This window comes from Rhinatrema bivittatum, chromosome 6 (assembly GCF_901001135.1).
Source record: "Rhinatrema bivittatum chromosome 6, aRhiBiv1.1, whole genome shotgun sequence".
Taxonomy (NCBI): Eukaryota; Metazoa; Chordata; class Amphibia; order Gymnophiona; family Rhinatrematidae; genus Rhinatrema; species Rhinatrema bivittatum.
This window is the reverse complement of record NC_042620.1, coordinates 284121068-284193156: the sequence shown is the minus strand read 5'-3', so window position 1 is coordinate 284193156 and position 72089 is coordinate 284121068. Positions and strand designations below refer to the sequence as shown.

Below are 72089 nucleotides of genomic sequence, written 5' to 3'. Positions count from 1 at the left end.
ACTCCTCTCTCTCCCCTCCCCTCTCCCCGCCCTTCTTCCCCCCTCCTGCCCCTGCCCTGCTAACTCCTTTCCCCTCTGTCCTCTCTGTTTATCTCTAGCCTGACGTCCTCCGCCCTCCGTCCTCGCCTGCCTATCCCTTCCCCCTCCCACCTCCTCCTATCCTTTCCCTCCTGCCTATCTTTACTCCTCTCCCTGTCCCTACTCCTACTCCTCCTTCCCCTAGCACTCCTACCCTCGTCCTCTCACATCCTCTCCTCCCTCCTCCCCCTCCTCTCCTCTCGCCTCTCCTCTCTCCCACACCTCTCACACTCCATCCTCCTCACTCCTCACCACCACTCCACCACTCCTCCTCACTCCTACACACACACACACTCTTCCACTCCTCCATTCCTCTTCACACTCCTCCACCACCACTCCTCCAATCATCTTCACTCCTCCACCACCTCTCCTCTACTTCTCCAACACCTCTCCTCCACTCCTCCTCACTCCTCCACCACAACTCCTGCACACCAAAAGACAGACAGACAAACTGGACTAACAAACAAAAACTTTCACTCCAACAAAGAAGACAAAAGACCAAGGTAAAGGGAAACAGATGGCAACAGAAAACAAGACAACTCCGGGGGGGACAAAATGGCCACCCACTGAGAACCACACAAAAGCCCTGCTCTTATTACCCCAGAAAAGAATTTTCCTTTTTCTTACTGATCTACAACTGTGACAGTATCATGCCTTATACCAAAAGAAAGGCAAAGCTGAAGGAAATGATCCCTCATTCCTCTATGTTGGATTCGTTGCAGAGTAGCATAACAGAGTATTTTGGCGTGCCCCCAGCGTTGACTCCCGTTGAGATGACCGCAGAGGAGAGGGACCTTGAGCGTGGACTCTCTCCCTAGGTCGACGAGATCTCCCCGAGTCCAGGAGCGCCGGAGACGCCGTCTCCTCCGGGTCCTGGCATGGAGAGGCAAGGGATGAAACCGGAGGACATCTGAGAAGCCGCAACAGAGCGAAAAGAGTGGGAGAGTAAATTACCATCAGAGATGATGCCTGAATTGCAGGCATTGGTCGAGACGCCCGTTTGCGGGGCCCCTGGAACAATTCCTCCGACTCCTGTGGAGGTGAGTACACCGTTTCCTGGAGGGTCATCAAGCGAGACTCGGAAGTAAGCTCTAAGGCCCAGGTTGGTAAAATTAAAGTTGTTAAACTGGCTATTATTACACTGGATACGCTCTGGAATGCCATTGTGAGGTTGGAATCCTCAATATCTTCATTAACTGAAGCTGTTGTTGAAACTAATAATGCTCTTAAGATGAATACCAACTCTTTAACTAAGCAAGAGGGGAAATAATGAGTTTGGATACCCAAATAAATGCAGTTGAGAAAATCCAGCAACATTTGATACAGACGAAGGGGGAAGTTTCCAGGAAAATTGAGAATATAGAAAATGCCATTCATGCGTTGAATTTGAGCGTACTCAATTTTCCAATAATCAAACAACTGGCTCCTGTTGAACTTTTTAAGAACTATGTAACTCAGGTTCTAAATATTCCAGCTGCCTGTATGCCAGTAATTGTAAAACATATTACCTAAAACAAATTAAGGGCCAAATTCAGTCTGGAGAAAGTAAAGAAGAAGAAATCCCTCCCATGGAATCATCGGTGAATTTGTCTGATCTGCTTCAAAATTCTCAAGATATGGAGGTTAAACAAAGAGGGACATTCCTAGTCACATTTGCCTTTTCATCTGATGGGGACAATGTGTTAAGATTTTTCTTTCGATCACGTTTATCAACATTCTATGGGCAAAAAATCTGGGTGTTCCCAGATTTCTCTAAGAACACACAGATCCATCGAAAAAATGTTCTTGCCCTTCAACGAGGTTTTATCTAAGGAGGGGTACTTTATGCCAAGATACCCCTGTAGATGTTTGGTAAAATACAACAATGCTAATTATGTGTTTTCTGAACCAAACCTACTTTAAGGGCTCTTGGGCATTTCATCTTAAGCTCACCGGCAAATATAATGTAACTGGGGTTTCTCAGTGTTTCTAAATTTATTTTTGTATAGGGATGTGAATCGTTTTAGGACGATTAAAATTATCGTCCGATAATTTTAATATCGTCTTAAACCGTTATGGAACACAATACAATAGAGATTCTAACGATTTATCGTTATAAATCGTTAGAATCGTGAGCCGGCACACTAAAACCCCCTAAAACCCACCCCCGACCCTTTAAATTAAATCCCTCACCCTCCCGAACCCCCCCCAAATGAGTTAAATAACCTGCGGGTCCAGCGGCGGTCCGGAACGGCAGCGGTCCGGAACGGGCTCCTGCTCCTGAATCTTGTTGTCTTCAGCCGGCGCCATTTTCCAAAATGGCGCCGAAAAATGGCGGCGGCCATAGACGAACACGATTGGACGGCAGGAGGTCCTTCCGGACCCCCGCTGGACTTTTGGCAAGTCTCGTGGGGGTCAGGAGGCCCCCCACAAGCTGGCCAAAAGTTCCTGGAGGTCCAGCGGGGGTCAGGGAGCGATTTCCCGCCGCGAATCGTTTTCGTACGGAAAATGGCGCCGGCAGATCGACTGCAGGAGGTTGTTCAGCGAGGCGCCGGAACCCTCGCTGAACGACCTCCTGCAGTCGATCTCCTGCCGGCGCCATTTTCCGTACGAAAACGATTCGCGGCGGGAAATCGCTCCCTGACCCCCGCTGGACCTCCAGGAACTTTTGGCCAGCTTGTGGGGGGCCTCCTGACCCCCACGAGACTTGCCAAAAGTCCAGCGGGGGTCCGGAAGGACCTCCTGCCGTCCAATCGTGTTCGTCTATGGCCGCCGCCATTTTTCGGCGCCATTTTGGAAAATGGCGCCGGCTGAAGACAACAAGATTCAGGAGCAGGAGCCCGTTCCGGACCGCTGCCGTTCCGGACCGCCACTGGACCCGCAGGTTATTTAACTCATTTGGGGGGGGTTCGGGAGGGTGGGGGATTTAATTTAAAGGGTCGGGGGTGGGTTTTAATGTGCCGGTTTTGCGATTTTTAGATTTTTAGATTTTTCACGATTTTTCACGATTTTTCACGATATTTTACCCCCCCAAACGGCAACAATACGATTCCCTCCCCCTCCCAGCCGAAATCGATCGTTAAGACGATCGAGGACACGATTCACATCCCTATTTTTGTATTTCCTGGATTTCGCTCTAAATTTCTATGTCTGCCCCACATTTCCTTTAATATATGGGGTTGAAAGGTATTTCCTATGATTAACAGATGATGTTTGTATTTCCATTAATTTTGTAAACCTCAATTTGCTGATGCAAGAGTCTTCTTGTTAATATGTTAAATTGCAATAAAAATAAAATTATAAAAAACAAAACAACCTGGAGACTGCAATTTCATCGCTTGATGCATAATGAACATTTGGCTTCCAAAACGTCCCCGAGGCTCCGGAAACTATTCTTGCAGACGTGGGAAGCCTATATTCAAAAATTGCCACATAAAGCAAGGAGTCTGGTCCTCAATGATTGAATATAGGAGTGAGGGATCGCAACTGGACTTTTAGGTTGCATGGCGATAGATCTCTGTGGGGGGGGGGGAATGGGGGCTGGGAGGGGGGAGGGGGGTATGTTCGCTTTGTATTGGTTGTAATTGTAGTTTCTGTGGGGGGGGGGGGAATGGTACTATGGGGTAGTTCTATGGTCTATACAGGGAGAAAATGTGGATAGTGGTGGTCATAGGTATGGGTAAGAATATTGTATAAGTTTATATTGAAATTGGGGTATTGTACGTATTACCTGTGTTATATATGTTACATGTATGCATTGAAGGTTTGACCACTCAATAAAACATATTGAACACAAAAACAAAACAAGACAACTCACTCAGCAATCACTATGAAGATCCTCCAACAGGCCACCAACAACACCTACCTACCTCGTCTCTCTAAACTCCTGACTCACCCTCAAAGTGGCGGCTGCAGGAAGCCAGGATATATAAACTGAAAAACGAATGCACCATGCACAGATTTATGCTAGCCGCGTAAAATGACATGCCACGCGGTGACACAACGTGCTGTGCACTGACACAATGCCACATGCATTATTTACCTATGCGATGTGGCAGGCTGCAAACTATCCTAACCATGCCCTTTTTCATCACGGGTATTATTTTTGCTATATTTATAGCGATTAGATCTAAGGCCTGGATTCACCATTCTATCGCAAAATGGTGAATCCAGCAAAAACGGGGGGGGCGGGCCTGTGAAAGCCAGCAGCCATCGCATCACCGAGGTGTTATTGCTGCCAGCTTTCACACCCAATAGCGCCACCGTGAAAGGTGGTGCTATTGGGCGCGCTACTGGCGATGATAACGTGGCTTACCTTATCGCTGCCAGCAAAGACATTGCAGAGTCTGCCCCGACTCCTCCCCTTGCTGCCCCAACTCTGCCCCTAGCAAGCTATTGCACGCGATAAGCTTTACAAAATGACCCCCTAAGTTTGTACCTGAAGCAATGGAGGGTTAAGTGACTTGCCCAAGATCACAAGAAGCAGCAGTGGGATTTGAACCGTGGCTTGTAGCCCACTTCTCCAACACTAGACTACTCCGCCACTCTACTATCCAGTGTAAAACTGATTGTCAGGCTCAGTAATGTATAGTGTATATCATTTACAAAATAGCAACTTGCTATTCTGAACTCTAACCTGGAACACCCCTAGAGCACCCCTTTTTTCCCCCACAGTAAAATTATGCATAAAAACAAAAATATATGTATACTCTCAATGTTTATTAAAAAAAAGCATATATGCACATACATGCTACGTATGTGCATATATGCTGTACCATCCACTGTCTTTATATATTATTATATTATTTATTTAACATTTTTCTATACCGAACTTCATGACAAGCTTCATATCAGGCCGGTTTACATCGAACTTAGGGGTTAACTGAACAAAACCATATAACAGGAAGGCCGAAGCGCAGATACAAATAACAGGGAGAAAGAACTTGGGGGCTAGAGTAGCCAGGAAATAAAGGGACAGAAAAAACTGGAGAATGAGAACTTATGAATAGACAGTGGCTGGCCAAACATATTCAAAATGAATCATAATCCTTGATTTAAACCATCAAGTGCTGCATGAAAAAAAAATACTAAAAAGGACCTCAAATTACTAAACTCCCAGATTGTCAATTCCAGATTGCAAACAAGAAAGTTGGATTGACCCCTCTCTAGAAACCAACACCTCCTTGAGGAAAAGTCATTTGCAGGTCTATTTTGTTTCATTTCGTTGGAACCACAAAACGAAAGAAAAAAATGCCGAAATTTCAGATTTTTTTGAGTTTTGTGTTAGTGCGCACTAACCACAAAATTAAGGAAAAACGAAAAAAACAAACAAACAGCAAACCATTTTAAAAATGAAAACAAGCAAAACACTGCACAAAAGAAAAACGACACAAAAAAAGAAAAAACAAAACTCTGCAGACCCCTAGTGGAAAGAAAATAGAAACAGAGAGGGATAGAATGTCCAGTGCCCTAGAAGGCCAGCCCCACGGCTCAGCGGCTGTGCCATGCACCACTATGCAGGATACGGGTTCAATTCCTAAGCCTGGTTTCTGTCCCTTGGTCTAGCTTGAGCTGGGATGCTGCAGGAATGTAGCCTCAGTCATTGCACAACAGTGACATCTGGTGGTCAGATTCAGGGAGCACACTTACAGGATGCTTATAGCATGGAAACTTCCTTCACCCTGCCTCTTTCTAGTTTTTCCTCTCTGTATGGAATCTTTAGTCTTACCTATTTGAGATTTTTTAAAATAATCTGCTCCTAATCTGCTCTTCCATTTGTGATTTTCTCTGAGAGCATCAGTTGCCTAAACCTGCCGCAGTCTGCGGAAATTGCTTGGTTATTTATTTCTCTTAGACTTACTAGAAAGCAAACCTGTGTATTCAGCAGAAGAGAATAAAACCACTGCTGAAACATGGACCTAAACCCCAAGTAGTGTCTCTGAAGGATTTCTGTGCCTGTGGATACAGAATGTTGTATAAACCCTCACAATGCATAGACTTCCGTCTTCTCTTTGGTGTTTGGTACATCGGAGCACAGGCTGGCTCAGTGCTCTGAGAAATATTTCTCTTGCTGAATTGCATAGATCCGTTGCACTGGGTTTCTGACCTTCTTTCTACTTTTTTCTTAAAGAGATCTCCCTGCCCTCTCAAATTTAACACAAAAACTCAGGGAGTCTAGAGCTGCCTATGTTAAAAAAAAAAAAAAAAAGGCCACATGTCCCTCCACTCTACACCACCCCACCCTCTCCTCAACCTCCCTTGTTTCTCCAGACCTTTCCTTTTCACAGCAGGGGCTGCTAAGCTGCAGGTGAAGGAGAGATTGCGCTGTGAGTCTGCGGCCTCCCATATGGAAGCCAGGATGGGGGCGGGACCGGGCTGCACACTGACCCAGCCTTTGGCCCCATGCCTTCATAATGACCTGCTGTTACAGCCACAATGAATCGGCCTTGGTCCGGTCCCTGCGGTGAAAAGAAAAGGAGGAGGAGGAGGAGGGGACAGGCTTTGCTGGTCTGGAGGCCGGTGGCTGGCAAAAAAAAAAAATGCCATTACATTGGCTAGTTTTCTGGCCTTACTGGCTGCCAGCATCCCTTAAAGAAAACCCACCAGGCCAGCCAAATACCAACTGCAGGGCCAGATTTAAGATTTTGATGTCCATAGTGGCACAGTGGCACCCTTTTGAAGCAGTGGCGCAGCCAGAAATGAATATTTTTGGGGGGGGCCCAAGCTTAACAAGGATGGGCAGTTGACATACAGGTCTAGGCCCTACAAGTTATACTCTCATTGATAAATAATGCCTTAGCGTGCACCTGACAATGGATTTCTAAGTAGTTTCATCATGAGTGATGCTTTAAAATATTTTAATTCTATTATTTCAAGCACTTCCCAGCATTAAAAATACCTTATTAATCTGTATTATTTTATTTTATGTTTATTGCAGTTTATCCTTTTAGATCCTGTTCATTGAAGGAATTATTTCCTGATGCATCTTTTTACATATCTTAGTTAACTAGACCCAAGTATGATATAAATATGGTATAAAAACATTTGCAAATAATTCAAAGTATATGAAAAAATGTTCCACTTGTGGAATGTTGGTACCTAACAGGTTATAAATACACAAAATCATTGTTAAAAGTAAACAAAGTACACTTAGCATAAACATCAGATCCAATCATATAATAAAACAAATATCAATGTATTCTTTTATGAATTCTCTTTTCAAAAACACAGAGTATATCATAACTACAATAAAACAGGAATAATCCTAATAATCATCATCTTAAGAACTTAAGTTTACAATACTCTCTCTCACACACATTTTCTCTCACACAGGATCCCACTCTTGCATGTCCTCTCTCACATATACACAGGCTCCCACTCCCACACACACTCTATCACTCAAGCTCCCACTCTCATATGCTCTCTCTCACATGAAGGCTCTCACTGTCACATGCAGGTTCCAATCCCACCTGCAAGTTCCATCTCCCCCCCCCCCCCCCACACACACACACAAACACACAGGCTCTTGTTCTCACATGCTGTCTTTCACACACATTCCACTTCAGAGACACATACAAGCTCTCAGTCTTACATTTCTCTCACAACAGGTTCACATTCTCTCACAACCACACATTATCTCATATGCCCTCTCACATGCAGGCTCATACACACACAAACACATACACAAGCTCTCACTTTCAAAAGCAGGCTGCCACTCCCACACACACAGAGGCCCCCATGCTCATGCTCTCTCTCACATACAGGCTCCTACTTCCATACACATATGCTCTCTCAGACACACAAAGAGCCTCACTCCCACATGCTCTCTCTCTCTTTCAAACACAGATGCTCTCGCTCGCTCTTACACAAAGGCTCTCACATCCGCCTGCTCTCTCTCTCTCACACACACACACAGCTTCTCCACTCCCACATGTTCTCTCTCATACCACACATACACACACCTCCAAGCATGATCTCATTCACACCTCCCCCCCCCCCCAGAAGGCTCCCATTCACACTTCCACCCCACCCCTCAACAGGCTCCCATTCACACACACATGCAGGCAGACTCCCATTTACACCATCACCCCCCCCCCCCCCAGGCAGTCTCCCATTCACAAACGCACCCCACCCCATGGCAGGCTTCCATTCACACAAACACACACAAGGCAGTCTCCTGATCGGAAGAAGAAGTGGGGGGTCCATTCTGCTGCTCCTCCTCATGTGTCGGCCCCTGCACTATTCAAAATGGTGGCTATCTTACAGCACATGCTAGCCGCAAGAGATTTGAATTCCATAGGGCCAGCACACGTGATGGAGCAGGAAAAAGGGGTCCCTTCCGGAAGGGTTCTCTTCTCGCTCGCCGGTGGGATGGGATCCACCAGCAGCCTCCCAGGCCTGCTCCTCTTCTCGGCCACCAGTGGGACAGGGTCTACCACTGGCCTTGCAGGCCTTCTCTCTTTGGTCACCGGCGAGCTAGGGTCCACCGGTGGTCTCACAGGGTGCCTCCCCTCTTCAGCCGCTGTTCCACTGAGTGTTGACACCTGGCATGTTCACGTGGGCCCTTTGACATGGGCAATGCTAAGTGGGTGGGCCTGCGCTCAAAGTGGGTGGGGCATGGCCCACCCGCGACTACACCATTCCTTTGAAGCTGTGCCAACATAAAGCAAGCAGGATCAGCTTTCTCTTTGTCCTGGATATTGTTTCATTCAAAATATGGTGCCCTAGACCAGTGTTTCCCAACCAGTGTGCCTTCAGACCTAATCAGGTGTGCCATGGAAAGGTCACTACTGCTTGATGCTCAGATCCAGACCAGCACCTGGACACTGCTGTGGACACCTCACTGCAAAAGCGTTACTAGCTGTGGCTCTTAAACATGTAGGAGTTCCTTTCTGATGTCTAATGGTGCTTGCTTCTTCTTCCTAGATACAACATGAAGTCCAGAGAGTGGTAATTTAATGTGCAGCTTATAGGGCATGGGTCCTGCTTTGCACAGCACACACATTGCACACATTATCGCCTCCTCTTCCCCTTGCTGTGCCTTCTCCTTTGAGTCCTTGCAGCCTCTGTCCTATTCCCAGGCTGAGTGAGATGGGCAGAACGCACACTGGATGTGACTTATTCTGAGTTTTGGGAGTAGCAGCAGTGGAGGAGCTGTGGCAGCCAAGGTAACTTGGCAAGCCAGCCTCCCATATCGCATCAATGTCTCCCTTCTCCTGCACTTCTATATATAGAAGGAACTGGCCCATTGTGCTGCATTCATGTGCGTCTTGGCCCCCTCTCTCCATTTGTTTGAAAATTTGGAAGAGACTTGGCGGGGCTTTTGGTGCCACTGTAGCTCTTCATTTGGCCATATGAGTTTTCTCCATGTCCTCAATGCCTGCCTCACAGAAGATGGTGTGCCACACAACATTTTTGTTAATGAGGTGTGCCTTAGACTTGAAAAGGTTGGGAACTCAGCCCTAAGCAGTTGTCAATGTTGCCTTTGCCTAAATCTAGACTTGACTCTCTGGGTGGTAATCCTAGGGGCACTGAATAGCTCCATTAATTAGTAAAGGGTTACAGAGAATTTTCTCTGAAAAAAAATGTTCCTTCTCTCTCCTTTTCCCTTCCCCCCATCACAGAGCAGGGTGCCACTATCCCCAAGTCTCCAGGACTGTACTTCATCTTGAGGTTCCAATAATTAGAAAAATAGTCCAAGTGCCTGTAACTAAAAACTCACCTGAGCTAAAAAAATTCTAACTTATCCCTATCAATTAAAAAGCAGAATGAAAATACAAACAAAAAACAAACTTTGAAATGTTTGTATGCTAATGCCAGACGTCTAAGAAGTAAGATGGGAGAATTAGAATGTATAGCAATGAATGATGACATAGACTTAATTGGCATCTCAGAGACATGGTGGAAAGAGGATAACCAATGGGACAGTGCTATACCGGGGTACAAATTATATCGCAATGACAGAGAGGAGCACCTGGGAGGAGGTGTAGCGCTTTATGTCCGAAATGGCATAGAGTCCAACAGGATAAACATCCTGCATGAGACTAAATACAAAATTGAATCTTTATGGGTAGAAATCCCTTTTATGTCGGGGAAGACTATAGTGATAGGAGTATACTACCTTCCACCTGGTCAAGATGGTGAGACGGACAGTGAAATGCTAAGAGAAATTAGGGAAGCTAACCAAATTGGTAGTGCAGTAATAATGGGAGACTTCAATTACCCCAATATAGACTGGGTAAATGTATCATCGGGACACGCTAGAGAGATAACGTTCCTGGATGGAATAAATGATAGCTTTATGGAGCAATTGGTTCAGGAACCAACGAGAGAGGGAGCAATTTTAGATCTAATTCTCAGTGGAGCACAGGACTTGGTGAGAGAGGTAACAGTGGTGGGGCTGCTTGACAATAGTGATCATAATATGATCAAATTTGATTTAATGACTGGAAGAGGAACAGTGTGCAAATCCACTGCTCTAGTGCTAAACTTTCAAAAGGGAAACTTTGATAAAATGAGAAAAATTGTTAGAAAAAAACTGAAAGGAGCAGCTACAAAAGTAAAAAATGTCCAAGAGGTGAGGTCATTGTTAAAAAATACAATTCTAGAAGCACAGTCCAGATGTATTCCACATTAAGAAAGGTGGAAAGAAGGCAAAACGATTACCGGCATGGTTAAAAGGTAGGTGAAAGAAGCTATTTTAGCCAAAAGATCTTCATTCAAAAATTGGAAGAAGGATCCAACAGAAGAAAATAGGATAAAGCATAAACGTTGGCAAGTTAAATGTAAGACATTGATAAGACAGGCTAAGAGAGAATTTGAAAAGAAGTTGGCTGTAGAGGCAAAAACTCACAATAAAAACTTTTTAAAATATATCCGAAGCAGAAAGCCTGTGAGGGAGTCAGTTGGACCATTAGATGATCGAGGGGTTAAAGTGGCAATTAGAGAAGATAAGACCATCGCAGAAAGATTAAATGATTTCTTTGCTTCAGTGTTTACTGAAGAGGATGTTGGGGAGGTACCCGTATTGGAGAAGGTTTTCATGGGTAATGATTCAGATGGACTAAATCAAATCACGGTGTGTGGGAAATATGCGCTTGCCAGCAAGCCATTTCATCAGGGTTAAACATTAACTTCCCTTCTCCCTGACATTTGCCTGAATAAAAGCATCACTTGTGCTTAAGTCTCTGCCTGGGAAAGGATACCTGTTGGCCCTGAATTCCTGGGGGAGGGGCTGGGTGTTCCCTAGTTAGAGGCAGGACAAAGTCAGGAGGTATAGATTTCAGCAGCCAATGAAATGATCCGTGCACACCCCCTGAGCCAAAGCCAATGGTGTAATGACTCTTCTGTTGCTATGGGAAAGTAGCCAATCATGTAATGACACATCATCTGCCTTTGTATGAATGTACAATAAAAGGAAGAGGCTCTGAGGACAAACCCTCTTTGCCTTCTCTCTTCCTGCCTGCCATGAAAGCTGTCTGAGGCCTCTTCATTACTCCTATATCTGGTGACCCCGACGTGATGATAAACTCCATGCTTATTTCGGCTGGTCATAGCTTAAAGGTACGTACCGTTCAACAGATTTGCAACTGTAATATATTTTAAAAAAAGTACTTCTTTGTAATTTTTAAAAGTATTTCTCAGCAAGTTTGTTCCCCACACTCGTAAGCATGGGTAGTGATTTGACTGTACAGCAGCGGCTACATGCCAGGGAGCTGCAGCAAATCATCAATAATCATTATTTCATCACCAGAAGAAAAATAGCGCAAGTCAGCCTGGGGGACTTAGAAAAATTAATAAGTGAAATAGCTTGCCGTTGCCCTTGGTATTCGATGGAGTCTGGAACTCTAAATACCCAGGAATGGATCTCAATCGGCAATTATCTTCATACGGCTCCCAGAGCTCCCATAAAGCAAAGATTAATATGGCAAAAATGTACAGAAGCCATCGAACACATGGTAGAAAAAAAAGGTTTAAAAACAGCAGTTTCAAACCATGTGCTTTTAGAAGCAGGCAGACATACCCTTCCCCCATCCTCTGTCTTCCTCAGAGCCAGCAAATTCTTTGTATCCTCAGCTCTCCATACCTACACCCAAAGCACAAGCAATTCACACCTTCCCCATTTCTTTAGAAAACCAACCCTTGAGAACAATAGAGCCACCACCTGGCCTGGGTGGGGCGATTAGCATTGAATTTCAGCAGAAACTGCAGAAAGAAAACCTTACAGAAACAGAATTGTTGGAAGGACTTCAAGCCTTCCCCATCACAGAAAAGAACCATGAACAAAGGGGGACAGAAAATGAAATAGAACATCTGGGGACACACACTCACATGGCTCCTGTGGCTTCCTCTGCATCCACCTCAGAGAAAAGACCCCAGGAAATAGAAAACACTGAGGTCAGAAAAACTAGCCTTCCTCCATCTTGCCTGCAAAACCCTTTCCCCACTAACCACTCCCTGAACATTCATTTGCCATTGCCTGAGACAGTCATTAATTCTGCATCACCAATTTGTGCAGGTAAATTACTATCTCAAACCACTGCTCCCGGTAACAATTTATGTGCAGCGGTCAGCATGGGATTCCACCTTGAACATGGAAATCTCACAAGGGAGGAATTATTGAAAGGGATTCAAGCCTTTCCCATTACAGAAAGAAACAAAGAACTAGGTGTGGCAGCAATAGAGTTGAGTGCAGCCCGGAATGCCATGTGCAGTGACTATGCCCCCAGGTCTTCAAAGAAATCAGCGTGTAAGACCTTGGGCCAGGCAGCTGCACTCCTGTGTTACAAGCAAAGAAAATATCCTTATGAAAAAAAGGATTTAATTAGACTCCTGCGTTACAAGCAAAGAAAATATCACTATGAAAAGAAAAAAAAAATGGTTTCTATTAACAAACAGTACAAATTTGGAAAAAATGGTTTCTCTCTACAAACAGTACAAATTTGGAAAAAATGGTTTCTCCTGGTCTTCGATGTTCAGTTGCAGAGGGACTGCATACTTAAGGAGTAGTTTCTATTTGAAATTCAGTTACAAAAAATCTGCATACTTTGAGAGTATTTTCCCCCACAAAGTGAATGCTGAACCTTATGTTACAAACTGTACTGAAATTTGAATAATATACTGTATAAATTACATGTGAAAATTTCCCTTTTGCAAAGTTTATTTGGCTCACATTTAAAATGACTCCATTTCTCTGAGATTTAAGTTTATAGTTTGAATTGCCAGCACACAGAACTTGTATTCTTACTGTGATTATCCCTAAAGTGAATTGAAGTGGTGTCTGTCTGCAAAGAATCAGCCAGCCATTGTCTGTGGTTGATGGTATCAATTGTTAAACAAAGCTATCTTTAAGTTCCTATTGACTGAAGGATTAATTCCTTGGGTGCAGTTCTTTTCTGTTGAGAAACACTGCTCCTCCCCCCCTTTTCTGTAACTCTTGCTAGCCACTCATGGGGGAGGGAGGGAGAACTTTTGAAAAGAAAAAAAAACTGGACTTAGTCCTGCAATTTCTCTCTCTACTTTCTATATGTCTTTAATCTTTTAATACTTTCAAACTTTAGCATGCAGCAGACAGAGCTGAGCAAACAGCGTGTTTAATTTCCTATTCTAATAATTATATGAAGAAATTCTATTCTGATATTCCACATTGAAAGTAAGCTCAGAGTATTATTGATTGCAACCTGGAACAATAGTTGCAATCTATAAAGTAATGATGGGGTCTCCACTAGGAGGCGCTATGTTATTCTACAAGTTATATTATATTATTGTTTTAATAATTCTGTTGTATAATAGTTTTTATTTTTCAGGCCTATGGACCTTCTGTATTAAAGAAACTTCAGTTTTATTTTCTTTTTCACAAAATTTATACAGAATTCTGAACCTTATAATTTTTACTGACAGAGGTTGCTACATCTAAAGCAATCCCTCACAAGCCTTTTCTTGCAACTCCAAATTGATTTTATTAAATTGAATAATAGAATTGATTTCTTCAAGGTTAAAAAAGTAAGAATTTCACTTTAATCCTTACCTTAGTAATTTTTTGCTGTATGCCAGTTTTTAATATTTTCCAGATTGACGCTGCCATGAAGAGATGTGAAGATGAACACTTTGCAGTTTATTTTAACATTTTTCTAACACCTTTTGACTTTTGACTTTTGATCCTTGATCTAATTTTGTTTTTGATAACTTTTTGATAAGATTTTTAGCTCAAATTATGTGTTATTTGTTGTCTGTCTTGATGCCAAGAAGACTATGAATGAATATTTGCAAGATGAATGAATATATGTCAGTCTTGTGTAACATATGTTTAATGTAATGTCTAATATACTTGTCATTTGATTCAGCTTACAGCAAATGACTTTTCCTTTAAATGATTAATTTACATTTATTGCTATTTTACTGAATGAAAATTGATCACTGTATAAAAACTTTCTTGATAATGGGGTTACCCTCTTTTCTGAATAATGGCTCTGCTTACTGCAGCCATTCCTTTGCATGATTTTTGTTAATAATTGAATATTAAATACTTATTTGACATCCCCTACAACACCACAGGGCAAGCCATTGTGGAGAGAGCAAATCATACCCTTAAGAGCTCTGGACCAAACAAAAAGAAAAAAGGGGGATTGCCCCTGGATTTTCCCCCTGAACAAAGTAGGATTTTCCCGCTGAACAAAGTATTGTTTACTTTAAATCATCTAAACATATCAGGTTCACATAAGAACACAGCCATGAGTAATCATTATGGGACTAGGGTTAGTCACCCACAGCCATCAGTTTTGTATAGAATATTTAATGTCTGGTATGGTCCCGTTCCCTTAAAATGGGGAACGAGGATATGTTTCTCTGCTTGCTTCCACAGGTATATCAAGCCGTGGAACAATGGAAAGGTGTCCAGGTCTACAGGACCCAATCCCCAACTTCTCCCTGAGCCTCCACAGCCCTCAGAAGGACAGAGACCGGACTCCTTGCAAAAAGCAGCACCACATGACCTGGGGACAGATCAAGGCCCTATCCAACCAATCTGCACAACTCCTGGAACAGCAAGGCCTTGAGAAAACTCCAGAGAACTTATTAGCCGCCTTTTCTTGCCTGAATGCCAACTCATTAACAATTGTGTTCTGCATCCTCCTCCTTTGCCTTATTTCTCCAGCTATGGCGATTTCAGAACAAGGACTCTGACAGAACAACATGCACAGAACTTTTCACACCTGTTGAATCGAACAGACTGTTGGATCTGCACACACATGCCAACCCAAGCCTGCGGAGAACGACTGATGCATGCTGTACCATTTAACCTTACAGTATGAACTAATTATCCTTTACAGAGAGGTTTTCATTAACTCTCCAGTTAATAATACCATACTACACATTGGTAGCTGTATTCAAGAGACTGCCGCTCTTTGTTGGGACTATGATACAGGGGATGGGAAAGGGAATTCAGGTGGGAAATATCCATATTGTAACTGAACCTTTGTATTAATCACTGAACACTTACATAATTATACCATATATATGTATGCAATTGGCAGATTTCAGGACGTGCAGTGGGAGACCCAAGCAGGTACAGAAAGTATAGAGGGGATGAGGGATTTACCTTTTGTAGTTATATAGCCCAAATGATAACCAATGACATGTCCACTAATCTGTTAGGAAACATATGGATGTTATGTGGGCGTAGAGCATATATGTACATTTCCCCAAGATGGATAGACAGATGCACTTTAGGCTACATCCTCCCCTCATACTATGCAGTCAAAAAATTTACCCAAAGCAAGGCTCTGTAACAAAAGGGAGGCGATAAATAATCCCATAGAAAAGTATACAGAAACTCAGATAGCTAGAAGCCTGTTTCCCCCAATGGGAACAGCTATGAATTACAGAGACTTACACGTCCTAGCTAACTGGACGACTGCCATATTTAATCAGACAGTCCATGCATTAAAACTACTCACAACAAAAGTCTCTCAGATTAGAGAAGTAGCATTACAGAACCGCTATACCTTAGAAACCATCTTAGCCTTAAAGGGTGGTGTTTGTGCATTAATTGGATCTCATTGCTGTGTGTACATATCAGACTATAAAGCAAACCTCACACATACCATAGAGCAGATAGAAACCATGGTTGCTGATGCACCATTTTCAGACAGAATACCAACTTCTCCATGGGACTGGCTATGGTCCTGGCTCCCTGATATTTCTGGTCTCAAAAGGGGTGATTTCTATTATAATTACTGTAATTATCTTAATTATTTGCCTGTGATGCTGTATTCAGTGCATACCCAAACCTCATATCCATATTGAAACCTTGCTCTCAGCCCGAATACAAAGATGTCTTGTAAGATGCCTAATGGGGAATCATGAGCCCTGCAGAGTTGGCACACCACCTGCACCAGCTCTGGGTGATATGGAGATTCAGAAGCTCATCGACAGCTGGCACACCACGTCGAATTATAGCTTTCTTCTCTCCATAATCCCTCTTCCCCTATTACCAGCCCATACCAAGACATAACAGATTTCAGTAAGGGTCTAAAGCTTTACTGAGCTGCCTAAACAAAAACAGAAAGGGTGAGATGTGGGAAATATGCGCTTGCCAGCAAGCCATTTCATCAGGGTTAAACACTAACTTCCCTTCTCCCTGACATTTGCCTGAATAAAAGCATCACTTGTGCTTAAGTCTCTGCCTGGGAAAGGATACCTGTTGGCCCTGAATTCCTGGGGGAGGGGCTGGGTGTTCCCTAGTTAGAGGCAGGACAAAGTCAGGAGGTATAGATTTCAGCAGCCAATGAAATGATCCGTGCACACCCCCTGAGCCAAAGCCAATGGTGTAATGACTCTTCTGTTGCTATGGGAAAGTAGCCAATCATGTAATGACACATCATCTGCCTTTGTATGAATGTACAATAAAAGGAAGAGGCTCTGAGGACAAACCCTCTTTGCCTTCTCTCTTCCTGCCTGCCATGAAAGCTGTCTGAGGCCTCTTCATTACTCCTATAACGGTGAACCTAGAAGATGTGGTAGACCTGATTGACAAACTGAAGAGTAGTAAATCACCTGGCCCGGATGGTATACACCCCAGAGTTCTGAAGGAACTAAAAAATGAAATTTCAGACCTATTAGTAAAAATTTGTAACCTATCATTAAAATCATCCATTGTACCTGAAGACTGGAGGATAGCAAATGTAACCCCAATATTTAAAAAGGGCCGGTTGTACGGCAATATGGCCATATGGCCGGCGCCATTTTGCAAAATGGTGCCGGTCGTACGGCAATATGGCCATATGGCCGGCGCCATTTTGCAAAATGGCGCCGGCTGTACGGCAACACGATTCTAGTGCTGGAGGTCATTCCTGGACCACCGCTGGACCCCCAGGGACTTTTGGCCAGCTTGGGGGGGCCTCCTGACCCCCCACAAGACTTGCCAAAAGTCCAGCGGGGGTCCGGGAATGACCTCCTGCACTCGAATCATGTTGCCGTACGGCCGGCGCCATTTTGCAAAATGGCGCCGGCCATATGGCCATTTTGCAATACGGCAACACGATTCTAGTGCAGGAGGTCGTTCCCGGACCCCCGCTGGAATTTTGGCAAGTCTTGTGGGGGTCAGGAGGCCCCCCCAAGCTGGCCAAAAGTCCCTGGGGGTCCAGCGGGGGTCCGGGAGCGATCTCCTATGCTCGTGACGTCGGGGGACAGGAAGCAAAATGGCGCCGGCGCTACCTTTGCCCTATCATATGACAGGACAAAGGTAGCGCCAGCGCCATTTCTATCAACGCACCCGTGGCCCGATAGTGGAAGATCACAACGGGACCCCCCCACTGGACCCCAGGTAATTTAAGACATTTGGGGGGGGGTTCGGGAGGGTGGGGGATTTATTTTAAAGGGTCAGGGTGGGTTTTAGGGATGTTTTAGTGTGCCGGTTTTCCCGCCCTCCCCCGATTTACGATTTACACGATATTTAAAAAAACAAAACCGTGACGATCCGATTCCCAACCCCCCCCCAGCCAAAATCGATCGTTAAGACGATCGATCACACGATTCACATCTCTAATAATTACACAATGTTGGGTTCCATATTAGGTGCTACAACCCAAGAAAGAGATCTAGGCGTCATAGTGGATAACACATTGAAATCGTCAGTTCAGTGTGCTGCGGCAGTCAAAAAAGCAAACAGAATGTTGGGAATTATTAGAAAGGGAATGGTGAATAAAACGGAAAATATCATAATGCCTGTGTATCACTCCATGGAGAGACCGCACCTTGAATACTGTGTACTAGAGATGTGAATCGAAACCAGAATTGGTTCGGATTCTGGTTCCGATTCACATGTGGGGTTTTTTTCATTGGGCCCAATCGCGGTTTTGTTTATCGGCTGCGCCTGAGCCGATAAACAAAAAACCCACCTCGACCCTTTAAAACTAATACCTTAGCTTCCCCCACCCTCCCGACCCCCCCAAAAACTTTTTACAGGTACCTGGTGGTCCAGTGGGGGTCCCTGGAGCAATCTCCTGCCCCCGGGCCGTCGGCTGTCACTAATTAAAATGGTGCCGATGGGCCTTTGCCCTTGGGGGACCCTCCTGACCCCCACAAGACTTGCCAAAAGTCCAGCGGGGGTCCGGGAACGACCTCCTGCACTCGGACCTTCGGCTGCCAGTATTCAAAATGGTGCCATTGGTCAGCCCCTGTCACATGGTAGGAGCACAAGATGGCACCGGCCATCCAGTGCTCCTACCATGTGACAGGGTCTGGCCAATGGCACGGATACCCTGTCACATGGTAAGGGCAAAGGGCCATTGGCGCCATTCTGATTAGTGGCAGCTGATGGCCCGGGAGCGGGAGATCGCTCCAGGAACCCCCACTGGACCACCAGTTTTTTGGGGGGTCGGGAGGGTGGGGGAAGCTAAGGTATTAGTTTTAAAGGGTCGGGGTGGGTTTAGGGGTTATTTTTGTGTGCCATTTTTCCTGCCCTCCCCCAAAATGATAAGAGAACCCCCACGATCAATATTGTGGGGTTTTCCTATCGTTTTGGGGGAGCCCCCGATTTCTGACGATTTTGAAAATATCATCCAATTCACATCCCTACTGTGTACAATTCTGGTCACTGCATCTCAAAAAAGATATAATTGCGATGGAGAAGCTACAGAGAAGGGCTACCAAAATGATAAGGGGAATGGAATAGCTCCCCTAAGAGGAAAGACTAAAGAGGTTAGGACTTTTCAGCTTGGAGAAGAGACGGCTGAGGGGGGATATGATAGATGTGTTTAAAATGATAAGAGGTCTAGAACTGGTAGATGTGAATCAGTTATTTACTCTTTCAGATAATAGAAAGACTAGGGGGCACTCCATGAAGTTAGCATGGGGCACATTTAAAACTAATCGGAGAAAGTTCTTTTTTACTCAACGCACAATTAAACTATGGAATTTGTTGCCAGAGGATGTGGTTAGTGCAGTTAGTATAGCTTTGTTTAAAAAAGGATTGGATAAGTTCTTGGAGGAGAAGTCCATTACCTGCTATTAAGTTCACTTAGAGAATAGCCACTGCCATTAGCAATGGTAACATGGAATAGACTTAGTTTTTGGGTACTTGCTAGGTTCTTATGGCCTGGATTGGCCACTGTTTGAAACACGATGCTGGGCTTGATGGACCCTTGGTCTGACCCAGTATGGCATTTTCTTATGTTCTTATCCTGCGCAAATGACCCAGTTTGGAAATTCTTATGTTTCTGGCTCTTCCATCTTTATCCTGCCACTGGCTGCCCCATTCCTTTCTACATTCAATTCAAGTTGTTCCTTTTCTGTTTATCTTTATTATTTCTTCATGAATCACATCTTGTTACATTTGTAAACAGAACAATATACAAATCAAAATGTAGTATGTAGCTAACAAAGTAAAACTAGTTAAAACAAATTAATATCAATATCAAATAAATCAGCAGTTAAAATAACATTAACAGTAAAGAGAAAAACAAATAACAAAACAATAAAGCAATAAAAACAAAACAAAAGTAAAATGCTAAAATAAGACAAATATTAAGTTATTAACATGAGAAGTATAAAATAACGATAAAACAATAACATAGAAGATGTTCTAATCAAGGTGAGGATAAACTTGCAATAAACGATGGCAGGAGATATAAATGAAAAACATTTCCCTGGATCTCTCAAAGCGTATTTCTTTACTCAAGGATATCGATAACAGCTCCTGCTGGGAGGACTGTAATACGAAGAGGCAAATAAAGAGAGATTACAGAAGAAAGATATAAAGAGGAATCCCATTATAAAGCCTTGAAGGTTAAGCAACCAATTTTAAATTGGGCACGTAAGAAAAATGGGAGCCAATGTAACCCAACAAGGAGAGGGGTAACATGGACAACTTTGAGTTTACCAAAGATATCCTTTGCGGCTCTGTTCTGTACATTTAGATAAATTTAATGTGCATAGAGGAAACACCATGTAATAGAGTATTACAATAGTCTAATCTAGAGAGGACAATAGAGCAGATTAAGGTTTTGAGAACTGCACAATCAAGAAAAGGGTGGAGCCTACATATAAGACTCAGGAAAAATTATGAGGTCTGCAAAAGCTTGGATGCGTGGAAAGAGAAGTTATGCTGTGCGGTTACCATATTTTTTACTGGTATTGTTAGGATTTGTAGGTATGTGGGCCCTGGGCCGAGGTAAGAGATGATACCACCCACAGGGATGAGTCCTGTGAGTCTCACCGTCGGGAGGCAAGGTCTCAGTGACGTCAGACACAGCTATAGATTAGAGCCTTTATTAAGGAATAGAGAGGCACTGCCCGTGGAACGGGGAGTGCAGGAGAAAGTCTCAGAGTCTGTGCGGTGGGGTATACCCAAAGGGAATACCTCTGTAGTGAAGACACGGCAATGGTCCGCAGAGTGGGGTACACCGATGAGGCTCCTCAGTAGAAATGGTATGGTAGAGGTCCGTGGAGCAGGGTAAGCCGGTGAGGGTTCCTCAGTAGAGGTGACATGGTAGTGGTCCGCAGTTCGGGGTACACCGATGAGGGTTCCTCACTAGAGATGGTACAGTAGTGGTCCGCAGTGCGGGGTACACCAATGAGGGTTCTTCACTAGAGATGGTACGGTAGTGGTCCGTAGCGTGGGGTACACCGATGAGGCTCCTCAGTAGAGATGGTACGGTAGAGGTCTGTGGAGCAGGGTATGCCAGTGAGGGTTCCTCAGTAGAGGTGATATGGTAGTGGTCCGCAGCATAGGGTACACCGATGAGGGTTCCTCACTAGAGATGGTACAGTAGTGGTCCGCAGTGCAGGGTACACCGATGAGGGTTCTTCACTAGAGATGGTACGGTAGTGGTCCGCAGCGTGGCATACACCGATGAGGGTTCTTCACTAGAGATGGTATAGTAGTGGTCCGCAGAGCAGAGGTACTCACAGTAGCGACTGGTCCAAGAGAAGCCCCGAGGAACGGGAAAGGTAGCAGTCCAAGGCAATAGGCCCTTCAAAGAGCAGATAGCCAGAGACGAGGAAAGGGCCCCCAAGGATCGGGTACCCAGAGCATCTCACGCCGGAGAGGCAGCAACAGGAACGAGAAGTCCGTAGTGAGCGAAGCGGATTCAGCAATGAGGGAATTCGTTGCCAAGTCGTTGAAAGGCAGGGCCAGCCAGCTTAAGTATCCTGGAGGAATGACGTCATCCGGAGGGGATGTCCCTGAGGTTCCCGCCATGACGTGCTTAGGACTGGCCTGTGCGCACGCGCCTAAGGGATTCCGAGGGCAAGATGGTGGTCATCAGCTTCCGTGCCATCCAGGGAGGCCTGGGAGCGGTAGGCAGGCCGGCGATAGCTGGCGGAGGCCGCAAGCCTTCCCAACGAAGTCAATGCTGTGAAGAAAGAGGTGATCAAGAGCGGTCACAGCCATCTGTGATCGACGGGCATAACAGGTATGTCACAACCTGCCATGCTAGGCATAGGAAGAAGATCATTTGAAGGTTTTCAAGTAAACCAGATTGCTTCTGAATTTTCTCTTTCAAGGCTTTGTGCTCCTAGTCTGTCCCTTCCTATGCCTCAGTGCTCATTTCTGTAACACCCTTCCTCAGTAATGTGTCATCCAGGGGCACTGTCCAGCGTTGCCCCATTCTTGGAGTCTTGGAGTCCCCTTGCTTCTGCTGCTGATGTCTGCCTGCAAGTTTCATTAAACTTGAATGAAAAACTCCAATTTTGGAGCCCAGACTAGGCCACATTGCTTCTCTTATTGAAAAGGAATGAATGAATGATATGAAGGCATGAAAACCTTTTATTTTTTTGTTTGAAACAAAAAAAATTAATTATGGAGACAAATGAATCAAATTAATGACATGAACTGAAATTTGTTTCCATGCACATCCTTAACAAATTCTCATGCCAATCAAATCATAAATCTGATACAGAGACAAAGCAGAAGAGGGAGATAAAGAGTATCAGAGGAGGAAAGTAGAATACTAGGTGGACCTAGCAGTTATTAATCAACTTTTATTATATATGAAACACTGGGGAAAGAAGGAAACAAGATTTATTAAAAATGTAATTTACCTAAGGATGGACCTTCATACCCTGCCTGGCAGCAGAAACAAGGCTGGCATGGCCATGACTGGCAGAGAGTGGATTTGTTCTGGGAGCTGAGTGGCTGGATCATCAGTGGGTATTGTGGTAAAAACTAGAGATGTGAATCAGGTTCCGATTCACATCATTAATTTTTTTTCATGCGGCCCGATCGCGTTTTTGTTTATCGGCTGCGCCCGAGCCGATAAACAAAAAACCCACCCCGACCCTTTAAAACTGATCCCTTAGCTTTCCCCACCCTTCCGAACCCCCCTAAAACTTTTTACAAGTACCTGGTGGTCCAGTGGAAGTCCTGGGAGCGATCTCCCGCTCTTGGGCTGTCGGCTGCCACTAACAAAAATGGCGCCGATGGTCCTTTGCCCTTACCATGTGACAGGGTATCCGTGCCATTGGCCGGCCCCTGTCACATGGTAGGAGCACTGGATGGCCCGCGCCATTTTTAAAGAGGTTGATGGCACAATCGAATGATCGATGAGGTGGAAGTATCTCGGCCTTTTGCTTTGAGAAGACATCCGCGTACGAGGCATAGGAGGCCGGCAGGCCCTGAAGACTGGTGGAGGCAATGGAGCATGAAACTGGAATCACTGATTGGAGGCAATTGCCGTGACAATTCGGCCCCCCGTGGGATAGCTGCAAAGTCTTCCAGTCGAACTGAGGGCCATGTTGCTGAAGCCAGGGAAGGCCCAGGACGACAGGATGTATGGAATACTCCAAAACATGGAAAGGCATCCGCTCCTGATGAAGGATTCCAATCCTCAACTGGACAGGAACCGTGGTGTGTGTCACACGTTCCGGAAGAGGTTTACCTTGGATTGAGGAGATGACCAATGGAGCTAGAAGACGGACTTGTGGGATCTTCAAGTGCTCCACCAGGCTCTTCATAATGAAATTGCCGTTGGCGCCGGAGTCCACCAGGGCTAACGTGTGGAACTCACCGTTCGCAGATGTTAACGCCACTGGTAGCGTTAGTGGAGGTGCAGGTGAGATTAGGCCTAGGAAGAGACCTCCTTCAGGTCCTAGGCCCGAGAGTTTCCCGGCTGCACCGGGCATGCGGCTATTTGATGGCCCGCTGTGCCTCAATAGAAACAAAGTCCTTTCTTAATTCGCCACCGGCGCTCTTGTGGAGACACTCTCCCAGGGCCCAATTTCATGGGCTCTTCAGTTGGCGTTTGAGGGGCTCTCGCTTCAGCCTTGGGAGCAGGCAAGGGCCTCCTTCCTGCCTTCCCTTCCGGAAGATGAAAACGTATGCGACGATCCACGCAATTGGCTAAATCTATTAGGCCATCGAGATCGTCCGTGAGTTCCCTTGATGCTAGTCCATCCTGAAGGCGAGGGGCTAGCCCCTCCAGGAAGATTCTGTGGAGGCAATCCTCCCTCCAGTTTAACTCTGCGGCCAATGTACGGAATTCTGTTGCGTACTTGGCCACAGTCCGAGTACCCTCTCGCAACTGGAGAAGTTCTGAGACAGCAGTGGATTTGCGGACAGGCTCATCAAAAGTTTGCCGAAAGGTGGACAAAAACTGATCCAGACTTCCGAACACCTGGTCTCTTCTCTCCCATAGGTGAGAGGCCCAGATCAAGGGTTTCCCGTCGAGCAAGGTCATAATATAACTAGTCTTGACCAAGTCGGTTAGTAAAACTGCGCAGTCAATAAAGAAAAACGGATCTGGCACTGGCTGAGGAATCCCCGACACAACTTCGCGTCTCCGGCGTATCGAGAGGGCATCTGGAGTTGCGTGGGAATTACCTGCCCAAGATCGCCCATGGTGACCTGCACAGGGGTCGGCAACGTGGGGTTCATGGGCCCTAACGCCTCGAAGCGTTGGTTCAAGCCCTCCACTGCAGAGACAAGGGCATCCAGGGTCTTTTGCTGGTCCTTGAGACGCTGGGCCATTCCAGGAATGACCTGGCGGGCAGATACTTCCGCCGGGTCCATGGACCTGGCAATCTGTTATGCTCAGGGTTGTAAACCCTTGGACCGATGGGAGGATGGTATACCTTAGGAAGTGGATCCATAGGTTCTCCCGTCGGGTAGTGAGGCAGAACAGAAGAAGTGACCAGCTGACCCTCGGCACTGGAGACTGAGGCGACTGTGGAGGCAGACGAAGAGTTGTGATGTCAAGGAGAGGAACTGTGTCTTCGCCACTGGAAGCCCACGGTCCTCCCAGGAGGAGCCCGTAGGGACCCGGGCCACTGGAACTTAGGTGGACCTTTGAGACGATGGTCCAGAGGAAGTCCAAGGTCAAGTGCCAGAGGGTCATCGCTTACCAGTCCGAGGTCACACACCAGGAATCACCGCTAGCCAGTCCGATGTCACACACCAGGAATCACCGCTAGCCAGTCCAAAGTCAGGAACCAGGAACACCAAGACGAGAAAGGGAACAGGAACAAGGATCCAAAGCGCAGGAAGACTCACCGAAGCAAGCAGACTTAAACAGCGCTACAAGAGACGTTGCCAAGTCAAGGAATGAGCAGAGGAAACCTCCCCTCTACTTTGGCTCATTGGAAACAGCTGAAAGTAGTTAAAGGGGCCTGGCGCCTTTAAATCTAGAGAGGAGGCGCGCCTCACGCCTAAAGATGGTGGCGGCCAACTTGGATTTCCTCCACGGAGGAAAGACTGCCGGACGCCGCAAGGGAGGAGCAGGGACGACTCCCCACCCGGCGGCCATCCTGGGGACCCGCGCCGGAGCAACGGGCACAGGCTCAGGGGTTTCATTAGAAGCTACCGCGGCGGGTTGCCACCGCGGGCAAGGTAGGGGACCGCGGTCATGGCCGTCCATGGCCGCGGAACACAACACTTATCCAAACCTTTTTTAAACCCAGCTACACTAACCACATCCTCTGGCAACAAATTCCAGAGTTTAATTGTGTGTTGAGTGAAAAAGAATTTTCTCTGATTGGTTTTAAATGTACTATTTGCTAACTTCATGGAGTGGCCCCCTAGTCCTTCTATTATCCGAAAGAGTAAATAACCGATTCACATTACCCATTCTAGAACTCTCATGATTTTAAACACCTCTATCATATCCTCCCTCAGCCGTCTCTTCTCCAAGCTGAACAGCCCTAACCTGTTTAGCCTTTCCTCATAGGGGAGTTGTTCCATCCCCTTTATCATTTTGGTCACCCTTCTCTGTACCTTCTCTATCACAACTATATCTTTTTTGAGATGCGGCGAAGAGAATTGTACACAGTACTCAAAGGTGTGGTCTCACCATGGAGCGAAACAGAGGCATTATGACATTATCTGTTTTATTCACCATTCCCTTCCTAATAATTCCTAACTTTCTATTTGCTTTTTTGACTGCTGCAGCACACTGAGCTGATGATTTCAATACATTATCCACTATGGGTGGTAGCTCCTAATATGGAACCTAACATCGTGTAACTACAGCATGGATTATTTTTCCCTATATGCATCACCTTGCACTTGTCCACATTAAATTTCATCTGCCATTTGGATGCCCAATCTTCCAGTCCTCCTGCAATTTATCACAATCAGCTTGTGAATTAACTACTCTGAATAATTTTGTATCATCTGCAAATTTGATTACTTCACTCATCGTATTATTTTCCAAATCATTTATAAATATATTGAAAAGCACCGGTCTAAGTACAGATCCCTGAGGCACTCCACTGTTCACCCTTTTTCACTGAGAAAATTGACCATTTAATCCTATTCTCTGTTTCCTGTCTTTCAACCAGTTTGTTATCCATGAAAGGCCACTGCCTCCTATCCCATGACTTTTTAGTTTTCTTAGAAGCCTCTTATGAGGGACTTTGTCAAATGCCTTCTGAAAATCCAAATACACTATATCTACTGCCTCACCTTTATCCACATTAACCCCTTCAAAAAAATGAAGCAGATTTGTGAAGCAAGACTTGCCATGGGTGTATCCATGCTGACTGTGTTCCATTAAACCATGTCTTTCTATATGTTCTGTGATTTTGATCTTTAGAATAGTTTCCACTATTTTTCCCAGCACTGAAGTCAGGCTCACTAGTTTCCTGAATCACCCCTGGAGCTCTTTGTAAATATTGGGGTTACATTTGCCACCCTCTAGTCTTCAGGTACAATGGATGATTTTAATGATAGGTTACAAATTTTAACTAATATATCTGAAATTTCATTTTTGAGCTCCTTCAGAACCCTAGGGTGCATTCCATCCAGTCTAGGTGATTTGCTACTCTTTAGTTTGTCAATCTGCCTACTACATCTTCCAGATTCACAGTGATTTGGTTCAGTTCATCTGAATCATCACCCTTGAAAACCATCTCTGGAACCGGTATGACCCCAAACCACCAATAAGAAAACACAGAAGCAAAGAATTAATTTAGTTTTTCTGCAATGGCCTTATCTTCCCTAAGAGCCTCTTTAACTCCTCGGTCATCTAACGGTCCAACAGACTCCCTCACAGGTTTCTTGCTTTGGATATATTTTTAAAAGTTTTTATTAGGAGTTTTTGCCTTTATGGACAACTTCATTTCAAATTCTCTCTTAGCCTGCCTTATCAATGTTTTACACTTAACTTGACAATGCTTGTGCTTTTTCCTATTTCTTCAGATGGATCCTTCTTCCAATTTTTGAAGGATGTGTTGTTTTTTTTGGCTCAAATAGCCTCTTTCTCTTCACCTTTTAACCATGACGGTAATCGTTTTGCCTTCCTTCCACCTTTCTTAAGGTGTGGAATACATTTGGACTCCGCTTCTAAGATTGTATTTTTAAACAATGTCCATGCCTGTTGTACACTTTTAACCTTTGCAGCTGCACCTTTCAGTTTTTTCTATTTTCCTTATTTAGCCTCTGTTGGAAACAGGATGCTGGGCTTGATGGATCCTTGGTCTGAGCCAGCATGGAAATTTCTTATGTTCTTATGTTCTAAGGTGGTCATTTAGTTGGGAGTGAACAATCTTTTCAATGATCTTGGCTATGAGGGATAGGTTTGAGATAAGGTGGTAGTTTGAAGGGCTGTTGGGGTTAGATTGTTCTGTTTTTAGGATCAGTTTAATTACTGCTGATTTGAGTCGGATGGGGTAGTTTCCTTCAGTCAGAGATAGGCTGACAATATTGGTGAGTGTTTCAATTAGGGTGGGCTCCATAGTTTTAATGGTTGTTATGGAGATGCTGTCGAGGGAGTGATTTGCAGGGTTCATTTTTTTGATGATTGACTGTATTTCGAGGGAGGAGGCTGGGTCGAAGTTTGACCATTTTGGTATATCTTCCCTGATTGTGCTCTAGGATGCCTTCTTCCTCCTGCCCACTGCCCACATCAGATTCCTGAGTCCTGGGAAGCGAGCTGTCCCTGTGTCTGTTTCTTGTGTGTGTGTGTGTGTCCCCCCCCCCCCCATTTGAAACAAGGGTACTGCTGGGAAGGGAATGAGACTACAATGTAGGACACAGCAGAGCAGAACACTAATTCTCCTGCTCCCTTGTCTAGTCCCTCAACTTCTTTCAACAAGCTGTCTGCAGTGTGTGCTCAGTCTCACCCCCTCCCCTTCCTGTTTGGAACAGACACTGCAAAGAAGAAACAATTGCCCTGCTCCGTTTACCAGTCCCTCCCCTCCAGTTCCCTGCAGAGAAGTAATCAAAACAATTGTTTGAGATTATGGGCAGGATCCCTGTTTGTCCATAGTTAGCAATGCCCCTGGTTGTATTTACGATGTATTTAATGATCACTTTGTAACATTGCCAAAATCAGAATACCACAAGTACTGTAAAATTATAACATAGACGCTTAAGGTTGATTTTGATCAGTCATAATAGGCTTCATCCTGTAAGCAGTTTTGCTAGATGATTGGCCTTATACTTAATCATCGGTCAACATCCCAAATAATGGGTCAATTTTTTGAATATTTTTCATTTGCAATAACACTTTGTGCAGTTCATGTGACTTAACTTAGTGAAATCGCTGAAGCCAAAAGTTGTCAACACGCCCAACATGGTTCCATGTTTCGAACGCTTGCCATTCTTTATCAAGGGCTAGAGTTCAGCGTTGTATTTGTATTTGTAGTCCTTCAGGACAAGCAGATACGCCATTATTGAAATCTTGAATTCTCGAATCCTGAAGGACTACAAATACAAATACAACGCTGAACTCTAGCCCTTGATAAAGAATGGCAAGCGTTCGAAACATGGAACCATGTCGGGCGTGTTGACAACTTTTGGCTTCAGCGATTTCACTAAGTTAAGTCACATGAACTGCAGAAAGTGTTATTGCAAATGAAAAATATTCAAAAACTTGACCCATTATTTGGGATGTTGACCGATGATTAAGTATAAGGCCAATCATCTAGCAAAACTGCTTACAGGATGAAGCCTATTATGACTGGTCAAAATCAACCTTAAGCGTCTATGTTATAATTTTACAGTACTTGTGGTATTCTGATTTTGGCAGTGTGGTATTTCACCTTAGTACTCAAATTCATCAAGATTGGGGTTTAACTGAGTTACAGCTGATTGCACTTTGTAACATTGACATGTTATAAAGTTAGGTTTGTTTTTTTTAAGCCGGCACAGAAATGATTAGATATGTTTGGTTAAGATCAAACCTAAAGTCTAAATGAACCATGAGCTGAGGGCAATCTCTTCTTGGATTTTTGACTGAAATTGATAATCTACACAATATAGAGGGGTTAATGTTCTAACCCAATCCCACTGGGAGCATGATTACTGTATAACCATTGCCACAGGAAGATTAAACAACAAAAAAAATAACTACTCAAGGGTGAAGAATGCTTTAAGATGCAAACGTCAGGAACTACTTGAAGTTCCTTCTTTAGACAATGCCTGCGTACTTCCATTGTGCAACTCTAACCATCCCTCACCTTTATGAAGGTACCGTTTTATTAGGGTGTCATACTCTTTATTGGACTAATAAAAAAAAGATGTAGCCAATGAGTTTTTGAGACCACACAGGTCCCTTCTTTTGTTGCGATTTCAGCCCCTAATTTAATTTTTAATTAAAATAATAAAAGGATTTCCGTTTTTTAAATAAACGTAATCAGTCTTTGGAAGTCAGATATCTAGCTGCACTCTTCATTGCGAAGGTTTATTGTGCAGAATGTCTCCAGATTGAGTTTAATATGCCCTGGGCCCAAGTGCGCCCCCATCCTTTCTGTGCCCTGCACTGAACTCTAGGGTTTATTTTGTTAGGTCCCTTCGGGTGTGAAAGGCCGTGTCATGGAGGTCGTCATTTTTGGATACACTTTTGTCGTCCCCCCCCAATAAATGCATTGCACCCTGCAAAGAATCCAGTATGCCACCATGACACATAAAACTGTACCCGCGAGACCTGTGGAAGAGCGGGAGAGCCTCTCAATCTTATGAATGAGAGCAGCACGAGGTCCCCGCCCCGACTCCGCCCTCCCTCCCGTTGATTGGCCGAGGTACGTCGCTGCATTCCACCCGGCGGAGGGTCTGGCAGCGCTGTGAGCAGTGTCCCGCGCGTTGCCATCGGACCGAGGGAGCCCCGGGCCACGCTGGCCTGCCAGCCTCGCGGGCAGGGCCGGATGGGTACCGACTCGTCTTGGGGGTGAGTGAACCGCAAAGATCAGACACAGACAGCGCCCCTGGGGGAGTGAGGTTGCAGCTCTCTTTCGGACCCCGTGCCTCTTTCATCTCCCGTTGTCACTAGTCGAGTAATCACAGGCTTCTCTTGCAATACCTCCTTTTCTGCTCCAGCAAGCTGCTATTTCTTTTCCCAGTGATTAAAATGCCTCTCTTATTTAGCCGTTTCTGCCCCGTTTCCTCCCCTGCATTGCTTTGCATGTTTTGGGTGTAATTATATTTTTGTGACGGCGTCAGGCTGACTATGGAAATCCTTGTGTTCAGATCAGCATAATTAAATCTTGTCTGCGAAGTAAGAAAGTATCAGGTCCTAGCTACAGTGCTCTTGCAGCTTAGAGTGTGGTTTGCAATATCTCTGTGTAGGTCAGGTATGCTCCTTTCATGGGGGGAAGGCAAGGCTTTTCTGGGGCCAGAGCTCGATTTCTCCTCCCTGTCCCGCAATGATTTTCTACAAAGACAAATACACGTTTGAAGTCTAAAATTCCGTTCTATTTTATTAGAATATTGCACTTTCTTACCTTCCCTGCCCTCCTGCCTGATACAGCAGAATTGTTCTAGCTGAAGTTGTGCTTGGACGCCACAGATCAGCGATTGGCTGTAGCCCTAGGGCAGGGCAATAAGGATCCTCCACTGCCCAGTTAACTGTTGTCTTTTAGCCGACTCTCTTATAGAGAATCATGATTATTCACAACTGGAGTCAAATAGTCAATGGATCACACAGTCATTTCAGGACCAAAGTATCCTAATCACTTGCAAACTACAGTACATTAATACTTAAACCATGCTGATTTCCCCTAGTAGCAGTCTGGGGGGAAAAAAGAGAGATATTTGTGCACCAGGTCTTCCCGTTTCTCTAAAAAACCAGGTTGTCTGGAGTCCTGTAATCTACTTGGTTCCACGCACTATTTTATTCTTTTCTTTAGTAGGATTTCCAGGATGTTGCCCACTCCTAAAGTTAGACCAACCAAGCCAATAGATCTGTCTCCCTAGTCCTACTTTTCTGGCTCTGCACTTTTCCCAGTTCATCCTTCCCCGTTTCCAGGCTGAAGGGAACAATAATCTTGTGGTGAGACCTCCATTTGTTTTAAAGCCTACTCAGCAGTTTATGTTTCCCAGATTAGAGCAGGGGCAATGATGGTTTTATGTAATTTCATGGATTAGTCTTGTCCAGTTTTCCCAAATGCCAGGGGGCGGGGTTGTGAGCTCCGCAGAGCAGTGAACGGGGCTGATTTCTCCCGTGGCACTGCTGTGTTCATTATTTTCAGCAAATTAATATCTGGTGTTTTGTTCCCAGGAAATGTTTATCCCAGGAAGTAAAACGGATGCTTTGGTATGTTGGTGTGTCATTTGTATCTTTCATGAAAGAGCAGAGGTTCTGTGAAGAGCTGATATTTGCATAACAGTGCAGAAGAGACTCTTTAGAAGTGTGGCGGGTTCTTAACAGGCTAAATGAATGTGCTCGGTTTAAGTGAAAAATACTGCAAGAACCCCTAAACCATCCTTAATCTTTCCCTCTCTTTGTTTCATTTTTCGCTATTCTTCCTGCCTTTGCCTTATTTCTGTCTTACTTTTCTTTTCTGCTTGTTAAGCATTTGCCTGAGGACTTCCTTGCAGAGAATGAGCTCCCGCTGTATAAAAAGGCAAAGGAACCAAACTCTGCCTCCATAATATGTGCAGGGACTGAGTTCCCACTGTATAATAAGGACAGGGACCAAGCTCCTACTCTGTAATAAGGAAATGACAGAGACTAAAGTCCCATTGTAAATAAGGGTGAGGACTAAGTTTTGTTTTGGGTTTTGGGTTTTTTTTGCTATACAGTAAGGGCAGTGGCTGTTCGGCTGCGTATTAAGGGCAGAGTTAGAGTTTTCCCTGTCTAATAAGGACAAGGACTGGCGTCCTTACCGTGAGAACTGATTATAGCAGCAAGAGATCAGGAAATGAAGCTGAATTTGTAGAATGCAGCACTAACCTAAGGTTCTTCTGTGGTCCACAGGAAATGATTGACAACAATTGCCTACTGAAAGGGGGCAGAATGCTGACAAACCCACAGGAGGAAAAGACGGGAAAAGCTCTCCAAAAGCATGAGGGATGGAAACTGCCCTCCTAGCCAGCAGATGAAATACAGGGCGCAAAGCATCGGATAACAGCCACGGATGTCTCCTGACTCGGCATCATTTCCTTTGATTGACACCTTTCATGTGGCACTTGTACTCCTCGTACTTTCAACTTGTTTAAGAATTGTAAATGCACTTTTTCTATTTCATGGTTAATAATACCCAGTGGCCCACCTAACTGCGCACAGCAGAAATTTATGGCACCTGGTAGATTCTTTCAATTATGCATCGGAACTCGCGTTCTTGTTAGTAAGTGGCTCCCTCTCAGCCTTCCCGCCACCCCCCCCCCCATGTGACAGAGGTGCAGAACATTGAGACTGAACCACTGTTAACCAGACTGGCAGGCATCGTTATGTCTCACCCCCTCCTGCGGTCTCTTCCATTCTTCCCTGAATCTCTGACAGCTTGGGAACTAGAGCTTGGCCGTAACTCCACCTTCACCCAGCTACTGATGGCCCTGCGCAGCTTGAACAGGACTGGCTTTAACTGGTCAGACAGCAGGATCACCGAATGGGAGAGGTTTGCCGAACTGGCCAGGTATGAGCCCGAGTCACAGAAGCCCACAGTCAAAGCGTTGCTGATTGCAGCCTACTCCCTCATCATTGTGATGTCGCTCTTCGGCAACGTGCTGGTGTGCCACGTGGTGATCAAGAACAAGAGGATGCACTCGGCCACCAGCCTCTTCATCGTGAACCTGGCAGTCTCTGATATCATGATCACCCTGCTCAACACCCCCTTCACCCTGGTGAGTGAGCGGCACATTTGGCACCGCCATGGTGGATGCTCCCTCCGGCTGTTTCACTCCGAGTGGATAATAATAATAGCTGGCTGGGGTCACCAACGGGTCTTCTCTCGCATCCACCTTGTATCTCAATGCTGCTGAATCTCCCCTAGCTCATGCGAGTCCCCCATAGCAGGAAACCATCTCCTGCACTCCTGCATAGAGATGAGGGTCCCGGTACTAGGAGAAAGGAGTCTCCATCCCATAAGCCTTGGGAAGTGAGCGTGCAGGCAGCAGCAGCAGCCTGAAGCAGTGGTTAGCATGGTCTCCACCAGTCACGGGCAGGAGAAGGCACAAGTGTAAAGTAAGAGGCACCAGGAGGAGGAGAAAAGAGGAAGTGAGAATGGTACAAAGGGATTGGCCAGGCCTTCTTACTGTCCTCATGTTTTGGATTTAATTATCTTGCCAGTCCCATGCTCAGGGCAAGTTACACTTTAGGTAACTTCCCCACAGGGCTTACAATCTGTTTGAACCAGGGACCATGGTGGTGACTTACCCCCGGTCACAAGGGGCATCGGTGGGAGAAGCACGGCTTCAGCCCCAACTTTCCTGGTTCTTAGCCCAATACAATAGCCATTAGGCCACACCTCCACGCATGATGCATTCTGGTACCCGTGGCACTGCCTTCAAATGGAAGAGGCAGGGCTACAGTTTCCACAACGCACTGAGAAAGTGAGTTCAAAGAGGTTGGCAGATGTGGTACAAGGGCAGGAGTTAATGAATGATAAAGAAAGAGAAGGAGGAGGAGAAGAGAATGAGAGCTCTGAGCTCAGCTGCACGCACCCATCCCCTCCTCCCTCCCTCAGAAAAGACAGAAAGAGAGGGGGAGAGGAGAGCATGAAACCTCAGGGTTCCCCTGCACACAGACTCAAATAACATCACTGGCTTGACAATTTTTACATGTGCTGCTGAAGTAATAGGGAAAGGTGATTAACAACAAAATGGTAAAAAAAAATTACAAAAAGTAATAACAGTAAAATGAAAATAGAACTCCTGGGTTCTGGTGCTGGTCCGTATTGTCCCTGGTCAGATTGAATTTCTGGCCTGGTGGCAGGACACCACAGATTTTGCGGCTCTAGCTGCTGTTTCTCTCAGGATTATAAAGAGTTTTTCCTGCTCATTCTTTAGTGGGAAATCCTGGATATTTCTCTCTCAGCTCTGGGAAATGTGCAGCCCTGATCTCTTTGTGTTTTGCACAGCGCAGGAGGAAATGCATTTCTGACTCTGTTTCTCTAGTGTTGCATTGCATACAGAGTCAGACTTTTTGGGGTTTTCAGTTCAGTTTTTGTCTGCATCTTTCTGTTTCTAGTCTGATCAGTTACTTTATGTTTGGTAAGGATCTGTCTGTGTTTTGCTTGAGTGGCCAAGGCAAGGGATTGTGTTAGCGTGGATTTTCTGTGTAGGAAGATGGAGCAGTCTGGCTTGCTCTGCTTTACAGTCTGCACCTCTCGGCAGGAGGTGTTCCAGGGCCCTGTGTAATATTTGCAGTGCTGCCTGTGCGTAAGCCAGGTTGTATCTGGTTGAGTTCTGGGTGTTGGTGCTGGTTTGTTGCTCCATATGTGCTGAGTGTGTTTCTCACAGGGCTTTTATTTGACTTCACAAAGTGCTTGGTAGTGGAGGAGTGTGTGTCGCTGTTACCGAGAGGACCCCAGAATGTGAATATTCTTCCTTGCATGCTGAGCAGTAAGGGGAAGTGTCCCCTAATTCTGCTCTGCACCCATTATTAGAGGGTCTTTCTTTGGAAACAACTGGAGGTGCAGTTCTTTCATTATAGACATTTGATATTCCTTCTTTTACTAAGCCCGGCCTCAAGGTGGATTATGACAATTTAAATCAGACAATTGCCTTTGAAACAATTTAAAGCTGGATTCAAATGCACAGTTGGAATAGCACTGGACAAAAGGTGGTGTATAACAAAGTCGTTAATCGGGACCGAGGGTCTCTGCACGGAAGATTAGGCCGAAAAGCCATGCCTTAGCTTTTTTCCTGAAACTGAAGCAACGGCTCAGGTCGTAGTGTGAATGGCTACCTTGTTCCAGAAATGAAAGCACAAAGTCTGGCAGAGAAAAGAAGAGCCATTTGGGAGGACCGGAGTTTTCTTGTGGGTGTGGTGGTAGAGAGAGGTTGGGAGAGGCACTCGGGGGGCCTGTTTATTCCCGCACTTGTAGAGGAAGCAGAGAGCTTGTGATGTTATCCTGCTCTCGGCTGGGAGCCAGTGCCCTTGATATTGGATTTATGTAGTCCCCCGTTGCTTTGGTGGCAGCGCGCTGTGGGAGCTGGAGGCACTTGATACCGTATTGTGTGTAATGCCATTGAATAGGGAGCTGTAGTAGTTAGTTCAGTTGGTGATCAACATATGCATTCCAGTGTTTGGGGTAATGATAGACCCCAGACCTCACTCCCATAAAAAAGGCCTGGGTGAATGACACTATCAAATAATTTGAATAGTAATTGTACTGGGGGGGATTGCAACTGACCAGGGGTTTTCCTTATTGCAGATAGGGCTCTTGGAGCTAGGCCAAGGTATGTAGAGCCTAGGGGATGCTTGTCTTCAATTATGTAGGAAGACTTTGGTTTTGATTTGGAGTTTTCTTGGCCTTTTCTGGAAAATCATAATTTTCATCTTTTCCAGGTTTACTTGAGGGGCCTGTGAGTTGCAGTTGGGTCTCTAGCAGGTTTAAGTTCTCTTGTAGGTGATCTAGGGTAGGAGCGAGCAGAGCAGCTGCATTTGCGGTCGAGTTATTTCATTTTCATTTTAGTCCTGAGGCTGAGGATCCACCCAGTAGGGCGGGGAGATCACTGATGTTACTTTGGCAGCCCAGGTAGAACTGTCCAGCCAATAAAGTCATCTGAATCTGAAGGAGCCCTGTCTGAAGCTGTCTGTCTGCAGGCTGTTGGGTGGCTGATGAGTACCTGGATTTAATGATGTCCGAGGCTTCTCCACCAGGTCCAGTGTGCAGAAGTTTAAAGTTCAGGCCAGGGTCCCAGACAGAATCAAAAGCTTTTTTATAGTCAGTAAAACACACAAATATTCTTCCCAAAATGGGGGTGCGTGTTCTGCCTGTTGATCAATCAGTGTCTGGAAGGTAAGGATGGGGTCGGCAGGGCACTGCTTTGGGAGGAACCCAGTCGGACCTTTGTGCAGACCTTTGCTGTTCATTAGGACATTTCAGCATTGCGTTGCTGAGGACGGTTTTAATGTTGCCGTTGCCACAGATCCCTCGATAACGTGGGCTCGTGGTATCCCCATGTTTCTTCATTGCCCTCTGACCGTGGCTTGGGGAAGTTGCAGCATGTTGACTCAGGTTGAGTGGGTTTACTAGTGCTTCCTTGACTTTTAACTCTGCTGTGTTTTGGGAATTTCCATTTAGTGCCGTACAGGGGGAGGGGGGACGGACTGCGTGCTTTTGTTTGCAGTCTGCCCTGTTCAGAAAAGCCCTGGTCCTAAGTGTTTGGTTTCCTGGCTTGCTCTAGAATAGGGGTTTCATGGTGCTTGATTTGAGCGTTTGTTGAAAATTTTGACGTAAAGTAGTTTGGCAGCGCTTGAATGCACAGAATGCTAACCTTTATTTCTGATGATGGCTGCATTTATATCGGTAATAGCTTTGCCAGTGTCCCGTGTGGCTCTGACCGTAGTTCAGAGAAAAAGTGTTAATCTGGCCTTTCTAAGGATGTCTGATATTTTTCTTAACTTTGATGAGCTCCTACGGGGTGGGGAGATTGTGAAGATTCTGGGGCAGTGGCTGAGGTGTCTGCTGTGACAGATAAGATTTGGGATTTGGGGTTTGATAATCAAGGCATTCATCTCTTTGATGTCTCGCTTGGTTGTCTTCTAGTCATTGATTCTGTGACCCTGCATTGAGTTGGAAGTAGATCTCCCCAGGGAGTTTGACTTTGCAACTGCTTTTCCAGATGTACAGTGCTAGGGCTTTAGGTAGATTAAGTAGCCTTTCCTCCTTTGTGTTAATTACATTGTCATAACTGTTCATTTGTTCATCTGAGATACTAAGGTAAGGTACATTCTTTTCACATATGTGTTTGTTCCCCTGGGTGGAAATGAAATTTAATTCTTTTCCTGTGCATGTGTTTAGGTCCCCTTGTCAAGTATCCGGCTTTCAAACATCAAACAGCACAAGATTCTGTATGCCCTGCTAAAGCGAGCAAGCCTGGATGGCTCTTGCACGAGGGGAGGGGATTTTAGTAGACACCAAATAGAGAGGCTGATGTAACAAGCTGAGCATTAAAACCGTGCACGTCGACGCACGGTTTCTTAATGTGCACACTAAAACCTCGTTTAATTCCCGATGCAGGAAATTAATGCACTGGGAGTTAAAAAGCACACTAACCCAAAAAGAAGCGCAGAAGTTATGCTTAGCGTGCATAAAACCTGTTATGCACACAGTGTCTTCTGCACATAAAGCATGATTTATGGGCACAAAAAGCAGAGTTTATGCATACAGACAATGTTTTTGCAGGCATACATGATGGTCACTGCACGCAAAACATGGTTTATAGGGGCATAATCTTGGTACTGTGCACATTTGATATTTCACCTTTTTCCCCAGCATTGGACTCAAAATGGATTCCAATAAGTTTCAATGAACAGAGGCACTGAATAGCTTACAGCCAACTAGCAATGTGCTATTAGAGTGGCAATGGGATCTGGCATGGGAAACCCATTTGTGAAAAGATTAAGACCCAGCTGAGTCCTTGTTGTGTACAACACAGTCTCTCGAGGGGAGTTCTGGGCTGGAAAAAGGGAGTCCGTTGCAACGTGTGCAGTCAGAATGGCCGGAGAACAGAGTCAGGCTAAGCTCTGGCTGAATATTCAGGGTCCTTATTAAGTCATAACAGAAAAAAAACATTCTGCTTATCTTCGCAGCTTACAAACAAAGATGCAGTATATAATCACTTACAGTCTCTTGGTCTGTTTCCCCAGGGCCTCCTGTCCCCTCCTGGGCCTGGCTAGACCTTGACAGGGGCCTCTTCCCAGACCATATCCCACTGTTGACGGGCCAGGCCTCTGGATCTAGTCCCTTAAGCTATTCTGGGGTTTTCTTCAGTAAACCCCTTTACAGGGTCATAGAGGAAAGCCTGGGTAAAAAGTCATGTCTGCTTTTCTAAACTTAAGATAACAGGGTTCCAGGCACGGAGTTAGTGTTGGTTCATTCCAGCTCTTGCATTTTGTCTACAACCTTTTGAAAGCTTCACCCGCCATTATCTCAGATGCAAATTTAGGGGCACCATTCGCTAAGCTGCGATAAGGCTATAACACATGATTATAGCCACATTCTGCAAAACTTTTAAAAAAAACAAACAAAAAAAAAAAAACCCCATCCCTATTGAAATTAGCTGCTTTGCATGCAAAAAATGTATTAATGTATGCAAAGCAGATAGTGCATGGGTAATCCTATGCTAATAAAACAATGTGGCTTGCCGCCGCTGTGTTATTTGCCAAAAACTTAGCTATAAATGAGTGTTAGATCATGGGCCATGTGGCCCAAAACGCTACTCCCCTCCCCCCCCCCCCCCCCCCAAACGTGCCAAAATACCCTCCGAGACTCTGTGCAGACTCCCGCCCATCCGCTGCCTGTCGAGGCAGCCCCACAGTAAAGCAAAAGCAAAACTTTTAATGCCGTGTGGCAATGCCCCGCCCCTTCCCCAAACCCCTCCCCTTTCAACAGATATTTCCCTCTGTTCAATTCTTTCCCTCCCCCCCGAGGGCTTCCTACCCCCTGCCCCCCACACTAGCCCGCTCCCCAGATCTTCCAGAGCCTTTGGATGAAAACCCGGAGCGGCCCCTAGGTTCCAGGCCAGTCAACGCCATCTTTCCAAATGGTGCTGGCCAGCCTTTGCCCCATCACATGATGGGGTGAGTGGAGCCCAGCAGAGTCCGGGGACTTGTGATAAAGTTTGACGGGGACCTGGGGACACAGGAAGCCCTCGGGGAAGGGTTTGAACTGGGAGGGGGGAGGGAAATATTTTTGGAAAGGGGAGGAATTTTCGGAAGAGAGTAGGTTGTTACTGCAAGACTTTAAAAGTTTTTATTATTGCTTTTTATTTACTGAGGTCTACATAGACCGCTGGAGGGTATTTTGGCATATTAGGGGGAGGGGTCATTTTAGGCCGATGCAGGCCCTTTTAGAAGACGGCAGCCTCGTGTGAGGGAGACCACCATCACGTATTTTCGCCCTTCCCCTGTGATATTTTATTTCTCACAGAAAGTTTCTGGAAAAAAATATCCCAGGGAACCCACCACAATATTTTCTTATGGGAGGGGGTGAACTGTCACAGGAACTCTCCCTCCCCATGATCCTTTGCTCCTCCTGGGATACATTTTCATGGCTTAGAGAGTGACCCCCCTTAGATTTTAAGCCCTTGGGGGGGAACAGAGAAATTCCTACAGTGCCTGAATGTAACTCGCCTTGAGCTGTGTGGTAAATCTGAATAAAACAAAAGTCATGCTTTCTGTGCAGAAATGCTGACCACAGGACCCCAGACGCCAGAAAGTTTACTCCACCTCTGACCAGGAGTTACGTTTCCAATCGGCTCGATCCAGTAAGGCCGCGGTAAAAACAGTGAGGTAGTGTCAGGCGCACCCTTCCTCCCCGCACACACAGTTCTCTTCACTAACTCCCCGATACTCTCCTCTAATCGCATGCAAATGCATGCCGCGGCTGTGAAGCGTTAGGGAAGGGTTATGCCCGCGCAACCCATTTTACTGTATAGGCGCTGTAACAGCGCCTATACAGTAACCTGGGTGCGCTGGTACCTGTCATTTCAAATGACATTTGAAATGACAGGCACCAGGAAGTGTAAAAAAGTTTAAAAAGTGTAAAAAAACAAAAAACCTGTGTGTTATATAAAAAAATAAAACAATTTTAAATACCTGTCGGAGGGCCGTGGGTCCAGGCGGCCGGTGGGCGGCGGGCAGCCATCAGCGGCATCCGGTAGTCCCTTCTCCCTTCCTCCCTCCCTCCCCTGCCTGGATGAGCGCCAAAATCGCACGGGCGGGTCGGCAGCGGGGGGGGGGGGGGCGGCAGCAGGATCCGGGAGCGGCGGGTAGGCAGCAGCGGGGTCCGGGGGGGCAGGGGCAGCGGCAGCGGGGGGGCGGCAGCAGGATCCGGGAGCGGCGGGTAGGCAGCAGCGGGGTCCGGGGGTGGCAGCGAGATCCGGGGAGCCAGCAGCGGCAGCATGTTCGATCGCGCAGGCAGGTAGGTGGCAAAGTAAAGATGGCTGCCTGCACGGGAAAATCGTGCAATTGGCCGCTGAAGACGTGACGTCACACCCCGTGACGCCAAACGTCGTGACGTCACGTCTTCAGCAGCCAATTGCACGATTTTCCCGTGCAGGCGGCCATCTTTACTTTGCCACCTACCTGCCTGCGCGATCGAACATGCTGCCGCTGCTGGCTCCCCGGATCTCGCTGCCACCCCCGGACCCCGCTGCTGCCTACCCGCCGCTCCCAGATCCTGCTGCCGCCCCCCCGCTGCCGCCCCCCCCCCCCCCCGCTGCCGCTGCCCCCCCGGACCCCGCTGCTGCCTACCCGCCGCTCCCGGATCCTGCTGCCGCCCCCCCCCCCCCCCCCCCCCCCGCTGCCGACCCGCCCGTGCGATTTTGGCGCTCATCCAGGCAGGGGAGGGAGGGAGGAAGGGAGAAGGGACTACCAGATGCCGCTGATGGCTGCCCGCCGCCCACCGGGACCCACGGCCCTCCGACAGGTATTTAAAATTGTTTTATTTTTTTATATAACACACAGGTTTTTTGTTTTTTACACTTTTACACTTACCATAGCAGGCCCGAGCCTTGCTACTTTTTCGTTTGTTTTTTTTTGCCCTGGTCCCGTCCGGTCTCCTGCAGCCCCGTCCGGTCCGGACGGGGCTGCAGGAGACCGGACGGGACCAGGGCGGGTAAGCAATGTTTTTACCCTACACTACACTACACTAACTCCTACTAGGGGGAGGCGGTAAACTAGCAGGTTAAGGCCGCGGCAGAACAGCGGGTTACGGAGGAGATAATATCAGCACCCGTTACAGTATCGCAGGGGAATAGCTAATTCCTTCATTATACAGCTTTTTCGTTCATTTACATGCCGGGTGCGGAAAGGGTTATGCGTCTGTTTTCAGAAGCGATACGGACGCGTGAAACTGGAGACTGTATCGCCGAACTGCCTTGCGCGCCCGAATTGTGCGCTACGAGCACGTTACAGACGGGCAATCCTCGAGCGGACGATACTGGATCGAGCTGAATGTTAGGAAAGCTGGAGTACAGCCTGTGCACCTTCTCCTCATTGGGGAGTAACAGCTCATGCATGAATTAACATGGGATTAGCATGAGGAATGCTAAGCTGTGCGCACAATTAAACTCATGGTTGTGTGAACACTTTTCTTTTGTGCACTAAACTCTTTGTTCCTTTGGGACGGGGTGATGGAGCATGCACAGCCCAGCGCACCTGATTACATGGTGGGTCAGAGAGACTTTGCAGCTTATTGGGATGTTCCTGTCACCACTGCTAGCAGAGGAATCCAAGATTACCGGTGGATACAATAGGGTCATTGTCCCTGCTGTGAAATCTGGATTTGGTTTCCTAGTAACAGGTCTCAGTCTTCGGTGTATTTGGTTATTGTTCTACAAAGTAAAATTACTGTAATGCTGCAGAAGTCAGCAAGCAGGGATATGGCAGAGCAGAGATACAATTCTTTTGTGCCAGAGCCAAAAAAAAAAAGCTGAAACAGAATGAAAAAGTCAAGACTTTGAATAAGATCACAGATAGTGAAGACAATACATTTCTTCCAAGTGCGCCTTGATTTTAATATTAAAATAAATCCAGTTGGCAGGCCAAATAATGTTGTTTTTTTGTATTTAAACTCTAGATTTATCACTTCTGGAAAGCACCACAGCAAATTTGAATCCAGTGTTTTCACAAAAATTCCTTAACTTTGAAAATTTAGGGTTTTTTTTTTTTTGGTTTTTTTTTTTAATTTAGGACTGCTTTATAAAACTGTGGCATTTGGACAGTTTTGTAGGCTTCCTATCAGGTTAGAGGTCAGTGGGAAAGGGTCCCTAACCTACTGAGCAGAGGCTGACAGTGGTGGTATCAATTAGGGATGTGCTTTTGTTTTTAATGAAGTAGGCAATGTTGTCATTGCCTTTTTCATTTCATATCATTTCTTAACTGAAACAATAAACAAAATGTCTGGAATTTTTTTAAAAAATGCTTTGTTTAGTTCGCAATATTTTGATTTAATGCACACCATAGCAACTCACATAACACACGCTATTTCAAATAGTGTGCACTAAATGAAAGATTAAAAAAACAATACAAACGAACATCTATCAAAACAAAAGGGGAGGGGGGAGGAATGAAACAAACTGAAAAGTTGTATCCATGCACATCCCGAGTATAAACAGCAGAAGGCCTGGAGGTAAGGACAGGCCACATAGACAATTGCGTTGGGCTTCAAATTTTGAAGGCACCAGTTCTTGGGCTGGAGAGGAGCTTGTTCCCACTTGCTTTAGGGTCATGCACTGTGGAACTCTTGGATCTTCCCACTCCACCCCCCAATTCTTCTGGGGGGATGACCCAAGGATCCTTTTTGCGCCCACGCTCAGGTGCTGTCTATGGGCACTAAAAGGCCCTAAATAGCATCAGCGTCAGGCCCAGCTCCTTTTAAACAGGGCCTCGGTGCCTCAGTAGTGTTGTGTACAGTTATAATGCCTTTTCTTTTAAAAAAATCTCTTCCGCACTAATTTTAGCATCTCGGCACACAGTGCACCTAATCTGTGCTGTACCCAAAGTTGTAAATAAGCTCCAAGAGAGAGCTTCCCAGAGACAAGAGGTTTCTCAGGTCATCCTGTATCCCCGGCAGAATAATTCCCACTGCTTAGCATGTCACTGACTTTGCTCTTCTCTGCCCTGCCAGGTTCGGTTTGTGAACAGCTCCTGGGTGTTTGGGAAGGCTATGTGCCACGTTAGCCGCTTTGTGCAGTACTGTTCCCTCCATGTCTCCACGCTGACCCTCACCGCCATAGCGCTGGACAGACATCAGGTAGGGTGGCATGAGCAGGCTCTCTCTCTCTCGCTGACAAACCCTGCTCGCTAAGCTGTGCAAACCTCCCTCTCACTCACCCGCTTGCATCGCCCCGGCACAGAACCAGGTGCAGGACGGGCAGATCACTTTTTAAAGATTTAGTTAATGCAGAGAGAGAGGGGGGGGGGGGGATACTAAGGCTCAGGATGTGGTTTCTCAAAAGTCAAGCACATCGGATAATAAGAGATTGGGTATCTAATGTTAGCAGTCGGTTGATGCACTCATTCTTGAGCTTTGCCTTCTAGTTTTACTCTGCAGTGCTCAGTGCAACAGCCAATTGATCAGGTCTGCAACTGAAAGTGATAGACCACCCCTGCCCAGGTACACAAAGGTATTAGTTCGTGAGACTGGTACAAATGCCAGCATTGGTCAGAAGGTGGGGGCATTCCTGGGACGCGCTTTGTTTTGGGGGTATTTATTCTGATTAATTTTGGTTGCAGGTTATTCTGAACCCTCTGAAGCCCAGGATGTCGATGACCAAAGGAGCCCTGAGCATTTCCATCATCTGGGCGATGGGGGCCTGCTTCTCCATTCCACATGCCATCTACCAGAAGCTTTTCCAGTACAACTACAGGTGCCAGTCCGCTCTGCTCAGTCCTCTGACCCTCATGGTGTTGGCCCTGTCAACCTTCTGGGAATCTGTGGCAAGTCACTTGTGAAGATCTGCGTCCTGTCCAGGACTGCTGCAGGTTGGCAGGGCCAGCAGCATCTCTGCATTAACTCTCTCTCACTCTCTCTCTGTCCCCCTCTCTCACTGGTCTGCCGGTGACCACCTTAACTAAGCTCGACTTTGGGAGGTGTTGGCTGATGTGCGTCATAATGTCTTACTCAGATAAATGGGATTGGATGAATCGTTTGAGCCAAATTAACTTCACAGTTTTAACTCAGGATATGTGTTCATGTGAAGTGAAATAAATACGAGAACAGGCTGTGCAATCCTCACGTTCAAGTTAACAGAAAATATAGAGGAGAGGTTATGAGGGCAATTGCTTTACAGCAGGCTCTTCAAAATCAGTCTCACAGGAAGATTTTTATATTTTTTTTATTTTAAATAATTTATAAGGGATATCGGTCACCTAATTAGTCTTTATTGACTTAATATGCTCAATACGAGCTATGTCTGATTTATCAATAATTTACCCCAATATATCTATGTATTTTAGAAACTCTCGAAATTTGCATGCTATTAAAAGAAGTAATATATCAACCTCCAAGATGAAAAATGGCTGATATTGTATCCTTCTTTGTCACAAAGCTTCATCAAATGGGGGGGGGGGGTAGTCTAGTGTTAGAGCAGTGACCCGCAAACCTGGGAAACCAGCATTCGAATCCTGCTGCTGCTTCTTGTGACCTCGGGCAAGGCACTTCCACCTTCCATCACCTCAGCTGCAAACTTAGGCTTGGATCTATCAAAATACACTAAATATCACATGCGATAGGAAAAGGGGCGTGTTTTATGGTAATAGGCAGTTTAAGACAAACTGCAATAACTTTTTCACACTTTATGATAAGTGCCACCTACAACGAGAGAGAGAGAGAGAGAGAGAGAGAGATTTATACCTCTAAATGAGGCCTACCTAGTCACTTGAGGTGAGGTTTAGGTATTAGTGTAGGGGTTAGGGGCCACTTTGACATTCAGGGCCACTTTGACATTCAAAGTGAGACGTACGAACAGAACAGTGCTCTCTTGTGAAGATTTGATGACCTTCAGAGTCACCCAAAGATGAGATTTGTGCAGTTCTCTCAACCTAGCTTGATGTTACCCAAACTCCTCCCCTTTTTCTAATTTGCATCGCACTATGCATTATGGCGTTTTCGCATGCGTTAAAGGCGTTTTTTGCATGCGAAAATGCCTTAACACATGCGAAAACACCGTATAGCAGTTTGATAAATGACCCTTTTAGATTATGAGCCCATTGGGGACAGTGGAATACTTCCAGTACTTGAATGTAATCTGAAAGGTGGAACATAAATCAATAATGACAAATATTTTAGCCATCTAAATATCTTCACAATGAAAAATGTCCCTTCAAATAAATTCTGGCTGTCAAAGATTATCCATTAGCAGTCAAAGAACATTGAAGAGCAGCCGCTGTTTTGGCGTAAAGCCGGCTTCAGGGACATAAAAACATTACGTTTCTCATTCATACAGAGACCTCCTCTCCAGGGTCAAGCTGACTGACCCTGAGACTGATTTTGAAGATCTGCTGTAAAACAATTGCTTGCATATCCTCTGATCTGCATTTTACATTAATTTGAAACGAAGCAGGACATTTAAACAAATTTTCCCATTTCATTTCCATTCATTTTTAAAATGAAATGAAAAAAAGACTCAGATTTGCTTTGAATTCCTCACAAGCCCGTTCTCACCCTACACCCAGTCCCTCTTACCCTGACGCTGATAATGTCTTCACAGGGCACGATCGATCCCTGGTCACTCCTGCCCTGCTTCTGCTGCTATTAGAAAAGTCACCGCTAGAACCAGGCCGGTGCCATACAAAGTGGTGCTGGCCTGAGGCTTAAGCTTTGCCAGTGCCGTTTCACATAGAAAAATAATTAGCCCTGGCCCCAGTCTTGGTCTGCTGGTGCCATTTGCATGAGCAGCAGTGGCGGGGCTGGAGCGACCGGCAATTGATTTTGCCACATTTTCAACAAGAGGATCTAGCAGAGGGGGATTTTCTTTAGCAGAATACTCAACTTTGTTTTTTTTTTTAATTTAGTTTGGTTGTTTTTTTTTAATTTAGTTTGTTTTTTTCTTCAGGAAATTAAAAGTAGCAAACTAAACATTAAAAAAAAAAAAACCCCAATAAGAATGTTCGTGCACACCCCTAGTTTTAACCAAAAAGCTGTGAGTGTAAAGAGTGAGAAGAAATTCTCCGCTGACCTTGAAATAACGAGCAGCAGAGTGGGAAGTCGCCCTGGCCAACGACTGTAAAGGATGCCTGTCAGGAGCTGGGCGAGGCTGGACAGAAGCAGAAACAACGTCCTATAGCTCTGCTTATTAATGTAGTAAAAAGCTTTTAATTAAGAACGAAGATGAGATCCTGAGCTGGATTTCAGTTGGGTGAGTTCATGGGCAATTGTGGGGGGGGGGGGGGGGTGTTCCCCTCCCACCCATAAAGATCACCTGCCATAATCCCCCCTCCTCTCAGGACATGGAGCCCCCCACACTTTTCCTCCTCATCTCTAAGTCCTGGTGCCGGCCCTGTTCCCGCATCACCAGCAAGCGAAACGGATAAACTCGGCACCGGAGGCAGTCGGCCGCCCCTATACCCAGGCCTGGTGAAATCTGTTACTGCGTGAGCAGAACCCTGCTGTTGGCTTTTACTTCTTCTTAATTCTGGTAGGAGCAAGCCCGAGGGAGGAGCGGCATGGGGTGCTCGGGCCGTTTCTGGTCATTGATGTTTAGGCAGGAGACCGCGCCGAAGGCCTGCGGCATTTTTCTCTGCTGTGATATCGCAGTGCTACGGGGCTGGCTCCAAGCTCTTATGGCTGTGGTTGAGCTGGACCTAGGGTGCTCCTCCTGTCCATGGGGGCCAACAGAGGCATGAGTGGGAATCGTAGGATGCACAGCCATTCACCCTCCCTTCCAAAAAAGAACTGAGGGGCCAGTTCACAGCCTCAGCAAAACAGAGCGGTAATATGAGGGGGTTCTGGGAATTTTTTGATGGGGGCAGGCTGTGGTAAGGGGAGACGGGGATTGGCTGTTCCCCGCTTCGTGGCTGAGCTTTGCCTCCCTTTTTCTCTGTAGGTAACCCAGGAACACAGGGAGCACAGTACCCGAGCTGGGAGAGAAACAGGATATTAAAAGATCCGAATCAAATCACGCAGAATTAATAGCAGCACAGGGGTGATCACAGTTGTGTGGGGGGGGCAGGGTGGAGGGAAGAGAACAAAGGGGGAGAAAAACCCAGAAGTCAGTTGTCTCTCAGATGAGGCCGACTGCAGATTTTCTGCACTGAAGAGCACAGAAGAATTTGAAGTGCTTTTTCTCAAGAGACCACACCAGGCGAGGCTACCGGTAATGTCATGTAATAAAGCGAGCACAGAATCAGGGGTTTAAATTTTAAGGCCACCAGGAAAAGAACCTGTCTGCTCCCTTATGGCTTTCAGTCTCAGTCAAAAGGCCAAGAAGGCACCGCTGTCAGCTCGCCTTTGACAGGATACAAAAAAAAACCCAGTCTTCTTACATCCTGCAGGGGAGCAGCGCTCCAGAGCCTGAATATCCACCAGGTAGGCCAAGAAATTTCCATAATAACCTGGGAAAAGATTCTGACTTATCTCCAGGGCTCCAGCAGTTTTCCAGACCTGAGTGAAATTAGTTTATTTCAAGGCCATTGCATTTTAAAACTGACTTTAAAAATCTAAAACATTTTTAACAAAAATACTCATATACTTTAGGTTGATCCATTTTCTATAATATGATCCATTCACCTGGAATCATTTTTGCCTCTTGAGAGGATATATCATTATTGAGATAATTGTAAAAAAAAAAATAATAATCTGTCGCAGTCTCAAAAAAGATATTCTGAGCACATGGGGGGAGGGGCCACCATAGCTGCTCCACTGCGCTATTATCAATTTCCAGTCTGCCCACAGACAAACATAAACATTCACTCAGCCAAAACATACATTAAATTCATCCATTCCACCCACAGACACACCTGCATCCCCTCACCCAAATATATACACAATTCATCCATACTATGCATAGACACACACACTCTCACCCAAAAACATGCACATAAGTCAACAACTCCACTCACAAACGCATCAGCTCACCCAAAAACATGCACACAATTCATCCACTCCACCCACAAACACAACTACAATCACTCACCCAAAAACATGCACACAATTCATCCACTCCACCCACAAACACAACTACAATCACTCACCCAAAAACATGCACACAATTCATCCACTCCACCCACAAACGCACCTACACCCACTCACCCAACTACATACACACAGTTCAGCTACTCCACCCATAAACATGCCTTTTTTGTTTGCCTTCTGGATCTCTTATATCCCAAAATATTTACTTCTTCTCGAGACCAGAGCACTACCGCAGCCAGGCAGCTCCCATCATCTACTAAGAATATGATTTTGAGAATTTCATGATGTAGCCCCTGTCCTGATTAGCTCTTGGACACAGGGTATCACTGGGAGGCTCAGAGAGCAGAGCAGGCTCCATGACCTCCTGGAGGTTGCTGCACAGGAGGGAAAAGATCTTGTTTTCAAGACCCCATAGGTTTCCTTCTCCCAAAGTCTCCAATCATCAGTCCAGTCAGCACCAAAACACCATTCAGACCAAGATTATTGTTCAAAAATAAGATTTTACTGGGACTGAAGATGGGCAACAGAAAATCCAAAAATACCAGTACACTAGTGAATAACACAGCCTATTGCAAACAATTTCACAAACTCAGAATGGCCTCTGCTATTACTGGCACCAGTAGCATGGGATCTTCTTGGTGTTTGGGTAATTGCCAGGTTCTTGTGGCCTGGTTTGATCTCTGTTGGAAACAGGATGCTGGGCTTGAGGGACCCTTGGTCTGACCCAGCATGGCAATTTCTAATGTTCTTATGTTCTTCCTTTCAGTAACAACCCTCTCTCAGACAGTACTGCTCCCCTCCTCAGCGGGATGCTAGGTCAGGTTTCCTCCTTCTCTCTTTCAGCAACAGCTTTCACTCGGTAGGCCTTCTGGCTGACCTTCTGTGCCAGACAGGAATTCCTACAGGCCCTTTCTTCAAACAACTGAAGAGCAAGCCTCTATGGAAACAGCTTCTCCAAGGATGTCTTCAGGAACGAGTGAGGTTTCCTCCTTCCTCTCTCCTCCTATGACTTCTTCTGGTTTGTAATCCTGGTCTCTCAAGCTTTCACTCCCCCTACACGGCCCAGCCAACCCCATTACTGGGTCCCAGCCACTTCCCTAAGGCAGGAATAACTTGGTATTTCTTCTCTCCTGTGACAGGTAAGGCCCATTGGTAGCACTATGTGGAGAAATGGATACCACAGACCAATCCCCAGAATCCTAGTGCAGATCTTCCCCTGCAGCACCTACCGTGTTTCCCCGATAGTAAGACACCCCTGATAGTAAGACGTAGTGGGAATTTTAGGGGGGTCAGCTAATGTAAGACATCCCCCGAAAGTAAGACGTAGTGTTCAAAAAAAATTTATTTTTAAATACCTGTCGGAGGGCCGCGTGGGTCCAGGCGGCTGGCGGCGGGAGCCGGGTGGTCGCGTGTTAAATCTAGGCCGCGGGCGGGTGGGCGCTTGTTCCCGGGGGGGGGGGGCGGGTGGACGTGCGTTAGTTCGAGACGGGCGGCGGGTGGTCGCGTGTTAAATCTAGGCCGGGTCGCACAGGCGCGCATTCATTCACTGCCGGTGGGGGCTGCCTCGGCAGCCCCCCCCCCGGCAGTGAATGAATGCGCGCACAGGCCCACAGCGCCTGTGCGACCCCTGCGATTCGGCGCTGGGGGCTGCCGGTGGGGGCTGCTTTCGGCGCTCAAGGCAGTCACATGCTGTGACGTCACGGCATGTGACTGCCTTGAGCGCCGAAAGCAGCCCCCAGCGCCGAATCGCAGGGGTCGCACAGGCGCTGTGGGCCTGTGCGCGCATTCATTCACTGCCGGTGGGGGCTGCCGGGGCTGCCCCCACCGGCAGTGAATGAATGCGCGCCTGTGCGACCCGGCCTAGATTTAACACGCGACCACCCGCCGCCCTTCTCGAACTAACGCGCGTCCCCCCGCCGCCTGGAACAAGCGCCCACCCGCCCGCGGCCTAGATTTAACACGCGACCACCCAGCTCCCGCCGGCCGCCTGGACCCATGCGGCCCTCCGACAGGTATTTAAAACATTTTATTTTTTTTTGAACACTACGTCTTACTTTCGGGGGATGTCTTACAGGTTTTTTCCAATATAAGACATACCCTGAAAGTAAGACATAGTGGGACTTTTTGGGGTAAAAAGAAAGTAAGACGCTGTCTTACTTTCGGGGAAACACGGTAGGTGCAGGACTTATATTCAGACAGAAGTGCCCTCCCATTGTGGGGTGTCCCCTCTCCTTAACAACCTACTTACATTGACCTCATAATCAAGGGTAGGTCTGCTGAGACCACTGTGAGCATTAAAGTTAATGACAAACTCCACTAGTAAGCAATAGAAATGGGATCTCCAGTATTTTATTTGGGGAAAAAAAGGAAAGCTGTAACTTACGTAAGAACATAAGACTTGCCATACTGGATCCATACTGGTCCATCAAGCTCAGTATCCTGTTGCCAACAGTGGTCAATGCAGGTCACAAGTACCTGGCAAGATCCTTTTTCTTTCACTCTGTTACATATCACCTAAAAAAAATAATAGCACCCATCTCTGGATTTTAATTACTGGATGAAATTTCACATTCAAAAACTGTTTTAAAGAGCCAAGGCTGCTTTTTCTCACCCAGCAGCTGTGCAGGTCCCATCACTGTCACAGGCACTCCAGCTGTTTGCTCCTGTCAAAGCAGCATCATGTGAGGATGGCCTTGCAACAGACCAAGGAATTTAAACCCTTCCTGAGAAATAACACAGGGGATTAGAACTTGCAAACCTGGATACAAGATAAGGCAGACAGACAAAGGCAGTGACCAAGATAAGCCATTGTAACCTGGAAAGGAAAAATAGAAGGCAAGGCAGAAATCGGAAGCTGTTACAAAGTAGCAAGATTAATCGATCACATCACACCATTTATAAAAGAAGGAAAGGAAGAGGCCTAACCACAAAGAACTCGGACAATGGATAGCAGAAAGACAGATAGGACACAAATTCATAGGTTTCATGTATAGGCATACTCACACAGCCTTGCAAACATTCAAAAGGGAGCACACCATCATCCTCACTGTTTATGGAGCTGGATCTTGGTGACTGAAGTGTGGTCAAGCATTTTTGGCTTCCACCCTGAATCTAAGCAGCAGCTTGCTCCGAGCATTTCCTTTGCTTGCTTCTAGTTGCTTGTCACATGGAGAGGGTGACTCCCCATCTCAAGAGATGAATAATGAGGATCAAGAATAATGTAATGAGCTGTTAATGTAGTCTGTAAGTTAATGCAGAGACCAGTCTAAAAATACAGATATAAAGGATTTACACTTTTTTTTTAAGAGATGTAGAACCCCTGAGCCATGTTTTTGTAACACTGAATGCAATCAGTTTTACAAATTTGCTGAATATATTTTGGCAGTAAATGTGGCCAGCTTCTAATTTTGACAATCAAGTCCCAAAGCTGATCAACCCCTTTTAGAGAACAGGAACCCTCTGAACACCCTCCTTAATAAACGGATGGCTGGCTCCCACCAGAAATTTCTACCATGCTGCTCGGTGACCCTACTCAGAGTCACACCAGCCAGGACTAGAACCAGTAACTGCCTGGTTTCAATGCAGCAGCCCTACCTTCTTCTCATGTCTTTGTTGACCGTGCATGCTCACCCGAAAAGAACCCATGGTTGTAACACTGCAGGCTTTGACTAATTAGGTGTGCTGCAGAATATGCAGATTTGTAGAAATCTGACATGGGCCGTGACATGAATGTTCTACTGATCAGCCTAGACAAGGACCCCCTAGCAAAGATGGGCCAGTCCGAAGTTTATGGTCTGTGGATAGCTCCATGGATTGGCATGATGGAGAGGGATAATGGAAATGTAATCCCATTTTCAAAGGCACTCCCTGTAACAGGCAAGGGGCTCTCCCTTCAGGAGCTTCAGAGTCCTGGCAAAACTTGCTACAGTTCTGGGAGAAGGTTCTGCAGTGCAGGGAGGGGGAGAGGGGGGAGAAATGCTTGCTTCTAGACCCAAGAAGATTAAGCAGATTCACTAAAAGAAAAATCCCCAAAACGGAATTATTGTTCCAAACATAAATAGACTTTACGTAAGGCAGCATAGTAGAAAATTCCATACAAAAAGTGCAGTCCAAAGTGTTCAAAAGAGGAAGATCACACAGCACGACGTCTCATGCTGCTTGTGTAAAGTTACAGGACATCGAGGCTTCCACCAGGTCCTACAGGTCTCTTGTTCTTTTAAGAGTCCTGTCAGAACACTTTTTCCACTCTAAACTGGTATCATAGTGCCTGGTTGGTGCATCCAGCCTCCCAGGCAAGCCTCCGTATCCCATGGAGCAGTGAAAATAACCCTCCAGAGCACCGCAGAGCCCCTCCTGCAATGCACTCCAGCCTTTATTTTTCAAACTCAGAAGACTAACCCTAGTTCTCCCAATGGAGTGAAAAGGCAATCTGCCCCTTCCTCTCCTGAACAAGGGGAGTCAAATGCTGCCCCCGTATCAATGACTATTCTCGTTCAGGCTCATTAAGCCCTAATAGTTTTCAGAAAAAGGAACTCGTAATGAGGATGGGCCATTTACAAAAGTACCCCCCCCCCCATACACACACATACACACACACACACACATATACACACACACACACACATACCCAGTGTTACATCTCTTGCTGGAAAATTCCCCATCCTAGCGGCCTTACAGAAATTTTATTTTTTTTCCAAGATCTGCTTGAATTCCTTGGGCAAACAGAGGCATGATAACACTGTAGAAGGATTTAAGAGACCAGAGATTTATGTGAGGGCTAAGGCACTTCTGAAAGGTGGAACCTGAACACATAGATTGAAACTAATTAAAGATAAATGTACTTTACAATCCAGAGATAAAGTTGCAAGCTTTATCAAGTTTCATTGAGGAAATATCAACAGAATTTTAAGCACAACTTGGACACATTCCTAGCTGTTGAAATCACACATACAATGAGGGCCCTAACGTTTATGGTCTGGGGGAACTGATAAGCATGGGGGTGACCTGCCCAGAGCAGCAGTTACTACCCTTAACTGAAGGTGAGGAATTACTACCCTTAACCAAGAAGCCCTGATGCTTTTGATTGAACTACAACATCACTCTCCACTTTGATGGCGGTGGGTGGGAGGGGTGGAAGAGGAATTGGATTCAGAGACAATCAACAAGAGCCCTGACTTTTTTTTTTACAGCCTGGGGTACTTATCCGCAGCCATAAGGGAAAAAGCTCAGGAATGCTTCTATGGCCAAGTCCATTAGGCAACACACATCAAGCAGCACTGACTGAATTTTCAAGAAAGCTCATTACCCAGTTAAAATGTTGCTAGCAAACATTTTTTATGGGTTTGACAGCTGCTTGGTTTTGATTGTAAATATTACTACCCTTATCATAAAACTTGAGGATAAGTGCATGGCATAGCAGATACTACCAGAAGAAGCTTGCTGGGCAGACTGATGGACCATTTGGTCCTTTTCTGCCATCATTATAATGTTACTATCGGGCCGATACAGTACGGAGCACACTGTTAACCCTTGATTGGACGCGTATTTTCGACGCGCTAGCGTTACCCCTCATTCAGTAAGGGGTCGAAAACGAGCGTCCAACCCCCCCCCCCGAACCTAATAGCGCCCGCAACATGCAAATGCTTGTTGAAGGCCCTATTAGGTATTCCAGTGTGATTCAGTAGTAAAATGTGCAGCCAAGCTGCACATTTTACTTTAAGAAATTAGCGCCTACCCAAAGGTAGGCACTAATTTCTGCCAGCGCTGGGGAAGTGCACAGAAAAGCAGTAAAAATTGCTTTTCTGTGCACCCTCCGACTTAATGCGATATTAAGTCAGAGGTCCCGAAGGGTAAAAAAAGTAAAAAAAAAAAAAGAAAAAAAAATTCGAAGAGGCCCGCAGCTCACAGGGGGTTGAAAACCGGACGCTCAATTTTGCTGGCGTCCGGTTTCCAAACCCCTGGCTGTCAGCGGGCTTGAGAACCGACGCCGGCAAAATTGAGCGTCAGCTGTCAAACCCGCTGACAGCCACCGCTCCTGTCCCTAAAGAGGCGCTAGGGATGCGCTAGTGTCCCTAGCGCCTCTTTTTACCTGTTTCTACCGCCGGACCTAATTTGCATACTGTATCGTGTGCACAGGAGAGTGTCCTGTGTGCGGACTTTACTGTATCGGCCCGTATGTTAGAAGAATCGATCTGTCTAAACCTGCTAAAAATGACAACACAATGTGAAAATGTCTTTCTCTGCATTCTAAGAGTTATGTAACATGTCCCTTTGTTACTATGCCTGCTTCCCCCTAATGAGTGAGCAGATTAGTGATCCAGTACTTTTAACCTCCAGCTGAATGTCTTTTCTGTTCTTGTTTTCCACAAGGGAAACCACAGTCAGAAGCTTGTGCGTCCCAGATTTCCCTGAACCAGCTGAACTCTTCTGGAAATACCTAGACCTTTCCACCTTCCTCCTGCTCTACCTGCTTCCCCTCCTCATCATCACCATCACCTATACCCGCTTGGCCAAGAAGCTGTGGATGCGCAATGCTATCGGTGACGTCACCACAGAGCAGTACATTACCCATCGCAAAAACAAGAAGAAGAGCATCAAGATGCTGATTCTGGTGGTGGTGGTCTTTGCCGTCTGCTGGTTCCCATTGAATTGCTATGTAGTGCTGATTTCTAGCCTGGACATCAAGTCTAAGCACACCCTCTATTTCGCCCTGCACTGGTTCGCCATGAGCAGCACCTGCTACAACCCCTTCATCTACTGCTGGCTGAATGAAAGCTTCCGTCTGGAGCTCAAGGCTTTACTGGGCATGTGCAGAACGGTTCCACAGTCACATGACAACATTCTCCCAGCAGAAATCCTGCCCTGTCGGGACGCATGGTTAGAGCAAGCCAGCCTCAAGCAGGGACCATCTTCACCGAGCATTCGATCAACTACCAATGTGCAGACTATTAACACGGATCTGTAAGCAGGTCAGGATCATGCAGCTGTTCTCGTGGTGGAACACAGGGTCCATGGAGGCACCATGCATGGGAAAGTCCTAGAAGAGTCCAGCTTCCCATACTACTCAATCGCCTTCAATAAGAATAGTGAACACTTTGGGGGGGCCATTAGAGACATTTAATGGTCATCAGGATTTATGAACAGCTGAAGCCACAGAGAGCAGCATGCTCAGAAGACAGATTGCATTTGATTGCTGTGGTTAACCTTACAACTAGAAGGAACTGCTGGGATAACACTGCAGCAGTAACATTTCAGAACACCTAAGGAAGAGATTTGAAGGACTGATGAAACAGATTCCCTAATCTCAAAATCTTTGAGGGTTAGGGGAAGAATGAAGTACGAAAATGGCGAATTCTGTGGCCAAAGAAGTGAGGATCTCACATTAAGAGTTGGAGGCTGGTAACATTGCAGCTTGTCAACTATATGAAAGGTTCCCATGCACAGAAGATGAGCCTTTTTCAAAGGAAAGGAGGCTCTAGAATGAGGGGTCATGGAATGAGGTTGGAAAGGGGGTAAATTCAGGAGTTATCTTAGCAAATATTTCTTTATACAGAGGGTGGTGGAAGTGGTGGAGACAAAAACAGTATGTGAATTCAAGAAAGCATGGGATAAATACAGGAGATCTCTAAGGAAGTGCTGAGAATTATAATGCTAAATGAACTGAATGGACGAGCAGACTGGATGGGCCATGCAGTCTTTTTCTGCCATCAGGTTTCTTGTGTCTTTCTTCCCTCCATTGTAGATCTTACTACAGAATGATCATGCTCCTCCTGCAGAGTTTCTCCCATATCCCCTAATACAGTGCAACAACCTGCCGTGTCTGAGAGCAGGATGCAGTATCCTCAGAGCCACTTCCCTGGCCATTACCTGTACATGTTACCATCATAGCCATATTTATTTATTTTTATTCTATTTATTTATTTTATATAATGCTTTTTGTGGCTTTTCCTCCCTAAGGGCGATGAGTGCTACTTCAGAGGCTTCCCCAATCCAACTCACAGGCATCTAAGGCAGGTAGCATGAAATGCAAATCACTGGCTCCCAAGACTGGCCATGGCCACTTCAGTTTCACCTCAGCATGTCCCATTTGCAGACAGGAGCTTGAACTGAAATGTGCATGGAAACATCTCCTTTGGTGGGGCAATTTCACATAAATTTCTGCAGGTAAAAATCATTTTATCCACATTAATCCACCATTGGGAATTTGCCCTCTCTCAATGTGGCTAAAAGTCTGCCTTGTGTTCCACAAGCCATGTCTGGGCAGCCACATTGTGAGGAGGCATTCCAGGGGGCATGTTTAGTTCACACATAGACAGCATCAGGGAGTAGCAAATCACCTAGACCAGGTGGTATAAACCCCAGGTTTCTGAAAGAACTCAAAATAAAATTTCAGACCTAGTAATTTGTAACCTATCATTAAAATCATCTATTGTACCTGAAGATTGGAAGGTAGCCAATGTAACCAGTATATATTCAAAAGGTGCTCCAGAGGTGATCTGCAAAACTATAGAATGGTGAGCTTGACTTCAATGTTGGGATAGATTGCGGAAACTAGTATAAAGAATAAAATTACAGAACATATAGCTAGACATGGTTTAATGGGACACAGCCAGCATGGATTTACCCAAGGGAAGTCTTGCCTCACAAATCTACATTTTTTGAAAGGGTGAATAAACGTGCATAAAGGTGAACTAGTAGGTGTAGTGTATTTGGATTTTCTAAAGGCATTTGACAAAGTCCCTCATGAGAGACTTCTAAGAAAACTAAAATGTCATGAGGTAGAAGGTGATGTCCTTTTGTGGATTGCAAGCTGGTTAAAAGACAGGAAACAGAGTAGGATTAAATGGTCTGTTTTCACAATGGAAAAAGGTAAGCAGTGGAGTGCCTCAGGGATCTGGACTGGGACTGATGCTTTTCAATATATTTGTAAATGATCTGGAAAGGGGTATGACTAATGAGGTGATCAAATTTACAGATGACACAAAATTATTCAGGGTAGTTAAATCACAAGCAGATTGTGATAAATTGCAGGATGACCTTGAGAGATTGGAAGACTGGGCATCCAAATGGCAGATGAAATTTAATGTGGACAAGTGCAAGGTGTTGCACATAGGGAAAATAATCCATGCTGTAGCTAAACGATGTTAGGTTCCATATTAGGAGCTACCATCCAGGAAAGAGATCTAGGTGTCATACTGGATAATACATTAAAATCGTTGACTCAGTGTGCTGTGGCAGTCAAAAAAGCAAACAGAATGTTAGGAATTATTAGGAAGGGAATGGTGAATAAAATGGTGAATGCCTCTGTATCACTCCATGGCGAGGCCGTACCTTGAATATTGTGTGCAATTTTGGTCCCCGCATCTCAAAAAAGATATAATTGCACTAGAGAAGGTACAGAGAAAGGTGACCAAAATAAGGGGCTTGGAACGGCTCCCCCATGAGGAAAGGCTAAAGAGGTTAGGGCTGTACAGCTTGGTTGAAGGGATATGATAGAGATTTACAAAATGATGAAAGGACTTGATGGGTAAATGTGAATTGGTTATTTACTCTTTCAGATATTACAAGGACTAGGGAGCACTTGATGAAGTTAGCAAGTAACACATTTAAAACAAATCAGAATAAATTAATTTTTCACTCAACACATAAGTTCTGGAGTTCATTGCCAGAGGATGTGGTTAAGGCAGTTAGTGTAGCTGGGTTTAAGAAAGTTTTGAATAAGTTCCTCAAGAAGTCCGTAAACTGCTATTAATCAATAGGGAATTGCCCCTGCTTGTTGCTAGCATTGGCAGCTTGGGATCTGTTTGATGTTTGGCTACTTGCCAGGTACTTGTGGCTTGGATTGGCCTCTGTTGGAAACAGGATGCTGGGCTTGATGGACCCTTGGTCTGACCCAGTGTGGCATGTTCTTATGTAACCTTCACGGGTTTTTCTTCAGCAGAAATCTACCTGGAAGTGACCTACTGCAAGGTTCAACACGAAAGTTACCTGTGCACTTTGTCTTGAAAACTGGTGTAAGTCATATAGGTGTGGCTCACTGATTCAGTTTGAAACTCATCCCCTATCTGTTAGCTATTGTGTTTCGTTCAGATAGTGCATGAAACCACCTCAGAATGGACTCTTTGCTCCTTCTCTGTGGAAATGGTGTGACTTGACTTGCCCCAGGATCAAGAGAGTGCAGCACCTGGAGGTTTCCTCACACGTTCCTTGTGCCCTGCACAGGTCTCCTGATACATGGACTCTATGCTTCCATACGCAGGTTTTTCGTGATACAAAATGATTTGGTTGCACTAGCATGTGCACAAGTATTTCAGCTGTAAGCACTAACACCAAGGAGCCCTTGGGGCTACAGGAAGTGTTGAAAGAGCTTAGGGCCTGGTTTCCAGCTGGAGACCAAGTGTCGGAATTAGTTACTCAGATTTCAAGAGACAAGAGTTATGCTCATATTCAGCTGAACCCGGGTGACTTGGTATGCAGCCACAAATGGGCTTCTAGTCGCCTCTAATCTAAATGGCTAGATTTGGGCCTTCTCCTCCCCAACCAAACCCTTCCGCCAGGGTCATCCTCACTTAAGTGTAGGCGTTGAGCTCTGTTCAGTTTAGAAATTTTTAAATTTAACTCTTTAATTTTCATCATTAGCCACTTTTGTCTACTTGACTGTATTTATGCATCAAATAATAGGACTAGGGGGCATTCCATGAAGTTAGCAAGTAGCACATTTAAGACTAATCGGAGAAAATTCTTTTTCACTCAACACACAATAAAGCTCTGGAATTTGTTGCCAGAGGATGTGGTTAGTGCAGTTAGTGTAGCTGTGTTTAAAAAAGGTTTGGATAAGTTCTTGGAGGAGAAGTCCATTAATGGCTATTAATCAAGTTTACTTAGGGAATAGCCACTGCTATTAATTGCATCAGTAGCATGGGTTCCTCTTAGTGTTTGGGTAATTACCGGGTTCTTGTGGCCTGGTTTGGCCTCTGTTGGAAACAGGATGCTGGGCTTGATGGACCCTTGGTCTGACCCAGCATGGCAATTTCTTATGTTCTTTTGCCTTCTTATTAGAATTGTTTTGCATATATGACGCTGTGTTTTCCAAATATCTAGAAGTCCAAATTCAAAGGGGTTCGTATAACTTTTGAGTCAGCCGGACAAACCCAGAGGTTTAAGTATCTGGCCACTGTAAACAGACACATTTTATTCAGCTAAATCATTAACTTGATAAATTAAGAGGCATGATGAGGTGGAGATAACTTAGGGCCTCATTTTCTAAAGCATCGCAGGCCTGCGATGCTTTAGAAAATCGCACTGGCGGGGGGGCGGTCCGGCAGCGATCGCACCTCCGCGATGCGATCGCTGCCGGCATTGCGCCCAATAACTACACCATAGAAGGTGTAGTTATTGGGCGCGAAATAGCCAGCGAAAAGGGCCTTACCTTTCCGCTGTGCGCGCCGTCCTCGCGGAGTCGGCCCCGGTGACGCCCCCAACTCCTCCTCTTCCGGGGCCGACTCTGCCCCGATTTCAGTAGCGCAGGCCTGCGATAGCTTTGGAAAATGAGGCCCTTAGCTGGCTAACTTATCTGACTAACCCTGATATTCGGCTAAATCTGGATATGCCTCAGAGCATATGGATGCCGCCGGGAACGCTTCAATCATACCGCACTCCTGGCAGCCTGTGGGTTTTAGGGCTGCTGAGTGGGGTGGGAGAATTCCAATTGCAGGTGGGCTTTCGAGGAGGTCTAAAAGCTACAGTTAATTTCAGAATTCGAGGCTGTTTTAAATCTTGTGAGGAAGGAAGAGGGGTTTGAGTGCTGTGGCGCACATTAGGTTTTTTTTTTTGTTGGTTTTTTTTTTTAATTTATACTTTATTGCATCATTATAACAACAACATTACATATCAGATATCATAACATTTTTTTAAACAATTCAAAATGCATTAACAAATGTCCGTAACATAGGTCATTCCCCATAATCCCCCCTTCCCCCCCCCCCCCAATATGGAAAGCTTACAGCATCACAACGATATAAGCTCTTATACATAGAGTACTAAAGTGACGTATCAGAAACTTGAATGAACCATGATGCCGAGTAGTGGGATGGAGGATCAGGCCTGTGGGCCTGCAAAAGGGATTTTTTTCCTACGTTTGGTCACTTAGGGCCTCATTTTCTAAAGTATCGCAGGCCTGCGAGACTTTAGAAGATGAGGGGCGGGGGGCCGAAACGGGGGGGGGGGGGCCTGCGCTAGCCGGCAGCGATGGCACCGTTGCGGTGCCATCGCTGCCGGTTTCGCACCCAGTAGCGCCACCATAGGAGGTGTAACTATTGGGAGTGAAAGCTGCCGCGAAAAGGCACTTACCTTTTTGCTGTCCACGGCGTCGGCGCAGAGTCAGCCCCAGTGACGCCCCAACTCCTCCTCTTCCGGGGCCGACTCCGCCCCGACTCCACCCCCATCCTGGTATCGCATGCGAGCGGCGTGGAAAATGAGGCCCTTAGTTGGATATCTTTAAATAAGTAAATACGGTTAAGGTTATACTTCACATGAATAACTTTAAACCTAACTGCTATATTCAAACATAGCCAATTAGGTTTGAACATTATCTGACTTAAGTTACCCAAATAAAATCAGATGAGGATATTCAGTGGGTCGTTTACCCTGCTGCATATCTTCTATGATAACTTCTCTGGCTAACAATAGCTGCATAATTTGTAGCTACTTTGGAAGGCCTCAATGTGCATTTGACATCACAAAAATGGACCAAAATTACCCCCACATCAGTGTTTGTGTTGTTTGGCTGTAAATGTCTTTAAGATGATTTAGTAATTCCTACACAGCTTCTGCTATGACTATTTGATATTTGCAAATATTTTGTGTGATCTTGTCTTTTCATAATCCATCCTACTGCTTGATTTGGGTCCTCATTCGTCTGTAGCATTTGTGGTTTCACATTTCTTAATTCAGACCTTGGACTAGGATTAGGAACGTGTAGAAAATCTTTTTGCTCCTAGTTTCAGCCCTCTGTTTCACGGTTTGTATGGTTATTGACCCCTGATGTTTTCATGCTTGTGCTTTTAGACTCTGACTCTTCCTATATTTTGAATGGCTCTTCACCTTATTTGGATTCTGTTCTGATTCCTGACTGCATCACTCTTGCAATCTGAGATCATTCATTTTTCTTGAGAAGGGTTGCATCTCATTTCTCTCTTCATTGTAGGTTTTGAAGGCTGTGGACGTTTTCTTTGGCTGCACGCTGACTTAATGGCATGAAAAAATAATTTATATTTAAAATCAGGAAGTGGACTGAACTCTATTGGCAAGCTAGGGAGAGGGTTGTATTTTGTAATTATTTATACATTTAGCCTGATGTGGATATATGGATGTCGGTGATTTGGCAGAATATAAATCTTTGAATGAATAAACTGTTGCTAGAAAATAAACGAAAGCTGCAGAAACACTTATAAGCAGAATGCCTCCTACTTTAACACTTTAATACTTGGTGCATGATTAGATGCAAAAATAGTATTACATTCAGAAGTCCAGGGTTTTGAAACTTACATATCGACATCTAAAGAGAGCCTGCACCTCTCAACTAGCCATTTAGATGGCCATCTGCAGTTACACCTCTAAGACACTTAGATGCCGATCTGGAGATGCTCGAACATTTGTCAGCCATCGAAGGATAGCTCTCTAGGTGTAGATTTTACATATCTAGCTTCCATGCCAGTTTTGTAGTCCTTAATGTCATATAATAATGAGAAGCTCCTGGCCATAGAATCAGCGGAGTTGTGAACTGCTCTCAATTTATCAGTTATAAGTTCTAAGACACCCACCAAGTCGGCTTTGCTCAAAACAGGCTGCAGAGAAAATAAGTTATGGTGATGGACAGCTTTCAGAATACCTGGAAATGATGGGATAGAAAGCTGTGCAGAGGTCACTGAACATATTGTGGCTGAATGAAATTTGAGAACATTTGGACCATTTTTCCAGTTTGCTGGGATATTAATACAAGGGGATGGGGACGTGCACACTGAGGAAACCTCATCATAAATTAAGTTTCTACAGAGACACAAAAAGAAGGCAAATGGGAAGGATTGCTAAGAGGAATAGAATATACCTGGGTCGAGACTTTATTTCTTTTTATGTCATAGAACCCTGACCTGGAGAATCCCCCAGCCAGCTAGGATTTCAGGATATCCACAGTGAATGTGCATGAGATAAAATTTGCCTACTATGGAGGCAGTGCATGCAAATCAATCTCATGCATATTCATTGTGGATATCCTGAAAATCCGACTGGCTGGGGGATTCTCCACGACAGTTTCGGGAACCACTGTTACAGACAGTTTCTTTCTTTGACAGTGGTGTTATCAGTGTGAGTAAACATTCAGGTACTGGAATAGGAACTGATAGAAATAAAGCAAGTGTGGTGGGTCCTTTCTCATGGATCAAAGCCATTAGCCGGGAGCACTGTCTGTCCCTCATTCGCTGTCCAGCTGAGCCTGTAATAGCTTCCTTGGTGGATGGAGCCTGGGGAGATGGCAGAGTGATGGCTGCCTTCTGGTAAATCTTAGAGTCTGGATATTTCATTTTTTACTCATTCTATAAAACTGCTTAATGTTGTCATTTTCTTCCAGTTTCTCTCTGCATTTTTGAAAACTCACAATAAACTCCAAAATAGAGTTAAGGATTGTTTTTATTTTGCACCTTAAGAAAACTGGAGGAAGCACAGGCCTTCTTACATCAGGCTGCCTGGAGTGGAGAGCTAGAGGCAAGGAAAGGGCCTTAGTGAGACGGCAGGAGCATGAACTGGTAAGGAGAGGAGAGTCAGGGGATGGGATTAGTGCAGTGTATAAAAAAGGGGGAATAGAAAACTGGGGAAAGAGTGAAAGACTGGAGTGGGAGACCTGGGGAGGTGAGAGTGGAAGATGGAAATCTGGTAGATGAGAAGTGAAAAGAGGCAGAGTCATGGTTATGAGCCCTTGAGCTGTGGCATGGTTGACGCAGTCTAGTAGGCGAACCCACTAGGCCCACGCCAACAGCTGGTGGACTCACTCTTATTGGGACTGGAGCAGCCCTGTTCCTTGCAGGTTGAGTCTTTAGGTTCCAAGGGCCGGCAGGCAAAAGTCCCATAAGGAGCAGTCAGACAAGTCACAGTGTGGGCAGTGGTCCAGGCTGGCAGTGAGTAGACATTATCCAGGTCCAGGCCAAGTCGGGGCAGGCAGTGAGCTGGCAGTATCTGGGTCCAAGGTCAAGGCAGGCAGCAAGCAATCTGTATCTGGGTCCAAGCTAGGGTCGGGGCAGGCAGCAATCTAGAAGCGTAGTCAGGGAAAGCAGCAATCTAGAAGCGTAGCAGGGGTCAGAACCGGGAATTGGGCCTAGAAAGACAAGGCAAGATAAGACCCCAAGGACCAGGACAAGGCAACAGAGGCAGGCCAAAGCAGGAATGAGGCAAGGCAAGACAACAGGATGGTGAGGCAAGGCACAAGGACAGCAAGACACTGCACAAGGACAGTGAGACAAGGAAGTAGCAACACGCACTGCTAAGCAGGAGGACCTGTTGCTGAGACCCAGAGGAAAGCGCAGCTGGGGTTTAAATACCTAGCCATGTGATGTCATCAAGAGGCATTGCTTCATGGCTTTCCCCACTGCGAGGTCATCATAGGCCAGTGCAACTAGAGGCAGTGCTGGCAAGCTGGAGGAAGATCGTGACTGGCAGTGTCTCTGCTGCATGGGATGAGCTGGTAGCATCCTGGGGTAAGTGCAGCTGGTCAAGGGACCTCCCAGTGACTAGCCAAACAGAGGCAGAATGGAAGGTGAGGGAAGTGGAGAAGAAGGAGGAGTAAAATCTAGCTATGGGTAGAGAGGGAGAGGCATCTGAGAGAAATCAAGAAAAGATGGAAAGACAAAATCATTGTCAGAAATAGCTGTAGGGGAGGAAGGGAAGAAGGTAGGGAGAAAACAGGAAATGGAAAAGAAACTCTGAAAAAGGACTTAGGAAAAGACAAACAAGGGGGAAATGGTAAAGAGAGATGGGGAATAGAAAAATAAAAGGATCAGACAGTTTTTAGTGATTGGAATATGTCAGTTTTGGCAAAGCATATTTCTTATATCTTTGTATTTTCCTCAGTACAGGAGACAATGCATTTCTGTTTCTCCTTCTTCAGTGTTCCACTGCTCACAGTCTTGGTTCTCAGGCTTTCCATTTCAGTTTTGTTTGCATGTTCAGTGTGGATATCTTGAAAACCTGGCTGACTTTAAGACTCAAAGACCAGAGTTATATATCCCTGGTATAGTTTCTGTATAGAGATCTGTCACAGTCCAGCTGGTTTTGGTTTCCCGGTAGGAGGTGTATTGGGATTCTGGGAGTGTCTGGCAGTGGAGGGGGTTTGTGCTGCTGTTTCTGAAATGACTACCAGAATTTGAATAGAATTGTTTTGTATGTTGGATTGTAAAGTCAAATGGCCTAATTCTGCTCTGCACCCATTCTACTTCTTATTTTTGTATGATTGTTGCTGTTTTACTGCAGTTATTTTATTCTCTGCCTTGAGCATTCTGGAGAGGAGACATAAAAGAATATATTGATATTTGCTTTATTACATTATTGATTCTGGTGTTTGTAATGTGTTGTTTGCTTTCTACGTGATATCCTTCTTGTGTATTTACAAACTACAATAAATATAAACTAAAAAGAAGACTTGTTTGCCTGTTTTATTAATATGGATGAATAATGCACTTATTTATTTATTTATTTATTTTATTTATTAAACTTTTATTTACCGACATTCGTGAAACACATCATGCCGGTTTACATAGAACTCAATTGGGAAATACAGTATAACAATATAACAATATAACAGTATGACATTGAAACAATAGGATGTTACTAAAACGAGAAGCAACAAACAGAAAAACCAAAAGCAAAATACAACAAAATAAATAATGTTAAAGGAAAACGAGGAGTGTAGGTTTGTAAGAAGGGTAGGCCGGGGGGTAGGGCGAGGGGGGGGGAGAGGGTAAGGGGTAGAAGGTAGGAAGGGTGGGAAAAGGGGGATAAGTAAGGGAAAAGAAAGGTATAGATTGAGGAAAACGGGGAGAGAAAGTGGGAAAAGGAAAGGAGGGGGAGAAAAGGCTTGTTTGAAGAAGTGAGGGGAGAGAAAGGCAGAAAAGAGGGATACCATGTACAGATGGCTAATATACATGGACTCGCTTAACTAGGTAGGATTATGGAGAGTTGAAGTAGGTGGTATTCAATGGGGTAAAAGGTTTTCTTCAGAGGAAGGACCTGGGAAAGGGGGGGAGCAAGGGGTATAAGGTAGAGCAAGGGGGCTAAAGGGGATGTTAAATTTGATTTGTGTCGGGGTAGGCCTGTCGGAAAAGCCATGTCTTGACTCCTTTCTTAAATTTGTGAAAGGATGTCTCTTGGCGTAGGAGGGTAGGGAGGGAGTTCCAGAGGGTGGGGCCGGCGACAGAGAAGGCTCTCCCTCTGGTATCATAAAACAAAGTTTAAGATATGTTGTAAATTCTGGTAATTATTTTTCTTAATGTCTGGCAGGGTTTTAGAAAACTTTGTAGCACATTGTGATGTGTGTTGAGGTGGTTTTTTTATTGTTCACCTCTGTCTGGGCAAATCTGAATTAAGTTATTGCATACTGCCTCTTGAGACATCTTTAAATATAATTGAATTGTTTCCATAAGTGTGTATGTGGCTTAGCGTTGGTTTACGTGCTTGAAATAACTGAGTTTAAATATTTAAAGTGTCACCTATGATGCATGCCATCTGTTGCAGACTACTTGGAATTCCATTGTTGGGTGCACTGTAAGGCATTTTTTGTCAATAACAGTTAAGCATAGTTCAGACAAGTGTGCCTAATGTCTGCCCATGTTAACCTTGGGCCCCCCTCAAAGAATCAGTTCAGGCTATGTCCCTGATGTGAAATTTGCACTGCTGCTTCTTGTGCGGTGTCTATCCTGTGTTGTGGTGCTGCGCATAGTAACATCGTAAATGATTGATTGATTTAAAATTATTTGTAGCCCGCACCCTCCAAAGTCCGGGGTAGGGAACATAAAAGCACACATAAAAATTATTCACTGACAGAGCAAACAGATTCACATATGACTGCATTGTGCTAGTGCCCTATAAGCAGACCTAGATGGCGAAAGAAAATAAAGCTATCACTAGGGAGCTGCCTATGGAAAGCGGGATTGAGAGCAAAGGCAGCCGCAAACAGGTGTGGCTGTAGGGCCTTTTTAAATTCTTTCAAATCGTTCAGGGTACCCAGGTGCTAGGAAAATGAGCTCCAAAACATTGGGCCAGAAAGTGGAAAGGCTCTTCCATGTGTAACAGATACTCTAGCAGAGTGTAAGGAAGCAATTTCCAAACGTGATTGGGACGCTGTCTGTAATGTTCTTATCAGAGTTCAGAAAAAGTCCCATATCTATCCAATCTGCCCAGCAAGATTTTTTTAAATTATGGGTTGTAACTGCGATTCCATGCAGGTTACCCCCATACCTTATGTTAATGGTAGTAACTGTTACTCCATGCAGGTTACCCTCATACCTTATTGATATACACTCCTCCTCCAGAGGGGAGGAGTTAGCAATCTGTTCTGCTTTCTGAAGGAAGCTAGCAAGCCCTGATCCAGAATCTCCAGGAGCGAGATAAGTAGTTATAAGAGAGCCTTACAAGGAATCAGCAGATATTGGCTGAGCAAAAAGGAACCAGGAAGCACACTGGGCTGTGATCGACTATTTGGACTGGAGCCTTATGGCCTTGTCAATATGGGGTGACACATAGTGTCCAGGAGGGGGCACTACAGATTGGCCAGTGGGCTGCAACACTGATTGGCCAGAAGATGGCACTACAGATGAAGACCCTGTAGGGTGCCTAAACACTACAGGGAGCCCAGAGTCTGCTCTTGTGAGCAGCCTTGAGAAGGGGGCAGTAAAGAACCCTGAGAGAGGGGAAACAGAGAGCCCAGGATAGGGCAACCTAGACTGCCAAGGAGGAAGCAATATTGAGAAGTTGTAAGTCAGTGCTACAGGAGATCCAGAGGAAGATCCTCTAAGATTCCCAAACACTACCAGGAGTTCAAACACAATTCCCGTGAGAAGCCCAGAGGGAGAAGGCATGGAAAGGCAAGCAAGAGATGCCATGGAGAGCCCAGAGGGCTGTGCTGTGGAGAGCCCAGTGAGTGAGGCTGTGGAGGAACCAGCGACCAGCGGAGGCAAGTGGCCAGAGTGTACAGAGATGGAAACTGCAGAGAGCCCAGGGGGAGGCACTGCAGAGAATACAGAGGAGTCAAGGAGGGGCTCTACATCAGAGATACCAGATGCCAGGAAGCGGGTACTGCTAGTGTTAGAAGAACCAGCACTGGTGGTTCCCCAGTCAGTCCATAAAGCTCCATTGGGGTGGAATTTGAACTGGAGCCAGCAAAGGATTTAGTTAAAGGACTAGGGATGTGCATTGTGTGAACAGCACACTGGGTGGTGGTCATGACGCTGTCAAGGGTAACCCTAAGAGATGGGGGTGAGCATGTGACTAGGTCCCAGTTCCAAAGCATAGCTAGTGGAAAGTCAGAGGAAGGGGAATGGGATGCCTTGAACTCTTCTGAATAAGATCCAAGAGGGAGTAGGGACACTTGGCCTGACATGTCAAAGCTGGGGGGGGGGGGGGGGGTGAAGCAGTGCCTGTGCAGTACCAGACTAGATTCTTGGTTCACTTTAAATTCCTTAAGGAGAGTGTGCTCTATGGGGCAGGTGGGGCTCGGAGGGCATAACCAGAGACTGGGGAATAAGAGCTGGGATCCAGGTGGGGATAACCAGACCAGGCCCAGGTCTCCAGGAGGAAGGCAGCTCCTGTAACATAACTCTGTGCAAAGAGTGAGCTGAGATGAAGCTGATCTGTGAGTACTGAGGGAAGCAGTACTGGACTGTAAGTAAAGAGAGTACACTGTTCTGAAGGGAAGACAGTCTATTGTTGAGCATGTGTGAACCTGTAATAAAGATATGTTTTAAGCAAGGCTGGAATCAGACTCGTTTGTCTCCAGGCCTGTGGGAATCACGCTCTGTCTCACAGGTAGTAATTGCCATTCCATGCAGGTTGCCCCATACCTTCTGTTAAGGATAGTAACTGCTGCTCTGTGCAGATTACCCCCATGTAGGTTACCACTTAATTTCCTTTCCATCCTTTAGCTACTAGGAATCCTCTGTGCTTATCCCAAGCTCTTTTGAATTCCATCACCGTTCCTGTCTCCGTTACCTCCTCTGGCAGGGCATTTCATGCATCCAGCACTCTTTCTATGAAGAAATCTTTCCCATTGTTGTTCCAGCGTCTATCCCTCCCCACAGCTCCATATTGTGACTTCTAGCACTGCAGCTTCGTTTCCATCAGAAATGGTACAATTCTTGTGCATCATTACTTCCTTTCAAATATTTAAAAGTCTGTGTCATATCTCCCCATCTCTCCTTTCCTCCAGGCTATGCATATATATAGGACCTTCAGACTCCTTTCTTAAGTCTGTCAGTGCAGAGCCCACACCATTTTGGTTGCCCTTCTCTGGACCGCCTCCATCCTGTCTCTGTCCTTTTTGAGATACGGGCTGCAGAACTGAACATAGTACTCCAGGTGAGGCCTCACCAAGGACCTGCACAGGGGCATTATCACTTCCCTTTCCCTGCTGGTTATTCCTCACTCTATGCAGCCCAGCATCTTTCTGGCTTTGTCACATTGCTTCACATGTGTATGCATGAGAGAGAGGGAAGGTTGCACTCCTACTTCCTGTGCTGTACCTGTTCTGACTGGGGCAGGGTATGTGTGTGTGTGTGTGTGTGTAATTTGTACTACTACTACCACCTGTGCTGCAAACTGGAGAAGTAAATTATTTTAATTTCCAGTGTTGTCTGGCTCTAACCTTTCAAGGACATTTTCATTAGAAAATTAAAAAGAAATTTCCACTGGATCTTACCTCTGTGAACAATAGTTCCTAGCTGAACTTCTGTACTGAATTTATTCACTGATACTTGAAGGCAGCTCTACACTGAGAGCTGTTTTAACAGGGAACCAGAGAAAAGTAGTATCCCCCTCCCTCCTGTTCTTTATATCTGCTCCCCGCCACCCTGCTGCAGAGCCTCTGACACCTGAGCTCGCCAAGATGAGCTCAATTACTGACTGCCGTGTGTTCCTTTCCTTGCTGAAATGAGATTCTTTATTAGTTGCTATCTGGCAGAAATTAATGCTGCTTCCACAGGCTGACATTTCTCTGCTCATTTCCAATTTCACAGACTTTTGTGTTTCCTGGAGCAGCCCTGATTAGTAGACCCGCATGTAGAGAGAATGCGACTGGTGCGGAAATTGATGGCTGAACGCAGGAGCAATGGGCAGGCCAGCAAGCAGCCTGCAGGAGCGCCACTGCCCCTCATCTGATAGCCTTCCAGAATTATTGCTGGCCTTGTACTCCACAGACCTGGGCATAGTAACTTAGTAACTTGTTCCTCTCCTCCTTCGGGAGGAATTATTTCATCATCATAGTGCTGTCTCCTGATGCATTGCCATGAATCGGAAGGCAGCAGATATGGAGTGAAACTTCTAAAGCAAGAGCCAGTAAAGGGCAGTGGCGTGCGGTGACATTTATAGCAGGGGATTCACTCTCATTCTCTCAGTCCCCTCTCCCCTACCGCACGTGCTGCCCACTGGCCCACCCTCCCTACCCAGTCTACTGCAATCTCGCTGCCTCAACCTCCTCTTCCCTATAGGCAAAAGACATGTTGCAACATGTAATGGGTGTGGGCTTAGCCCTCAGAAAGCCATGAATAAACAATTGCAATTTAGTAAACTTCCTATACCAAGAACAGCACTAACTGCCAGCACTCAAACTACAACCTTACCTATAAAAAGGCAACACTACAAATATTACATGAGGCTCTAAAACACCAATATACCTCCTATTTAGAAAACAAAACAAGCCAGGCTGCCTAAGATATCTGTAAAATAAAAAAAAAAATACATGTACCTAAAAATATTGTACAAAAGCTTTTAAAACTAAATAAGTCCTTTCTTTAGTTGTCAGATCAGAGACATTCACATCTAAAGACAGGTCCTAGATTGTCTCAAGAACTCACGTGCAGTTTTTTTGGATAATGCTTACATAGTTCTAATAAAAGCTATGAAAGCTTGCCAAGAATACAGTTTACCCAAGAGACAAATCTGCCATATCAACCTAACACTAACTCCCAGGACTCAAACAGCAACAATCCTAATCAGGAAAGAGCATCACTGTAAACATTACATTAAGCCTTAGAAGACCAATACACCTTTTACTGAAAACAGAAGACTAACTACTATAGACCCCTACACAGAAACTATATTTCACAGAATCCCTCACCTCGATCACTCATATAGAACACAGACAGACCCTTATTAAAGGCAAAATAAGAAATAAACAAAATAAAAAAATATATAAAACATCAATCAGAAAAGTAAGATCATACTATTAAAAACAATAAATATTTAAAAACAATTGATGACTAGAACATCCAATAATTAAAACTTCATAAAATGTTTATAAAATTTCCCAAAATAGCAATATAGTATTTCAATACAGGCAGCAGACGTATCAAGTAGCATCCAATAATGAAACTAATATGGATATTAAAAATCTCCCACTCTTCATACTGGGATGTTTCGATTTCCAGTCACTCTGAGATTGTTGTGAATTGGGTGTTGGGGGCTGTACAAACTTTATCCTCACACATATACACGCAACTGCATTCACCCCCCAAGCTCTCACCCACACACACCAGCTATGATCCACAAATACACACACAGGCAGCCACCCACCCACCCAAACACACATGCACAGGTAGACATCCATCCACACCTGCATCCCACCAGTCACACATACCCCAAACCCAGCCAGACACAGATTCAGCCTCTCACCTCCCACACACAGGCTCTTAAACCCCACCCCCATTCACAGCCTCTCTCACACGCACACGCCTCGCAACACACAGACACAGAACCTCACCCACCCACAAACACACACCCAGGCTCTCACCCACCCACAGGCTCTTACCCTCCCCAACACGTACAGTCAGTCACCCACCCACAGCCACCCACATACATTCACACATACACCTCCACTCGCGTACACAGGATCTCACCCAGCCACGCCACACTCAGGCTGTCATTCAACTACACACACTCAGCCTCTCACCTAGCTATCCACCCATATGCATACATAGCCTCTCACCCACCCAATCCCACACACACACCAACCCCCCCCCCCCCCCCCCCATACACATCTACAGGCTCTTAACCTCCACAGGTTTTTAGAGTTTTAAAACATTTTTTAAGTCAGCTGTTAGCCGTAGGCATTCCGACATGGTATTCCAAAGTCTGAGGCTGGCATCAGAAACTGCAGAAACTGCAGAAATTAAATGAGCATAATGCAGTGATGGTATGTCTAGAAGTCCCTTACTTGCTCTTCTGGGGAACGTGAAAATGAAGAGTAGCTCCTATCCAGTTAGAATTCCTGTTATTAACAATTTTATGAATCAAGAGTTTGTATTCAGTCTGGTATTTTATTGGTAGCCGGTGCAATTAAATCAACATGGGAGTAATGTGGTCAAAACGTTTACAACAGGTTAGTAGACGGGCAGCATGATTTTATAACATCTGAAGTGATCATAATGTACTTGCAGGTGTACCTGCAAGTACATTAAAGATGTCAATATTAGTGTGAAGCCAGAGTCTCGGCCCAGGTCGAAGCTGAGGCCTCGACTGAGACCCAAGACCCCTGCCCCCCCCCCCCTCAGAAACAATCACTTACCTGATTCATTGAGTATCCAATGGCCAGGTCTTGACACCTGGGCCTCTGCCCAGGCCAGAGTCTGGGCCAGGCCTGATGCTGCGGCTAGGTCCAGAGGCTGATTCCTGACTCCTGGGCCTCAGCCTGGACCCAGGCCCGACACTTGAATATGGTTAGGAGGCTGGGTTCCGACACCTGGGCCTGGGCCTGGGCCTGGGCCTAGACCAGAGCCTGGACACAGGCCAGATGCCGCAACTCAGCCCAGAGGGCAGGTCCTGAT

General features: G+C 45.6%; 1 protein-coding gene across 2 annotated transcripts; it reads left to right on the top strand.

Annotated features, from left to right (window-relative positions):
• The first annotated feature begins 30031 nt into the window (after positions 1-30031).
• Positions 30032-56694, top strand: LOC115094342 (probable G-protein coupled receptor 83). 2 transcript variants are annotated; one of them, XM_029607293.1, is made up of 5 exons: positions 30032-30155; positions 32184-33049; positions 43009-43134; positions 43617-43750; positions 54385-56694. In XM_029607293.1, the coding sequence occupies exons 2-5, from the start codon at positions 32657-32659 to the stop codon at positions 54977-54979; spliced, it is 1248 nt and encodes a 415-aa protein (XP_029463153.1). In that variant the 5' UTR covers positions 30032-30155; positions 32184-32656; the 3' UTR covers positions 54980-56694. The 2 variants fall into 2 exon arrangements, with proteins under 2 accessions (XP_029463153.1, XP_029463154.1); XM_029607294.1 differs by lacking the exon at positions 43009-43134.
• The last annotated feature ends 15395 nt before the right edge of the window (positions 56695-72089 follow it).

Bases quoted from the DNA above. Each gene is read 5' to 3' on its own strand.
- LOC115094342 (XM_029607293.1), top strand. From the start codon at position 32,657: ATGTCTCACCCCCTCCTGCGGTCTCTTCCATTCTTCCCTGAATCTCTG. The intron at 33,050-43,008 runs GTGAGTGAGCGG...CTGCCCTGCCAG, and splicing joins TCAACACCCCCTTCACCCTG to GTTCGGTTTGTGAACAGCTC. The intron at 43,135-43,616 runs GTAGGGTGGCAT...TTTTGGTTGCAG, and splicing joins TAGCGCTGGACAGACATCAG to GTTATTCTGAACCCTCTGAA.